Raw genomic sequence first — 72,089 nt, forward strand, 5'->3', positions numbered from 1 at the left:
TTTCACTTATATATGGAATTTAAAACACAAAGCAAACAAAACAGACAAAACAGAAATAAATTTAAAGATACACAAAACAAACTGATGGCTGTCAGAGAGGAAGAGGTTGGAGGATGGACAAAAATAGGGAAATGGATTTAAGAGGTACAATTCCCAAAGACTGGAGAAACAGACAAGTAAAAATAGCAGGTCATGGCTTACCAAAGCAGAGATTCACAAGTGGAAACTGCAACAGGAATCCAGGCCAGAGTAGGAAAACCTGAACTATAATTGGGTAATTCCTTCAGGGTCAGTGTAAGGAACTCTGAGAGTTAAAAACTCCAGGGTACCCAGTCATAGGGGAGCCTCCACAATTCTGTGAGATTCATCTCCAGATTATCCAGGTTCTCCCTGTAAATATCAGAGAAAAATCCCATTGTGCACCCTGCAGGGAGAGGGGAAGGGAATCATTTTGAAATACTCTAGAACACTGCATTCTTAACAAGGCCTGTCCTCAGGAGAAACTAATTAACCAGAACCTAACAGGCCAGAGTATTATTAGAGCCCAACTGAACCAAGGAAATGGAAATATTCAACTCCAATCAGCTCTCTTCAGAGTAGAAATCAATGAAATTGAAAATAGGAAATCAACTGGTAAAATAAATGAAACCAAAAACTGGCTCTCTGAAAAGATCAGTAAAATCAACAAGCTTCGAGCCAGGCTAACTAAGATTAAAAAGAGAGAGCATACAAACTATTAATACCAGAAATCAAAGAAGAGCAGTTTTCTCTCAAGTGTGTGTCAATCGATACCCAACCAAAGACAAGGGGAATACTCTGCTAATCTCAAGTGAGCCACCTTCTTTCTTGCAAAAAAAAACACATCCTTTATATATCTTTCCTTATGCAACTTTGCAAATTACTCTAGAATGTTCACTAAGTATTTAAATGTTGAGTTAGGCTGTGTGCACTAGTGAAATTATACCAAATTACTCTCTAAAGTGATTAATTTATACTCCCAACAACAACAGTATATGATAGTTACCTGATTCTTCACTAACCCCTAGTATATCTCCTATCTCCTCTTCTCTCCCCTCCTGCCCTACCCCCTCCACTTTTCTTTCCCTCTCTCTGTCTCTCCCAATCTCTCTCACACTCCTCTCTCTCTCTCTCTCCTCTCTCTCTCTCTCTCTCTCTCTCTCTCTCTCAAGTGTCTTCATCTCTCTTCTCTACTCTTCCCCACAAATTCTAGCCTCTTTGGCCTCCCCAAGCTATACTTTCTATCTCCTCAATTCAAGAAGACTTCTTGTCTCTATCTGGGCTCCCATCTTTCTATCGAGGATTGGAAATTCTCTATAGCCAGTCAGCTGGTGGAATCATGGGGCTCACCTCATTTTTATACCATCTTCTTGAAAGATTTCCTTAACATGTATCATAGTATTGGCCCACTGGTAATGAATTCTCTCAGCTTTACTATGGCTGGGATCATTGCCTTGTGCTACCCACTGTCCAATGTCTGAAAAACTTCACTACCATCACCATCACCACCCTCCACGCTGTATATTTGCCTAGTTTTCTGGTTAAGTTGGGAACGTAAATCTAACCTATGTCATTCCATCATATCTTCAATGTGGAAGTTTCCCAATTTATTTCTTCACTGTTGGTTGTTTAGATTTTCTGATGCTTTTTTGCTTGTGGGAAACTAAACTCTAAAAATCAAGTTTGTTTTGAAAGAAACAAATAATATTGTCCTATAAATGCAAGTAACTATTTGGTTTATCTTCTCAAAATTGAATATATTTTGATATGCCAAAGGAAATAGTGAGATAAACTAATAACTTACATAAGCTTTCCCTAAACACAGGAGAAACGAAATACAGGAATAGTTTCCTTCAATAAATTAAAATAAAAAGCAATGTGGTGTTTTCTTCTAAATATTAAAAATAATCTAGTTAATGCACTCCATCTAATGATCTTTTTTGCACCAATGTGAATCAATGCAATTAATACATATAAAAGATTTATAGTATACAACACAGTGCATATTGTTGCAGTTAAGAGCACAGCTACAGATGTGTGACCCTGGATAAAATAAGTATCCTATCTAAGTCAGAATTAGTTAATAAGAATAGCTATTTATAGTAGTTCCTGGGAAGTAACATGTATTCTATAATACCTATTTTCATTATTTATAGTCAATAATTTATAATTGTCATTTCTTCATTCTAGTGTAAAGTATAATGATAAAACAGCATGCCTTACTCTACCAACACAAACATTTCATGTATTCACTTACACTTAATGATATAATAATTCCTAATATCTTTACAGAACTCTAAAGTTTACAAGGTTCTTTCCAAAGTAATCCTTCTAACATATGATCCCCAAAATATGTAATCCTCCAACATCCTGGTTAGAAAGATGTTATTAACATCAAATTTTCAGGGCTCAGAAAGCTTATGTGATAGATTTTGATATACATGAGGCAGAACATGAACTAGAAGCAGCATCTTCTGGTATTGTAACTTCTTTCTTTTGTAATATAGTTCACTGTCTCTATATATTTTTAAAAGCGGTATTAACATTTATAAGATTTTATATATGTATGAGGTGTAAGATACTTATAAGATATATATACATATACCACTGAAATAATAAAAACAATATCATCTTGTTATATTACTGCTATGAAAAGCTTATAGTTAAAAACAGAAATATGTATTTTAAAAAATGAACATTTTTTAGGCATGAATATATGTACTAACATCAAGAAGAATAAAAAATGTAAGTTTTGTAGGCAGAGTATATAATAAGTTTATATTAATTCATGCTAATTATTACTATGACATTTGAAAAAAATAAAAATTTCTAACTTAAGAAATATATTGGTTCACTTGTCTTTCTCAGTAAATCCATTTATCCAAGAGATTTCTTGCTTCAAAATGAATATAACATTCTGGTATAATCACTATACTTAATTTTAATGTAAGTATCCTTAGAGATAAATATAAGCCAACTCTGTTGCTAATTCATTAAAAAAATCACTCATGCTTGAATATTTCCTTAAATTTCTCTACTTTCAAAGCTGTTCTATCACATATATGATTTTAATATAGTTTTTCCAATTAAAATAATACTATAGTTGGGGTAAGGATACTAAATATATTATGTAAAAGGATCAAGGTAACAAACATTAAATACAACATAATAGTATTTTTAGAAGGCTAGAATAGAAAAATTATTTAAATAACATGCTATCTTAATATATTTCTATTCACATATCTGAAGAAATCACCAATTTTATATAACACTTTGAAATCCAGATATTTTAAAGGAATAATTTGTAAGTAATTAAACTGTGTTAAATTTTTCACATGATAACACACTTAATTTTAACTACAAAAACTAATATAAGGATGCGTTTTAAACTTTTGTTTCTATTTCTATCATTAAAGAATACATTATCAAAGTGAGTAGATGTCGTAGATGTAGTGGATAGGAAATTCAGTGAAGATATATTATATACAGAGATTTCTCTATATGTTGCCTTTGATTTTAATACGATGTAAATTAATATATTTACATAGAAATTATTTTGAAATATGATAGGAAATCCTAACAAACTTAACTTGCATTTTTTGGGGGGGTTAGTGATAGGCACTTCTGATTGGCTATTACCTATAAATACTAAATCTTGCTTCCATTATATTATTATTTTTCTCAAATTACACTATACATAAAATACACATATCTTTCGTGCTCAGTATGATGATTTCAGAAAAATGCATACAGTCCTCTAACCTACACTTCTCTCAAAACTGGCTATTTCCCAACTGCAGAAACTTCCCTCATGCCACTTTTCAATCTCTGTCCCTACCCCATTCCTCACCAAACAATGGTCTAATTACAATCATCATAAACAACTTGACCTTTTTTAGAAATTCTTATAAATGCAATCATACAGTATGTATTTTTTATGTCTGTTTTTGTATTTCACTCAAAATAATGTTTTTGCAATCATCCATATTGTTATGCATATTGGAATTTTTATTGCTGAGTGCTATTCAATTGTATGAATATGCCACAATTTGTTTATCTAGTATCTTGATGGCTATGTGGGATGTTTCCAGTTTTTGTTTATTATAGTTTAAACTTCTATGAAAATTGTTCACAAGTCCTTTTGTGTATATATGTTTTCATTTTTCTTGGTTAGGTGGGGAATTGCTGGGTCACAAGATAAATACATGTCAAACTTTATAAGAAACTGACACCTTTTAAAAAGTGGTCGCAACATTTACACTCCCACCAGCAATGTTTGAGACTTCCTCTTGCTCCCTATATTGCCAATATTTTTAAATGACTGCCTTTTAAATGTACCATTCTGGTAGACATGTAGGGGTATTTCAAATGGTTTATATTTTCATTTCACTGATGACATAATATTGAGCATTATTTCATGTACTTATTGAATATTTATATACCTTTCTTTGTGACTTATGTGTTCATCTTTTTTGTATATTTTATTGGGTATTTTTTTGGGTGTAACAATTCATTATATACTTTAGATACAAACTGATACATATCTATTTATAGATAGATATAATATATGTAAAATGATAGAGAGAGAGAGCACCATATATATAATAGTTTGTCCAAATCTGTCTTTATTTTCTTAAGGTTGTCTTCTGAAGAATAATTTTACGGAAGTCCAACTCACCAATTTTTAATATGCTTAGAGATTTTCCTTTTCTAAGATGCCTTCTCAAGGTCATGAAGATAGTCTCCCATATTTTCTCCCAAATTTTTATAGGTTCAGATTTAACATTTAGGTCTATGACACATCTCAAAACAGTTTTTTGTGTTTAGTGTGAGGTAGGTTTCAAGGTTCATTTTTTTTTCCTCATATGAAAGTTACTTATTCACTAATTCTCATTAAATTTTTCCCATTGAATTCTTCTGGTGCCTTATGAGTTGAGTATGAGTTGGACACATATGGATCATTCTATTTCTGGACTCTGTTCGGCTCCATAATTACATTTGTCCATCCTCACATCAGTAATACTCTGCTTGAATTACTGTACTTTTATAGCAAATCTTAAAATCAAATGGTTATCATTTCTCTAGCTTTCTTCTTCTTTTTCAAGATGGCTGTAGGTATTCTAGGACCTCTTCAATTTCACATAAATTTGGAGTACTCTGTCCATCTCTAAAGTAGATCTTGATGTGCTTTTGATTGAAGTTGTATTGAATGTATTGATGAACTTGAGGAGAACGGATAAGTTAACAATATTGAGTTTTCCACTTCAGGAACATAATGTATCTCCCATTTATTTAGGTCTTTCACAATTTCAGCATTGTTTTCTACTTTCAGTTTGGGAATTTTATAATCTTGTGTTACATCTGTCCTTTTATTATAAATATTATTTTAAATTTTCAATTACTGATTGTTTATGTATGGAAATACAATTGATACTATTAAATTTATATACTGAGACCTTGATTATTTCAGCTATTACTTTTAGTAGTTTTATATTTATAGATTCCATAGGCTGTCAATAAATAATCCCTTTATATGATAATGAAGGTAATAAAACTCTCTACTTTCTCCCTTTTATACTTTATGCCTTTTATTTATTTTTCTTGTTTTATGTACTAAAACATCTGTGAAGTGTAAATAGATTTGGTGGGAATATACATCCTTTAACTGCTTCAGATAATGATTTTAGAAAGAGAATAAGCATTTGCAATATCCTTTCTCCCTTTGAATACTGTTTATTCCTTGTTTTCAATTGTTTCCCTCCCAGCCAAATCCTAAGGTCCACAGCCAGCCTTTCTCTAATTTCTTTTAAATTGTTTAAAACTACAGTGCATCTAATTATCTCATGTATAACCAGGCTGACTCTTCAAATTAATGGTAATGAATTCATCTATTTATTCATCTATCTAGAAATAAAGCTTACTTCAGCTTATTGACATTTTTAAAGGCAATTCAAAACTTGTGTAAGGGATGGTACCACAATGATGTGCACAACTGACCTTGAGTAAGGAACACACTATGTACTGGATGGTTAGCAATAAAATTTGAAAATGCTAATGATGTCTCTAAGGTTATTATCCTTGTTTTAGTTATTCTTTGCAGAGACCTGCTTCTGGTGGGAAAGAGATGACTTTGGCTCCCATCAAAAAACAGTAAGTAAAATTATGAAGTATCCATGGAAAAAATTCTTGAAAAAAATTAATTTCTTTTGGGCACCTTGATCCATGAGTTCTGTTGTATATATATTTTTAACTCAGAGCATTTCAAAGGTGTGGGTTACTGCTTGGGAATAGGAAAGAAAAGTTCCCTAAACTTTTTATAACTTAAGTAAGAAATGAAAATAGTTAGCTATTTTAAGGAAAAAATGTACATGAAATTCTAATAGACATTATGCTTACACCCTTAAATTCGGTAGGCAAAAAAAGTCACATTACTTTACATCCTCTAAGCAAATTAATTCTAAGATTCCATTCTATCTCTGCTCTATTAGGATTCCTTAACCACTTATGGCCATGACTGAGAAAAAGTCCTTGGAGTTTGCATCACAACAAAGCCAGAGACACCCACCCAGTGTTGGCTCATCTCTTCATTACCTTTTGCCTCTGAAATGGCCCAGTCTTCATCACTTCATCTTTGAGGCCCAGGTGTCCAGTTGTTTCTGCATCCAGTATGGGCACAGGGATCTTTGCTGAAGCTGAGAACCCCAGGGGCTAAGTGTTGAGCATCTCTAAATACATCAGTCATATTCTTTTTCTACTTAATATTAAAACAAAACTGTGATGATTACAAAGACTTAATTATGAACACAATATACTTTTATCCAAATTCTCTCATAAGTAAGATGCAATTTATAAAACTCTATGTGTAACTGTATATTACTATTTTAATGGAAATAAAATAATATATTTAAATATTAAAGGAGCTGACATACAGCATATATGTATGAAAAATTAATAGAAACTAAGTTGTAAGTACTTGTACTTAATGTGAATATGGGCCACCTGGGTGGCTCAGTCAGTTAAATGTCCAAAACTAGTTAAACTTCGTCCCGGGTCATGATCTCGCAGTTGATGAGTTCAAGCCCTATGAGGGGCTCTGTACTGATAATTCAGAGCCTGAATCCTACTTTGGATTCTATTTCTCCCTCTTCCTCTGCCCCTCTCCCACTTACACTGTCTCTCTCTCTCTCTCTCTCTTTCAAAAATAAATAAACATTAAAAAATTTTTTAATTAAAAAATGTGAATATAGCACAAAACTAAAAATATAAAGATAAAATATAATAAATTACATAAACTACTTATTAATAAAGATATACACCCATAAAAATTAATAATCTTTTTAAAAAAACTTTTGAGGAACTTACATACTGTTTTCCAGAGTGGCTGCACCAGCTTTCATTCCCACCAACACTACATGAGGGTTCCTTTTACTCCACATTCTTGTCAGCACTTGTTTCTTGTGTTTTTGATTGTAGCCATTCTGACAAGTGTGAGGTGATATCTCATTGTAGTTTTGATTTGCATTTCCCTGAGGTTGAGAATTTTTCCAGGTGTCTGCTGGACATCTGGAAAAATGTCTTTTCATGTTTTCTGCCCATTTTTAATTGGATTATTTGTTTTCGGGGTGTTGAATTGTATCAATTCTTTAAATATTTTGGAAAATGCACTTTATCAAATATGATTTGCAAATATTTTCTCCCATTAAGTAGGTTACCTTCTAGTTTTGATTGTTTCCTTTGTGCAGAGGCTTTTATTTTAATGTAGTTCCAATAGTTTATTTTTGCTTTTGTTTCCCTTGCCTCAGAAGACATATCTAGAAAAATGTTGCTACAGCCAACGTCAGAGAAATTACTGCTTGTTCTCTCAGGATTTTTATGGGTCCAGGTCTCACATTTTAGGTCTTTAATCCAATTTGAGTTTATTTTTGTGCATTGTGAAAGAAAGTGGTCCAGTTTTATTCTTTTATATATAGCTGTCCAGTTTTCTCAACACCATTTGTTGAAAAGACTATCTTACTCCCATTGTATATTCGTTCTTCCTTTGTTGAAGATTAATTGATAATTGTGGGTTTACTTCTAGGTTTTCTATTCTATTCCACTGATCTATGTGTCTATTTTCATGCCAGTAACATGCTGTTTTAAATACTACTGCTTTGTAATATAACTTAATATCTGGAATTGTGATGCCTCCAATTGTGGGGGCTTTTTTTGTTGTTTTGTTTTTTGGGTTTTTTTTTTTTGTAAGATTGCTTTGGCTTTTTGAGGTCTTTGTCGTTGCATACAAATTTTAAGACTGTTCTAGTTCTGTGAAAAATTCTTTTGATATTTTGATAAGAGATTGCATTAAATCTGTAGATTGCTTCAGGTAGTATAGACATTTTAACAATATTTTTGTTCTTCCAAACCATGAGCATGGAATGTCTCTCCATTTCTTTATGTCATCTTGAATTTCTTTCATCAGTATTTTATTGTTTTCAGAGTGCAGACCTTTCAACTTTTTGGTTAAGTTTATTCATAGATAAACTTAACCAAAGTTGGGGTGCAACTATAAATGGGATTGTTTTCTTAATTTCACTGTCTACTGCTTCATTATTAGTGTATAGGAATGCAACAGATTTCTGTACATTGATTTTATATCTTATGACTTTACTGAATTCATTTATCAGTTCTAGTAGTTTTTTGGTAGAGTCTTCAGGGTTTTCTATTTATAGTATCATATCATCTGCAAATATAGTTTTATTTCTTCCTTACCAATTTGGATTCCTTTTATTCCATTTCTTCTGATTGCTGTGGCTAATACTTCAGTACTATGTTGAATAAAAGTGGTGAGAGTGACATCCTTATCTTGTTCCTGACCTTAGGAGAAAAGCTCTCAGTTTTTCAACACTAAGTATGATATTGGCTGTGATTTTTTCATATGAAGCCTTTATTATGTTGAGATATGTTCCCACTAGACCTACCTTGCAGAGGGTTTTGTAATGAATGGATGTCGTACTTTGTCAAATACTTTTCCTGCATCCATTGGGATGATCATATATTTTTTATCCTTTGTCTTATTGAGGTGAAGTATCATGCTGATTGTTTTGTGAATACTGAACCACCCTTGCATCTCTGGAATAAATCCCACTTGATTGTGGTATATGACTTCTTTTTAATATATTGATGGATTCAGTTTGCTAATATTTTGTTGAAGATTTCTGCATGTATGTTCATGAGAGATACTGACCTATAGTTCTCTGTTTTTTTGTGGAGTCTTTATCCAGTAATTGCACTACTGGGTATTTACCCAAAAAATACAAAAACACTAATCCAAAGGGATACATTCACCCCTATGTTCACTGCAGCATTATTTACAATAGCCAAATTATGGAAGAAGTCTAAGTGTCCATTAATAGATGAATGAATAAAGAAGATGTCACACACACACTGGAATATTATTCAGCCATAAGTAAAAATGAAATCTTGCCATATGCAACAACGTGGATAGAGCTAAAGAGTATAATGCTAAGCAAAATAGAGAAAGACAAATACCATACGACCTCACTCGTATATGTGGAATTTAAGAAACAAATGAGCAAAGGAAGAAAAGGGAGAAAGAGAGACAAATAAACAGATTCTTAATAATAGAGAACAAACAGATGATTACCAGAGGGGATGTGGGTGGAGGGATGAGTGAAATAGTTGAGGTGATTAAAAAGTATACTTTTTATGATGAAAACAAAAAGGTAATAAATAATCATATAATACTAAGTTATGCAGGTAAAATACAGTTATTTTAACAATACATTCCATGTTCGGTAATAGCAGTTGTAGTGGTTTTAACACTTTCACATTATATTTATGGTGGTAGGGCTGGCCTCCAGCACATGAGCTATGAATAAATATAAATGACTACCACAACCTTTGTAACTGACAATTTTTCCTTGAAAAATATATAGAGGACATCAAAAAAAATAGAACTTAATTCAAAAGCTAATATATGGGTGATATTTCACCCTGTATGCTGAACAAATTGCCATTCAACAGTCACATTTTCAGCTTTAGCGCTTCACTTCCACTCTCATTCTTCTGTTGTGGGCCCTGGCCTCAGAGCCTTGGCTATTATCTCTAATACTCATGAATTGATCCATGTATGTGGTTTAACTGGCTTACAACTCCCTCCATCATCCATCCATACACCTTTAGCTTTCCTTCCAAAAATATTTTACGATATGTCAGTAAGACGTATTATTTGGGAATGATAAATCATGAGAGTTAACTGAAGTGTAAAAAAACTCTACTCATGAGTCATGGTGGATAGAACAGAACAGCTCTGTCCCAAAGTTTTGCTATTTAAAAGGTGCCAAAGTCAAAATAATTTTTAGAAGGCTGTAAATATTTTGAGGTCCCTTCTGTTTTTTTTAAATAGTCCACCCACATCTTTCCAGTTATGATATCATCACAGCTGGATGACATCAGAGCATAAGATCAAAAACCTTGAGCTCACTTCCTTTGTTATCATAGGCCACCTCATTTCCCTTTCCTCACCTACACCTCATTCAGCACCATGCACACACATGCATACCTCCATGTGTTTGAGTGTATGTATCTAGCACTGCTTGCCTGAAGGGATAATTTGCTTCATGTCAGCAAAGACATGTCAGCATCCTACATTTAGATCATCATATAGTACAACAAGATAAATATCTGTGAATTAAGTTTATGTGCACATATGATTCAGATTAACATGTATGTAGAATAGAGATATACAGGAGTACTTGAAATAAATATTTTCATTGGCAAGGCAGTGAAAGAGTCCAAATAATTCTGTCTGCTTTATTAGACTGAATGCAGATTTGTCAACACAGAAGTAAATGAAAAAAAAAAATGGAATCAATTGACAATGATAGAAAAGTTTTAAATTTACATACAATATACATTTCTAGTTTTTCTTAATAAATTAGATATAAGGAATGCCTGGGTGGCTCAGTCAGTTAAGCGTCCAACTTCAGCTCAGGTCATAATCTCACAATTCATGAGTTTAAGCCCCGCATCAGGCTCTGTGCTGACAGCTTGGAGTCTGGAGCCTGCTTCAGATTCTGTGTCTCCTTCTCACTCTCTGCCCTTCCCCTGCCCATGCTGTTTCTCTCTCAGAAAATAAACATAAAAATGTTTTTTAATAAAAAAATAAAATAAATAAATTAGATATAACAACAGAAGTCCACAATGCTGCTTTGGAGTGAACACCCCTTTAGATGGAAAATGTTTTTTCTAGTTCTAAACAAAAATTATCAGCCTCTTTTAGTCATACAAAAAGTGACTATATTTCTCTATGGGCCCAGGATAGTCCTGTCTTGTCACAACATCTCAATCTCAAATATAAATATTTTTATTCTCAGTAATGTCCCAGTTTAAATAAATGTGCATGGACATGCTACTTATTTACCTTCCTGGTTCTTAAAAATATATTATTCAGCTACCATAAATATGTAACAGGAGAGATAGTTCAACAACTCCTTAAATGGTCATTACTGCCATTACTTCCCATCCTCTGGTAAAACATCCTTGGCCACAAAGGCTATTGTTGAAACACTGGAGTCCAACTAACACATTTTTTTCATACTAGAGCTGGTAATAAAAGTCCCTTTCTTCTCTGACAAAGGATTCAGGATGCCAATTTAAAGTTGTCTGTAGCCACATCTCCAATTAAGAAGCCGACAGAGGAGAACAAAGATGAGAGACCAGGTAAGTCTTAATGGTAAACAAAAGCCCATCTAAATTGCTATTGTCATCTATGACTTTCCTAATTAAGGGAGTAATATGTTTCATTTTTATTGAGCTAAATAGACTTCAGTTTCTTTTTTTTTTTTAATGTTTATTTATTTTTGAGAGAGAGAGAAAGACAGAGCCCAAGCAGGGAAGGTGCAGAGAGAGAGGCAGACACAGAATCTGAAGCAGGCTCTAGGCTCTGACCTGTCAGCACAGAGCCCGATGCGGGCCTCGAACTCATGGACTGTGAGATCATGACCTGAGCTGAAGTCAGACACTTATCCGACTGAGCCACCCAGGTGCCCCAATAGACTTCAGTTTCTGCTGAGATGCAAACAAAAAGCATCATTTACTTCTATTCCAGTAGCTTGTTTATTTTTATGGAAAATAAACAAATATAATAGAAATAAGAATTATATCTATTTCAGTGAAATAAATCAGTAATTTTCCTGTTCGCTCTCCTTTATCTTTAATCTCAAGAATCATGCATCTGTTTCTTTATCTAGCATGTTCTTTCATGTCCTCCTAGAGAAAAAGGAAGAGCATAGGTGTGTATATATATCAAGGAATGTTAGAAGAAATCACAGAAATCATCTTTTCCAGCTTTTTAACTTTACAGAGGAATTCTGCTATGGCCTGAATTTTTGTGTCCCTGCCTCCCCTGCCCCCAAAATCATGTGTTGAAATCTTAACTCCCAAAGATAATGGCATTAGTAAGTGGTGCCTCTGGAAGGTGATTAGTTCTTGAGAGTAGAATTCTCATGAATATGATCAGTGCTCTTATAAAAGATATCCCACAGAGCTCCCTAGTCCCTTCCACTACATGAGGATACAACAAGAAGTCTGTGACCCGGAAAAGGCCACCACCCAACCACAATGGCACCCTGATTTTGGACTGCCAGCCTCCAGAACTGTGAGCAGTAAATTTCTGTTTATAAGCCACCCAGTCTGTGGTATTTTGTTACAGTAGCCTGAATTAACTAAGGCAAAGTCGCAGAAAGATTCAATGACAAAACTGTGCATATTCATTTACAATACAGTACTGAATAAAATTATTTCCTGTGTATTAAATTTCCTTTAATCTCATTTACCCTTCTATATTTTGTCTCAACCATTCTTTTGGGGAGGGAGATACTGATGGTTATCGACAACTGAAATGGAGTCATTTACTCATTCTTTAAGTTAGATGCTCCCCTTCTCCTTACAACTTTACACTAATGATAGGTAACTTTTACTGAATATAATGTAACATTGTTATTGTTGTTTTCCATTTAATCCCTGTGACAGGTCAATAATATAGGCACTGATATAATCAACATTTTATAGATTTGGTAATTTTTCCAAGGTAATTCACATAATTATGGTAACCTTTTTCAAAAAAAATATACCTATTGTTTACTTGCTAGTTTATATGTTTATACATAATATCTATATTTATATACCTTATATATTTTTGTAAGCCACTGAAAATACTCTTTATAACAAGGCAGATTTAAATAAGTAAAGCATAGATTCCATGACTTATCCAAGATCACATTGTTTAGCAAAGGAAAGAATCAGGACATAGACTCAGATGACCTAATCCCAAATCCAGAGCTTTTCATAGAGAAGCTTAATATAAAGCAGTAGTGTCTTAAAATTAGCAGTTATAAAACTCTTCAAGATTGAATAAGCTTTGTGCTGAGGTGTCATTCTGGACATATTACTGATGAAAGGAATGTTTATTAAATAGTTTAGTGACTGGTGAAAACTACTCTATGAGATGGTAGGTTATACTGATGTTCTACCTCTCAGATTAATGAGACATGGATGAAGCATGTTGAAATCTCCAAACTTAAGAGTAGTCAGAACACCCAGTTACACATTCTTCAGGTTAATGAAAAAGCACTCTATTTAATGATTTTTTACTTTTATCCCTTGTTATTTTTAAAAAAATTTTTTTTAATGTTTTGATTTATTTTTGACTCAGAGAGAGACAGAGCATGAGCAGGAGAGGGGCAGACACAGAATCTGAAGCGGGCTCCAGGCTCTGAGCTGTCAGCACAGAGCCCAATGCAAGGCTCGAACTCACAGATTGTGAGATCATGACCTGAGCCAAAGCCAGGGGCTCAACTGACTGAGCCACCCAGGCGCCCCTATCCCTTGTTATTAAAATGCAGGAGGAGGAGCGCCTGGGTGGCTCAGTGGGTTAAGCAACCAACTCTTGATTTTGGCTCAGGTCATGATCTCACGGTTTGTGAGTTTGAGCCCCGTGTCGGGCTCTGCACTGAGTACGTGGAGTCTGCTTGTGATTGTTTCTCTCCCTCTTTCTCTGCTCCTCCCTGGCAAGTGTGCACCAGGGATCTGATAAATCAGATCATCGGAAGCATATTAATTCTAGACCAGACTAAAAAAATGGAACCCTTTCTCTCTGAAAAGGAAACAAAAATAATATGTAAAGCATAGCTATTCCATTCTTAAAGGTTTAATTAGTTCTCCATTTTCTAAACTGACTTTGGCAAAAAAAAAATTCAGATTATTATTTAATGTAAACTATTCTAACTAAAACTTTTGATATAAATAAGATACGTGTAACTGAATATAGTTTTCTATTAGTTCTGTCCATCAAGGACAGGTTTATGAAGCAATTAAGAATGGAGCAGACTGTAAGGAGAAAAAAGAATTGGCCACCACGACTTTTCAATCAGGTTTCACAGTCATATTATTTATCTTATGAAACATGGGGTTAAATGGCCAAGCCACTCACAAAGACTTTTGTACCTCATTTCTCTGACAGGTACAAACATACTATATTTATATGCTATAAATTGGTCTATGCTATTTGGCAGGTTGTATTTTCTGGAAAACAGTCTGAGGAAAAGGTCTGTGAACAGAATGTTTATCAGGGACTAACACACGTAAAGTGGGAATATAGTCCGGAAAAAGCAGCAGAGCTGTAATGCGGGTCCAAAGGTCTCCTTCAACCCCACTGCGTAGAGCTGATGCTCAAATGGCCTGTCAAAATTGTTTGGTGTCAGCATCAGTCATTGCATCTTGGCCACCCCACCCTCACCTGGGATAAGGCATTGCTTTACACTATTTATTATACAGTCCTCTAACTTTTATTTGCTTTTTCTATTTTTATGGTATTTATTTCCATTTCCAATGGAAAATGTTAAAGCTATGGTAGCCAATACCCTTCCCTTTTTTCTTAATTTTAATAGGAATTCTTCTAATGTCTCGACATTAAGTAGGATATCTGTAGAAGATTTCTGGTAGGCACCATTTTGAAGTTAAGACATTCCTCTTCTTAATGTGTTAGTAATTTGTTGTAAGTGTATGTTAAATGTTAGCAAATGCTTTTTGAACCTTTATTTTGTTGGTTATATGCTTTTCTACTTTCATCTACTAGTATAGGTAATTTTCTAATGATGAGGCTCTGTAGCTAAAGGAATTAATTGGCATGATCTTTCAATTTGCCATACATCCACACTCTTTCCATGGCCTCATTAAAGGGAAATGTATTTCCCCACTTCCTGACTGGGCCAGGCATGTGATCAGGTTTTTTGTTTTTGTTTTTTTGCTTGTTTTGTTTTGTTTCATTACAAGTTTTGAAGAATATCAACTGGGTAGAAATTGGTCTGTACCATTTTGGAGCCTAAACGACAAGATTTATTATTTTCACTTGCCCTCATGTGCTCTGATTCTTCTGTGAGACAAACATACTCTGGCTAACTTGATAGCTCAAGGAGAATGAGAATGAGACAGAGAAACAGGAAGAATTATGAAATCTCATATGATTTTTGTTTCTATTTTCAAAAGTAAAATCAGTCTACATTTCTCTTGTTCTGTGCTTGCCTGTTTTTGATATCAAGGAATACTAAACTTCTAAACCACACAAAATTCTGTATGGTCTATGACAGTTTATACGATGTTGCCAATCATTTGGTTTTATGAACCAACACTTCATAATTTTTATGTTAACTTTTTCTTTTTTTATTACCTTCCCTCTAGTCTTTTGTGTTTGCTTTTCAATTCTGGTTATTATTTTCAACTTTCTTAAACTAAAGAATATATATTATTCTCTGAGAACTGTATTGGCCATTACATACATTTTGTTATTTGCTCCACTAAAATTCCATTTTAAATAGCTTATTATTTCTATATTTTCCTCTCTAACTGAAGATATATGTAGAAATATATTTTTCATTTCTAATGGAAAATAAACTATGTGTATTTAGTTCATCTCTTTTAATTGCCTTTTTCCAGAATATATGTGACATATTTTTAATTTTTACATTTATTTATTTTTGAGAGACAGACTGAGACAGAGTATGAGCAGGGGAGGGGCAGAGAGAGAAGGAGACACAGAACTCAAAGCAGGCTTCATGCTCTAAGCAAGCTGTGAGCACATAGCCCGACGCGGGGCTCAAACCCATGAACTGTGAGATCATGACCTGAGCCGAAGTCAGATGCTCAACTGACTGAGATACCCAGGTACCCTGACATATTTTTAATTTAAGATTCATTTTTCTGACTTCTGTATGTTAAATACTATAAATATTTCAAATATATTTGAAAATAATATGGACATTATGTGTTGTTTCCTGGATTCATCATTCCATATGTTACACATGTGTCTGTGTATGTATACACCCTCATAAATACATTACAGGTTTTAAATTGTACTGATATTTTCTGATATTTCCCCATTAATTTTTCTGTCATTAGAATTACATGCAGTGGTTGATAAAATATCTTCACATTTTCAATTTATAGGATTTATTACTAGTAATATATGTTTAATTACATGGCAAAATATAAGTATAAAGAATTTAAGTAGTTTATGCACTTTAATCCTTGATGACAAATATTTAATATTTATACAAAGTACTAATGAGTAAAGGTAAAGTTATACAGTGACGTTTCATACATTAAATATACAATTTAATTGTCTTCAGGAAAAGAATTATAGATGATGGAAGCTGTAATTTGACTCTTTTTGCACATCTGTTTATATTTCCTCTCTAGTCCAGGACAGCATAAGTATGATGGACACTGATTAGTACATGTGTCCTTGTTTCCACAAAGACAGACATCATAAAGAAAATAAATATCTCTCTGAGTGCTATCCTTTCAGACGAAATAATCGAACAATTTCAAAACTCTTTGCTTCTGAGTCCTTATTCCTTAGTCAAACATGGGACCTGACACCATAAAAAGCAGTCCTAAATAGAGGGGACAAATACTTTCATATCCAAAAATATATTTTCCTCTACAAGATTGAATGCATTGGATTTTAGCTTATAAATCCAATCTCTTTAACGTGTAGCTCACGTGAAGTCTTTAATCATCTCTTAATAAACTGACCAAAAGTTTAAGAAACAGACCTCACAAACATGCCAACAGCCTGATCACTCTTGGCCTCTACCCCAGCAATAACACTGTAACTGTAGATTCATCCATGTTTACTAGCACAATTCCAATTCATGGGACTCACCACACAGAAAAAACAAAGTTATAGATCTGTTAAAGGCAGTATTTCCAGCAGTAACTGATGTCCACTGACCACTAAGGCTGTGAGTAAAAGGTGATATGTACAAGAAATGCAGTCCAGTCTTGATTAGTCATGTTAATTGGGGTCAAAAATAGCATACTCTGTTTGAATCTAAAAATAAATTCTTAATGTTTCATTATGCAAATAACTCAACTCTCTTTCCCAATTTAACCTTTTAATAGAGACTCTAACAAGTTTTACTTATTTTGCATGGAATACTTTGAAATGCACTTCATCTTTCTGCTTCTATCAACCTTTTGGTGGAAGCCTTAAAGCAGCTATATGACCTTGAGCAATCAGATGCCCACAAAAATGATCTTTATATTTCCTCTAATACCTCAGGGGATGAACAAAAAAAATATATAAGAAGCACCTCTCTGAGGTGAATTTTGTAACAGACATAATTTGACCAACCTGTTCCATTCAGTACCTCACTGTTTCTCACAGAATGCGCTGTATGACAGGTAGGTGGATGAAGATGTCTCCTTGATGTTCTGCTGCACATTTCTAAGAGTTCCATCTGGAAAAAGGAGACAACAGCAACTGAGGGGAACAGAGGTAAAGAGAACAGGCACACACAGCAGTGAAATACCAAGGAGGAGAGATATGCCAGCAGATCGGCTTAATGACACTTGTCCATCATTGCTTCAGCAAGTTCACTGTATTTCAGGGAATGGCATGCTCAAGCAGGAAATTACTCTCCCTACAGATCAAGATTTATACAGCTCTAAAGGTTTTTTATGGACCAGCCTCAAAGCCATTTGAATATTCTATCCTCAAAGTTCATTCCTGCTTTGGGGCCCTTTTATCTGTTATCTCTCCTTCTGAAATGCTCCCACTCTCTTGTTCTTAACTTACCTGTTCTCTTTCCAACATTCAGGTTTTAAACTACATATTTACCACCATCTTATCTGATATAGTCCAATAGACCATTCAATCTGTAAGCCCAATACCCCACGGTCTTAGCAAAGACAGAGATAACTATCCTAACAGCAGTCATCACAATATGAAATTATCTCATCTAGTTCACTTGTTCATTTTCTATCTCTCTTCCTGATATATAAGGGCTTGTCCAGTGTGTATGGCACCAAACTGATGCCATTAAATGTTCACTGAAAAAATAAAAGAAACATAAAAGAGGTAACTTGCTGAAGTAGACAGAACACCTTATTCACTGCCAGGCTTAAACCTTACTAAATGTGACCACACACTGGGTTGGTGGCAGAAATCTGAAGTTATTCACCCATTACCCAGTGGGTGAAAATCAATAAAAGATTGAACTCTACAGATATGACATCATATCAGAGAATCAGACGTGACTGATATAAAAATATCAGATGTTTTTATAGTTTTAAAGCAAGTATGATAAATTAAGAAATTCTAGTCATATTTATGTTTCTTGTGATTTTGAATATTATTGTTCATAACAGAATATTTTTTATTAATATGACTAGTTGTCTAAAAATTTAGTAATGACTTTGGAATAAAGAGAGCAATACAAATGTGACATATGTGGTACATATAAAGCCAAGAAATTGATTACATTTTTATATTTATCTCAAGATTTTAACTTGCTCACTGGTGAGTTACAATAAAGAAACCACTGTAAGTCTTAATTTAAAAAATAGTTTGCTTTCCATTTTTATCCCAGACAATGATGGTACAAAAAGGAAGCTATAACTCATTAGCTTTTTATTTTAAACCACATCTACAATGATTCTGTATGATAAATATTTTGATACTATTACTCCTGGAATGTACTCCTGGAATTACTTATAACAGTTATTTTTCTCATGTAATATGGATCTAAATTTAAATTGAAATTTGACATTTCATTTACTCGGTTGAAGAAGCTAAGATTAGATGACATTATTCAAACAGCTTTGAAACCCATGAGCAATAGAGGAATAATAAAAATGTGAACATTCATTCTGCAGGAAGACCTTACACATATCTGGATGTCTGTTGGTCATGTTTAGGATGATTTGAAGCAATACTATAGCTTTGATGCAAATTGGACATATCTTTAACATTTCCCTACAACTTCAAGAAACACATATAATTTATACTATGAAATAAATCGATTATTTTCTTAGCATTAACATAGAAAACATTGTTTTCTCAAATTTATTGAAAGTATTTTCCAATTGTTAGTATAAAAAAACAACTACGCCAAAAACAGAGTTAGGGTTATATAACATACAACATAAATTAAATGTTAGAGATCATTCTAAATACAAACCCATTTTGTATATAATTTTAAGAAACATCCACATACTTATTACTTTTAGAGATATAACTGACATACAGTAAAGTGCACAGCATAATAATTTGACTTACATTTTTGTGCAATTATTACCACACTAAGTTGACTTCCATGATCTCATATATATACAACAAAAAAAGAAAAAAGAAAACACTTGTCCTTGTGATGAGAATTTCTAGGATCTACTCTGTTAACAACTTTCATATATATCATACAGCAATGTTAACTGTATTCATCATGTTGTGGTCAAAAGGTATAAACTTCCAGTTATAAGATAAGTATATACAAGTGATACAACGTACATATGTATTACTTTTAATAGAATTACATTTTTTAAAATGTGTTTACAGTGTTTAATTAGAGAAAAGTTCTTTACGTCAGTGGATATTCATATTTAAAGTTGTCTCCTTTTTTAGATTTCATTCATTTATAATCTTAATTATATTTAGTGCTCCTGTGGGAAAGATGCCCATTGAATAAAAGGCCTGGTATTTCTTTTGGCTGAATCCTCAACATAGAAACCTGTCTAAATCTACCCTGAGGCAATTACAGGATTCTTTCAGCCACTCATTTTATTACCAAACACCAAACACAATTAATTTTTGCATGATAATGAAAATAATGCTCATTGCAACACCAACTACTATGATTGGACTGAAAAAGAAGAAAACATCCTTTCGTTCTAATGAGTATTACAAATACCAGTGAAAGAGTATTCTCTTCTCTTACACAAAATTCTGTTTTTAAAAATCATGCTATATTTTAGTTTGGTTTATTTTTAATGATTCATTCCTTCCAATTTTGTTGTCCTGCAGTTGGTAACTGTATTTTCCATGACAGAAAAGACATTTATATTTATCTTATTTTTAAGTTTTTCTAGGGCTATTATTTGCATAAATTACAAGATTCTGAATACCTGCCCAGACATTAGCACTTTGAACTCTGTAACCATATGCCTGCTTGAACTTAACTGCTTTCACCAGGGATTGGTGCCTGTTCCAAAGGCAGCATTAGGAGGCATTGAGAATTCTGCCCAAACCCCAACACAGACTCTATTTGATAGTTGCTAGCTAACTCTGCTAGCTTCTAGAAGTGATTAAACAGAAGTTACAGAGCAGAAAAATATAAATGCTAAAAGACACAAATCAGCAAAAGGCAGATGTAAAAGAAACCAGAGTAGAGAAGGGGCAATCAACAGAGTTATTAGGAAACAGGAAAGATAGGAGATGACTCTGAATATTTTAGGACTTCCAAAGTTGATTTTTTAGAGTTTCTGGGGTATCTGAAAAATGTCCAGAAATCCTTGAGGGCACAGTAAACAGGTAAGATTTTCCCTTAGATTTCCCAATTTTCCCTTATGTCCTTAAAACAAAGCTCATTCATTTTTTTTCTCTCTCTCCACTGCAGTGTAAAGGCTGGTCCACTATGAAACCCTTTTTCTTAGAACACTAGCACTAAACTGCTACTTTTAAGTGTTCACTGAATAAATAAAAGGGACACAGAAAAGATAACTTACTGAGGTACGGTGATCACTGTATCACTGCCAGGAAAGTAGTCATAGCCTCAACCTTACTGGCTGTGACCACACATTATGGGTTTGTGGCAGAAAAATCAGAAGTATTACTACCATTGGCTGAAAATCAATAAAGAAATGAGTTGTTTAGTTTTTAAAATAAATGATAAGTGATTTTAGTCATAGTTATATTTTCTGTGATTCTGAATATTTTTCATAACTTAAGTGAAGAACCTATAATACTCTATTAGTAATTCACTATATTAAGTTTATAACTGAAAAGTTCTCCTTCTTATAGTTTCTTGTTTTTAGTTGTACATATGGAATTTTTCTGATTTCCAGCACATGAGAAATTGTACATTTTATTTGGTTATCGGGTCGTAATTTTATCTAGAATTAGTATTTACAAATGCAGATGTATTATATAACTAAAATATAATTTAAATGGTATCAGAAATATTAAGGGGCGCCTGGGTGGCTCAGTTGGTTAAATGTCCAACTCTTTAATTTTTTTATTTTTATTTTTTTTCTTTGTTGAGAGAGAGAGTGCAAATGAGCAAATGAAGGGCAGAGAGAGGAGACAGAGGATCCAAAGCAGACTCTGCGCTGACAGAGACAGCCCAATGCGGGGCTCAAACTCACTCAAGAATCACAAGATCACGACCTAAGCCTCATTCAGACACTCAATTGACTGAGCTACACAGGTCTCCTAAGCATCCAACTCTTAATTTCAGCTCAGGTCATGATCTCACAGTTATGAGATCAAGCCCCATACTATCAGTGCACAGCTTGCTTGAAATTCTCTCTCTTCTCTCCTCTCTGCATGCTCTCTCTCAAAATAAATAAATAAACCCTAAATAAATAAATAAATAAATAAATAAATAAATAAATATAAGAGATAATCATGTGGAGTAGAGTACTGCTAGATCCTACAACACTGTAGTATTCTGTTAATTTTTCTAACTTGTCAAGCTATTAATACTTTAGATTCCAAGCAATATGTATTGCTTCTCAATCCCAAACTTAAATTGCAAATTCCATCAATATACCATTCCATTGTTACCACCACCATCATCAAAATCACCTATACTTGGCTCTTTAAAAGGTATTGGAACAGACAGGAGGGAGCCAAGATGGCAGAACAGCATGGAAGTTTTTTGTGTGTCTCACGTCCATGAAATACAGCAAGACCAACACTAAACCATCCTGCACACCTAGAAAACTGATCTGAGGATTAACACAACAATCTGCATAACCTGAACCACAGAATTCAACAGGTACGTGGCGCAGAGAGGTGAATTTGAGGAGAAAGAAGACACGGAGGGCAGGGAGGTGCTTTGCGTGCAGAGAGAGGACAGAGACAGTGAGGAGAATATGGGAAAAGCACCCCTCCCCAAAAGCAGCTGGAGAGAAAGTGGAAAATTGGAAACAGCCACAGGGACTGAACTAAAAAAGGAGAAAGGAGAGAGTTCAAATTCCATTAAGACTGTAAACAGGGGGAATGCAGAGTCTGCAGCTCCACAGCTCGATACCTAGAGGTGCTCTGGTAGGAAGGGTGAATTCCCAGGAGCAGAGTCGGGTCTGGGAGATTCTCAGGCCACACAGGGAGAAGCGGTTCCACTGCTGGAAGGACATTTGGTAGAGACTATGAGGCAACCTGGGCCCAGCAGAATTCAGAGAACAGCCACATTTGCTGGTGCTGGAACAAGGTCATTAAAGGTGAAGCCTGGTGCGAGATGTGTGTTGTGATTTTCCATAATCCCTGAAAAGCTGCTGCCACACTATCTTGCGAACTTTTTCTGAGGTGGGCTGACATCTGGCTGCTCTGGGCTTCAGCAGCAGCATGGTCCCATGAACTTTCCTGGGTGTGGCCGGTATTCGGTCATTGCTCAGTGAGACCCTCCGCAGAGGGGCTGAACAGGTCAAAGCCACAGTCCCTCAGAAGCAAGGGACCAGGGAAAACAGCCATATCTGAGACAAAACTCAGGAGACAGGTACTACCTGGAGTTTGGTCATGGACAGTGTAAATGCAAGGAGTAGATGAAAGCTGAAAACAAAGGACAGGTGCACGATTGCTGATGTGAGAGAACAGAGTTCTGATACTATGGACTAGGTAGCTGAGTGATGCCTTTTTCACTGCTCCCATTCATGTGCATTCATGCCTACGAGGGTCACAACAATCCACCTCACTAGGCTAGCAGTGCCATCTAGTGCAGCATAAGCCATTACACTAAGCCCCGCCCAACCAGGCCAACCTCGCTCTTCAAGAACAGAAGTCTCACTGCCTGCTTAGTTTATGGACTATAAAGCACTTCATAGTCTGACTTCTGGACAAAATGAAGTAATTTCAGTCATACTTCAGTCTGTTAGCAGGTCCATCTATTCAATTTTCTTTTTTCTCTTTTTCATGTGTTTTTCTTGAATACAGAAAGAGAAAAAATCATTTTCAATTTTTATCAAAAATATTTTTCTTTAATTTTTTTAAGTATATTTTTTATCTTTGTGTGAATTTTTCAAATTCTATTTTACTGCCATCATTTTATCTTAGTCTACTTCAGTGTATTCATTTTTTCAAATTTTCAAACTATTTTCTTTCTGTTTTTTCCTTTTTTCTCTTTTTTGTTTTCTTTTTCTGAATACAGAAAGCAAAAACTCATCTTTGTCTTTAATTTTTATTAAAAAATATTATTCTTTAATTTTTTCTACTATATTTCTTACTTTTCTGTAAATTTTTTCTAGTTTACTTCCATCATTTTAGTCTACTTCAGTGTATTCATTTTTCAAATTTTCAAAATATTTCCTTTTTTTGCTTCTTTCCCCTTTTTCTTTAATGTATCAAGCCACTTTCAACACCCAGACCAAAACACAACTAGGATCTAGCATCATCTATTCGATTTTGTGTGTGTTTAATTTTTTAATTTTAATATCTTTTAATTTTATTTTTTTAATTTTAATTTTTTCTACCTCATTAATTCCTTTTCTCCTTCAAAATGATGAAACGAAGGAATTCACCCCAAAAGAAAGAGCAGGAAGAAATGACAGCCAGGGACTTAACTAACACAGATACAAGCAAGATTTCTGAACCAGAATTTAGAATCACGATAATAAGAATACTAGCTGGAATCGAAAATAGATTAAAATCCCTTTCTGCAGAGATAAAAGAAGTAAAAACTAGTCAGGATGAAATAAAAAATGTTATAACTGAGCTGCAATCACTAACGGATGCTACGGTGGCAAGGATGGATGAGGCAGAATAGAGAATCAGCGATACAGGGGACAAACTTATGGAGAATAACAAAGCAGCAAAAAAGAGGGAGATTAAGGCAAAAGAGCACAATTTAAGAATTAGAGAAATCAGTGACTCATTAAAAAGAAACAACATCAGAATCATAGGGGTCCCAGAGAGGAAGAGAGAGAAATAGGGGTAGAAGGTTATGTGAACAAATTGTAGCGGAAAACTTCCCTAACCTGGGGAAAGACACAGACATCAAAATCCAGGAAACGCAAAGGACTCCCACTAGATTCAACAAAAACCGACCATCAATAAGGCATATCATAATCAAATTCACAAAATACTCAGGCAAGGAGAGAATCATGAAAGCAGCAAGGGAAAAAAAGTCCTTAACCTACAAGGGAAGACAGAACAGGCTTGCAGCAGACCTATCCACAGAAACATGGCAGGCCAGAAAGGAGTCACAGGATCTACTCAATGTGCTGAATCAGAAAAACATGCAAGCAAGAATTCTTTATCCAGCAAGGCTGTCATTCAAAATAGAAGGAGAGATAAAAAGTTTCCCAGACAAACAAAAATTAAAGGAGTGTGTACCACTAAACCAGCCCTGCAAGAAATTTTAAGGGGGACTCTCTGAGAGGGAGAAAAGAAGAAAATATAAATAAATAAATAAATAAATAAATAAATATCAAAAGCAACAAAGATTAGAAAGGATCAGAGAACACCACCAGAAACTCCAAGTCTACAAGCAACATAATGGCAATAAATTCATATCTTTTAGTACTCACTCTAAACATCAATGGACTCAGTGCTCCACAATCAAAAGACACAGGGTAACAGAATCGATAACAAAACAAGATCCATCTATATGCTATTTACAAGAGACCCACTTTAGACCTAAAGACACCTTCAGATTGAAAGTAAGGGGATGGAGAACCATCTATCATGCTAATGGTCAACAAAAGAAAAGCCGGAGAAGCCATACTTATATCAGACAATCTAGACTTTAAAATAAAGACTATCAAGAGATGAAGAGGGGCATCATATCATAATTAAGGGGTCTATCCACCAAGAAGACCTAACAATTGTAAACATTTATTTGCCAAATGTGGAAACACCCAAATATATAAATCGATTAATCACAAATATAAAGAAAATCATTGATAGTAATGCCATAATAGTAGGAGACTTCAACACCCCACTCACAGCAATAGACAGATCATCTAATCAAAAAATCAACAAGGAAACAATGGCTTTGAATGACACACTGGACTGGCTGGACTTAACAGACATATTCAGAACATTTCATCCTAAAGCAGAATATACATTCTTCTCCAGTGCACATGGAATGTTCTCCAGAATAGACCGCATACTGGGACACAAATCAGCCCTCAGCAAGTACAAAAAGATTGAGATCATACCGTGCATATATTCAGACCACAACACTATGAAACTCAAAATCAACCACAAGAAAATATTTGGAAAGGTAACAAATACTTAGAGACTGAAGAACATCCTACTAAAGAATGAATGGGCTAACCGACAAGTTAAAGAGGAGATTAAAAAGTATATGGAAGCCAATGAAAATGATAATACCACAACCAAAACCTCTCTGATGCAGCAAAGGTGCTCATAAGAGGAAAGTATATAGCAATCCAGGCCTTCCTAAAGAAGGAAGAAAGATTTCAGATATACAACCTAACCTTACACCTTAAAGAGCTGGAAAAAGAACAGCAAATAAAACCCAAAAACAGCAGAAGACAGGAAATAATAAAGATTAGAGCAGAAATTAATGCCATCAAAACCAAAAAAACAGTAGAACAGATCAATGAAACCAGGAGCAGGTCTTTGGAAGAATTAACAAAATTGACAAACCCCTAGCCAGTTTGATCAAAAAGAAAAAGGAAAGGACCCTAATACATAAAATGAAGAATGAAAGAGGAGAGATCACAACCAACACAGCAGAAATAAAAACAATAATAAGAGAATATTATGAGCAATTATACGCCAATAAAGTGGGCAATCTGGAAGAAATGGAAAAATTCCTAGAAACATGTACACTATCAAAAGTGAAACAGGAAGAAATAAAAAATTTTAACAGGCCCATAACCAGTAAGGAAATCGAATTAGTAATAAAAAATCTGTCAAAAAACAAGAGTCCAGGGCCAGATGGCTTTCCAGGGGAATTCTACCAAACATTTAAGGAAGAGTTAACACCTATTCTCTTGAAGCTGTTTCAAAAAATATAAATGGAAGGAAAACTTCCAAACTCATTCTATGAAGCCAGCATTACCTTGATTCCAAAACCAGACAGAGACTTCAATAAAAGGAAGAACTATAGACCAATTAACCTGATGAACATGGATGCAAAAATCCTCAACAGAATATTAGCCAACCGGATCCAACAATACATGAAAAAAATTATTCACCGCGAATAAGTGGGATTTATACCTGGGATGCAGCGCTGCTTCAATATCTGCAAAACAATGTGATTCATCACATCAATAAAAGAAAGGAAAAGAACCATATGATCCTCTCAATAGATGCAGAGAAAGCATTTGACAAAATATAGCATCCTTTCTTGATAAAAACCTTCAAGAAAGTAGGGATAGAAGGATCATACCTCAAGATCATAAAAGCTATATATGAACAACCCAACAGTAATATAATCCTCAATGGGGAAAAACTGAGAGCATTCCCCATAAAGTCAGGAACAAGAGAGGGATGTCCACTCCCACCACTGTTATTCAACATAGTATTGGAAGTCTTAGTCTCTGCAATCAGACAACACAAAGAAATAAAAGGCATCCAAATTGGCCAGGAGGAGGTCAAACTTTCACTCTTCGCAGATGACATGATACTCTATATGGAAAACACAAAAAATTCCACCAAAAAACTGCTAGAACTGATTCACGAATCCAACAAAGTTGCAGGATATAAAATCAATGCAAAGAAATTGGTCACATTCCTATACACTAACAATGAAGCAACAGAAAGAGAAATCAAGGAATCGATCCCATTTACAGTTGCACCAAAAACCATAAAATACCTAGGAATAAATCTAACCAAAGAGGCAAAAAATCTATATACACTGAAAACTATAGAAAGCTTATGAAAGAAATTGAAGAAGACACAAAAAAATGGAAAAAGATTCCATGCTCCTGGATAGGAAGAACAAATACTGTTAAAATGTTGATACTACCCAAAGCAATCTACACATTCAATGTGATCCCTATCAAAGTAACACCAGCATTCTTCACGGAGCTAGAACAAATAATCCTAAAATTTGTATTGAGTCAGAAAAGACCCCGAATAGCCAAGGCCATCTTGAAAAAGAAAACCAAAGCAGGAGGCATCACAATCCCAGACTTCAAGCTATACTACAAAGCTGTAATCATCAAGACAGTATGGTACTGCCACAAGAACAGACACTCAGATCAACGGAACAGAATGCAGAACCCAGAAATGGACCCACAATGTATGGCCAACTAATTTTCGACAAAGCAGGAAAGAATATCCAATGGAATAAAAACAGTCTCTTCAGCAAGTGGTGCTGGGAAAACTGGACAGTGACATGCAGAAGAATGAACCTGGACCACTTTCTTACACCATACACAAAAATAAACTCAAAATGGATGAAAGACCTAAATGTAAGACAGGAAACCATCAAATCCTCGAGGAGAAAGCAGGCAAAAAACTCTTTGATCTTGGCCACAGCTACTTCTTACTCAACATGTCTCTGGAGGCAAGGGAAACCAAAACAAAAATGAACTATTGGGACCTCATCAAGATAAAAAGCTTCTGCACAGCGAAGGAAACAATCAGCAAAACTAAAAGGCAATTGACAGAATGGGAGAAGATATTTGCAAATGACATATCAGATAAAGGGTTAGTATCCAAAATCTATAAAGAACTTATCCAACTCAACACCTAAAAAACAAATAATCTAGTGAAGAAATGGGCAAAAGACATGAATAGACACTTCTCCAAAGAAGACATCCAGATGGCCAACTGACACATGAAAACATGCTCATCATCAGGGAAATACAAATCAAACCGCAATGAGATATCACCTCACACCTGTCAGAATGGCTAACATTAACAACTCAGGCAACAACAGATGTTGTTTTTTTTGTTTTTTTTTTTAAATGTGAAAACATCACTTCCTTTATTTTGGGCCCCCAAAGTCAAATGATTAGAACTATATTCAATCTAATCACAGATATTTACTATATTCAATGCAATAATTCACCAACAAAAAACCCCACTGCAAAATTATACAACTTTTCTGTGTTTTACATCATTTTTCCCCATAGCTATTGAAAGCTCCAATCTCTGTTTCAAACACAACCCACATGACAGCCAATAAATTAATAGTTTTGCTTCTTTGGAAAAGTACTATTGTGGCATTTGCTCCTTTTAGCAGATAGCACAAGGGAAAAAAGGAAAAATACACATCAGACCTATAGTTGAATTTTTGACAATACTAAGGAACAAAAACCCAGTTGTTTTAAAACAAGCAAGGATGCAGAGAAAGAGGATCTCTTTTGCATTGTTGGTGGGAATGCAAGCTGGTGCAACCACTCTGGAAAACAGTATGGAGGTTTCTCAAAAAATTAAAAATAGAACTACCCTACGACCTAGCAGTTGCACTACTAGGTATTATCCAAGGGATACAGGTGTGCTGTTTCGAAGGGACACATGCAACCCCATGTTTATAGCAGCACTATCAACAATAGCCAAAGTAAGGAAACTGCCCAAATGTCTGTCCATCGATGGTTGAATGGTTGAATGGATAAAGAAGAAGTGGTATATATATATATATATATATATATATACACACACACACACACACACACACACACACACACGCACACACAATGGAATATTACTTGGCAATCAAAAAGAATGAAATCTTGCCATTTGCAACTACGTGGATGGAACTGGAGGGTATTATGCTAAGTGAAATTAGTCAGAGAAACACAAATATCATGACTTCACTCACATGAGGACTTTAAGATACAAAACAGATGAACATAAGGGAAGGGAAACAAAAATAATATAAAAACAGGGAGGGGGACAAAACATAAGAGACTCTTAAATATGGAGAACAAACAGAGGGTTACAGGAGGGGGTGGTGAAAGGGCGATGGGGTAAATGGGTAAGAGGCATTAAGGAATCTACTCCTGAAATCACTGTTGTACTATATGCTAACTAATTTGGGTGTAAATTTAAAAAATTTAAAAAAATAAAAAAAATAAAAATAGAATAAAATAAAAGGTATTGGAACAAAAAAAAGAGAATGTTTCGTTTATCATAGCATATAATATATATTTTTAACTTGATCTCAATTTTCTATTTATCTTATATGCCCCTGGCAACAAATTACTTAGCACCTAATATTGAAATCTTGATTATTCCTTTCTATGAGTCATTGAACATAGAACACTCTTCCCTGTCTAAAAATTCCTCTCTTCCAAATTTTGTTTATATTTCAAAAAGCCAATGGTCCAATAAGGCTCCAATAATGTTTCTTTCTTGTAGTAGATTTTCTTATTCTGAAAGTCTCAATGTTTGTACATTTTCTTTTTAATTTTTTTAATGTTTATTTATTTTTGAGACAGAGAAAGAGAGTGCGAGTGGGGGAGGGGCAGAGAGAAGAGGAGGGAGCTACAGAATCTGAAACAGGATCCAGGTGGTGAGGTGTCAGCACTCACGAACCACCAGAACATCAACTCACAAACTGTGAGATCATGACCGGAGTTGAAGTCAGACACTTAACCAACTGAGCGACCCAGGCACCCCTCAATGTTTGTACATTTTATACCTATTATTAATCTTTTCTTTTTATTTTTCCTTATATATATAAGTGTATGTGAGTGTATACACCTCTTTAAAGTCTTTGTAACAGAAGCATACTTTCTATTTCTGATATTTTATTCAGGGTCAGTATAACAATATACTCATTTATCAATTAAAGACAATCTCCAAATAATATTGTCTTTGAATTTATGTGTACACATACCCACATAATATGATTTCATTAGGTATCCAGGAATGTTCTTCGACTGACACAACTTCTTAGAGATGTTACATATGTTTTCCATATCTAACTCTTACAGAGCTACCAAGAAAAAGAAAGGTGTAACATATAGGTTTCTTCCATCTTTGTTCAGATGTGGACTCTGGGTCAAGATCTAAAAGAACTAGGGGCACCTGGGTGGCTCAGTCAGTTAAGCTTCCGATGTCAGCTCAGTTCATGATCTCACAGCTCATGAGTTTGAGCCCTGTATCAGGTTCCATGCTGATGGTGCAGAGCCTGCTTGGGATTCTCTCTCTCTCTCTCTCTCTCTCTCTCTCTCTCTCTGCCCCTTCCCCATGATCTCTCTCTCTCTCTCTCAAAATAACTAAATAAACTTAAGAAAAAAGATCTAGAAGAACTATTGGCCACAGAAAATATTTGCAACTGCAGATTATGGCATGTGCTTGCATTCCAAAATTACAGCGATATGAAATCACCCTTATACTGCCAAAGAATTTCATTCCTTAGTTGATTCTTTCAGTATATAAATCATACTTCTTGTATTCTTACACGTAGGATGCCAAAATTATTTTTCAAAAGAATCCCGTTGTATCAGGTCTAAAATCCCAATAGAAAAACAGAAAAATTATCACTGTTATATCTTTCTATCATATCTTTCTATCATATATGTATTCAGAATCTACCTCCCAAATATTCTACCTTCCAGAGTAACAATAGGTAATTTTTCTCCATACGTTCTTATTTCAAGGCATGTGATATTTCTCTGTGAGTTTTCACATATCCTTCCTTCTCAGTTCCTTCAGATTTTTCCTAAGAACTTTAGTCTACTGCTTAAACACATTACTGATCTACAGAGAAGTCAGTAAGGCTCAATATAATTAATTTACATAGAGTTTAATATTCTTCTTAGAAATGTTCCTTCCCTGAAGTTTTTTTAAGTATTTCTCTAATATATCATTTAACTTTGTCTTAAAAATGTTTATCTAGTTTAATTTTTAATTAAGTGATTTAAAATTTTATACTAATACTTTATTCAAAAATACATGGGGGCGCCTGAGTGGTTCAGTCTGGTAAGAGTCCGACTTTGGCTCAGGACATGATATCAGTTTGTGAGTTCGAGCCCCACATCAGGCTCTGTGTTTACAGCTCAGAGCCTGGGGCCTGCTTCAGATTCTGTGTCTCACTCTCTCTGCCCCTCCTCTACTCATGCTCTCTCAAAAATGAATAAATGTCAAAAAAAAATTGTTTTTGATGCCTGGAATGAAAATAACATTTTCTACTGAAGGTGATCTGCATCTCTGATGGAAATTTAGTAACTATAATCTTTGTTCATTTTTCTTGTTTATATTTTTAATTCGGTATTGAATTATAACAAACATAGAAGTACATAATCATAAGGGAATAGCTTAATGAATTTTCACAGAGTGAACACAACCAGCACCTGGATCAAAACACAGAACTTCGGGGCGTCTGGGTGGCTCAGTCAGTTACGCGGCCGACTTCAGCTCGGGTCATGATCTCACGGTCCGTGAGTTCAAGCCCCGCATCGGGCACTGTGCTGACAGCTCAGAGCCTGGAGCCTGTTTCAGATTCTGTGTCTCCCTCTCTCTGACCCTCCCCCGTTCATGCTCTGTCTCTCTCTGTCTCAAAAATAAATAAAAGTTAAAAAAAAAAATTTAAAAGAAAAAAAAAAACACAGAACTTCAGCCCCCAGACACTTCCCGATAGGCCCCTCTCAGTCACTGTCCATCCTTCTTCCCCCAAATAACCACTATCTTGACATCTAACACAATACATTAAGTTTTGCCTGTTTTGGAACATATTACAAGTGAAACATGGATGATCCTTTCTATTCCTTGACATTGTCCTTTCCAGTGACCTTCACCTTCACTCTACCTCCTGAGAGACTGCCATCTTTAATAACTACTCCACCTCCAACATCTTGTTTGCAATTATTCCACTTTCTGACCATTCACTTCCCATGATACAGTGATCTTTGTTCAAAAATCTTTGACCTTGTTGTCCCTGTGAAAACATCAGGTCTTCCGTGTTCTCACTGTCCATCATCTCTTTTGTGCCCTCACTCCCCCTGGATGATCTTAAATTCAATGCTCTTCAAACATCATTAACTCCTCTGCCCTATTTCATTCCATTGTATTCACTAGGCAAAGCCAACTCAATTGAAACCCAACTCTCCGTTTAACCTGCACCTGCCCCCAGAGCTGTGTGTTAAAGGCAGGAAAAGCACACATTGTGCTGACTAGTCTCACTGTAAATTCAAGTCTTCAGATCTCAAATTACACCACTAAGCTGCCTTGGTAAACTTCATTTCTATTCTCAAAAACAATGCTTTCAAACTTTTGCTTTGCTCTTCAAGCTTCTCACATGGTCTTCTTTCTCCTATTCTGAGCTCACAAAACTGGACTCCTACTTCATGAAGAAAAGAGAAACAATTAGACAATAGTTTCCTCAGCTTCTCACCACCACATCCTCAACCTATCTACCTGTGTACAAATGACCTTTGCCTTCTCTCTTGATGTGATGCTTCATGTGTCCCTTCCCCTATTAGAATCCAATCCCTCTCCTATACCCTGAATCTCACCTCATCCCTACTCAAAAGCACTTCTTTAGTAACTCTCCCCTCTATTACACTAGCAGCTTCTCCTTCTATACTGGATCAGTCATACTGGTATATAAATATGCATCAATATGTGCCACCTTAAAAAATGAAAAGACTCTCTTTGATACCCATCTCTCTCCAGCTACCACTCCACTTTTGTCTTCTTGGTCAAACTGTCTCTGATGACCACCTCTGCATCCTTATCTCCTATATTCCCCTTTACCTTCTTCAGCTAAGTGCCCACTTCACTATTGAAACTACTCTTGTCAAAGTCACCAGGGACCACCATGCTATCAAAACAACTCATATATTTGTATGTTTGTTGGTTTTCAGACTGGTCTCTTTCCCGAATTTCCCACTCAAAAAATATAGGGCCAACTCAATATAAAACCATGATTTCTAGTAGGAAACTCCACTATCAGTTATATATACTGAATCATATCTGTTCTGTTTAGACAAATACCCTTCTCATTAACAGGTTCCTATGAGAATATCAGCATTAATTATCTTAATATCACACCTAACTTCTCAAATTTAACATGCCCAAAAACAAACTTTTTACCCTAACACTGTTCTTTCTCCAGTCTCTGTATCTCAGTATGCAGTATCCCAGTATCACAACTATGGCAGTATCACAATGTAGTTGCTCAATTAAAAAATATGCTCACTTCCATGCTTTCACTTACCCTGCTCTCCATATTGCCACCCACACAGTAACCAAGTCCTGTTGCCTCTCCTTCCAAAACATGTCCTGAATCCATCCATTTCTCCCCATATCCCTTGCTATCACCCTAGCCCCCATCACTACCATCTCTCACCTAGACCACTGCAAAAGCATGTCCCGAATCCTCATTGCACTTAGAATTAAAATCTAAATCCCGACTAAATTTTAATAAAATTAAAATTTAATAAAATTTAAAAATTAAATTAAATTTTAATAAAATTAAAATCTTGATTATGATCTGGACCTTGCTCTCCTCGAATTCATTCCACATCTCTATTTCTCTCCTGCACTTAATTCCATTCAGACACAATGGCTGCATTTCAAATGTTTCATTTTGTTTCGCAGTCTGAAGGTGTCTGAATTTTCCCCTTACTATTTGTTGTTATTGTTTTTGCTGTTATTATTATTGCCTGAAATTTAGAGGAGTATTTTTCTCTTTGAAGTCTCATAAAATTAGGACAGACCTTAGGACTGTTAAATCCACACTGATTGTCTCTGGAATATACGCTGCAACATTTCAATCTATGGATTCAACACTTCCTCAATTTCAGAAAAGCTCTCTCATCTCTCTGGGTATTTTCATATTTTTCCTCTTCGTTAAGAATACAAACTGTAAATACCCTATATCTCCTTTTGCTTCCATATCAATGTTTTTTTATTCTATTTTTAATGTTATTTATTTACTTGCAGAGAGAGAGAGAGAGAGAGAGAGAAAGCATGCACACACACACAAGTAGAAGAAAGGCAGAGAGAGAGGGAGGAAGAGAGAATCCCAAGCAGGCTCTCATGTGATGAGGGGCTTGATCTCAAGAACTGAGATCGTGACCTGAGACAAAATCAAGACTCAGATGCTTAACCAAGTGAGCCACCTAGCCACTCCTTTTATTCTTCTTAAATGTAATTTTGTTCAATCTACTTTTCAAATACATTCTCCCTGTTGCTGTTTTCATCCATATCATTTCCCCTTCTTTCTGTAGTTAATACGACATCACTTCTCATGTATTAATTTTTTCCTTCCTCCTCTTTCTTGAGCACCACTCATTTTTCATTTTTTGTTGTCTTATTTCATCCTTGAACCTGTGTCTCTGCCATAAGTTCATTATGCATAGACACTGTGCATCATTCAGTTCCTTAAACGCATCTACAATTGCATGGCATCATTTTCTTCTCATCCACAGCAACATTATTCTGCTGTGTACTCTTCATCCTCCTTTTGTTTACAATAGATCTTCCTTCTCTTCCTCCTTCCCTCCCCCTTTTCCTTCTTTCCTCCATCACCCCCCACTCCTGCTTCCTTTTTCCCTCCCCTATTCATCTCTCTCTGTGTGGCTTGTTTAACCCTTTCCAGCTCTCAAAGACTTAAAATCGCTAGTAGCTTCTTCAGAGCCCCTCTTCAGGGCCATGTTCACAGGCAGCTGGTTGCTAAAAAGGCAGTTCTTTGTTTCCTTTCACATCCCCCCCCTTCCCTGCCACCCTGTGGCTGAGACAACTTTCAGGGGCTTCTTTAGCCCGTACAAGTACCCTCACCTTATTGTACACGGGGGTCCACGAGGTTAACTTCCAAGATCATGACGTCCTTTGCATAGTGCGTGCTCTGTCAGCGCCGTCTTTGCTCTGCCCTCCACGCGTGGTCTCCCAGATTGACCCTCCCAAGTCACCTCCTCAATGCGGGCAGTCAAAGTCGTCTGTCAGTCACAACGGCACTTAGCACATTATGTGTGCTAGACCAGCGCTTCCGCCGCCGTAGGTCAGACCCTCACTTACGACTCCGTGTGTTAATTCCGTGCGTCCCACGTCGTCAACCAGACTCGCATTTACGACTGTTAGGTGGGTGCTTCTGACTTCCTGAGAGCGTCACGTCCAAAGTTCTCTTTCAGACCTGTATGTCAGACTTCGTATCCTGGATCCACGTGGTTGGTCAGTGTTCATTTTTTTGTTGCTATTATTAGTGAAGTGGGCAGCACAGAGTCAACTCTAAGTTTTATATCTGCTGCTATTAGTTGCTGGAATCTATATTGGTTGATAAGATCCATGATGTCCATGAACATTTACATAGAAATGATTGAGGTGGGGAAAAAGAAGTGAGAGAAAGTGAGTGCTAATTTAAATGTTGAGGGAGAAAATTGTCTAAAGAAAATCTGAGGATCCTTTAAAAAGAGATCCTTTAAAAAGTTTTTGCAAATTGAAAATTTTCAAATCAGGTTTTCATAAACTGAGAAACTGAATGTGACGGTAGAACTTGCATTGTTTTATGAATTTAATTCATGGTATTTTATGCGGGCAACAAAATTCTACACCTTTCCTTACTTATTTGGAGAAAATGATATAAGGAAGGAGACACAAATCACTACACGTAGTACTGACACCTCTCTGTGAGACTTATTTTTTACTCTATTTTATGATTTGTCAGAGAAATCACACTTTATGATCACTTTAAGAAATAGTACAAGCCACCTATTACAGTTTTCTATTGTTATTCAAGTCATGTTGCTAGCATGCTTTCCTGGAAATATGTAAAATGCACGAGCATTATAAACATTTTGCACTCACTGCTCATTCCTGCTACTGCTTGCCTTCCCCACCCCCACCCCAGAAATTCCTACCCTAAATTTTAGAGAAATAAAAGCAATTATTTTCACCATTAGTCAAAGATACATATTAACACTTAAGATTAGAAGTAACCATTTTGCGGGGCACCTGGGTGGCTCAGTAAATTAAGCTTCTGACTCTTGGTTTGGGCTTAGGTATGATCTCATGGTTTGTGAGGTCCAGCCCTGCCTGGGCCTCTGCTCACAGCGCAGACAGAGCCTTTTTGGGGTTCTCTCTTACTCTCTCTCTGACTCTCTCCTGCTCATACTCTCTCTCTCAAAATAAATAAGTAAACTTAAAAAAAAAAAAAAGGTAACCATTTTTTGTTCCAGAAAACTTATGTACGTGAGGTTAAAAATGAAGTTATATTCATTTGAAATATAGAGAATATTGTATTATAATCCTAGTCAAAGTATGGCATAATTTTGTTATATGGTATTATTATATGAAGTTTACAAATTTCTTGCGAGCAATACTTGATTTCCTTTAATGGGATTAAATTATTTCTCAGTTTCTCTGAGCTTCTCCCACCCAACAATAAAGAAGTGTAAGTTATATGATAAAATAAAAAAGTGGTTTATTAAATAGTCATGTTCTAATGGAAATCATATTTTTCTTGCTATAGTTTTTTTTAATCTATATATAACTAACAAACATTGAGATTTCTTAATGGAATGTCTGTAAACATTGATCAAGTGATTCATGCATTTTTAGAATCACAAATAGGAAAGATACTTAAGTGCACAAGAAATTCAGAAGCCTCTTTATTTTAACTACTATATATAATTTGTATTGAATTATTTTAAAGAAATATGTTAGCATTTAGATCATGGAAAAAAAGCATTTACTTAACCTAGTATCTTGTGTCAGATACCTTATTTCTTGATGATTTTAATATCTTAGTTTATTTTCAACTAGCTATTTGTTTTCCAATCATAAAATATTTTATTCCCGTAAATACTACCTTAATTAAACATTTTGCATCCTTCAGGCCATAGATGAGATACACCCAATTTTCTCCTCAAGAAACAATCATGTTAAGATTATGTGTATGAACACAAAACTTCAAAAGTAAAGACATACCATAATTCACAAAATTAAAAAATAATTACAGAAAATAAAAGGTCTCTTTATAAATTTCCCCAAGTAGAAAAAGATAACTCTAGGAAATAATGCTTCATTTGAAGTAAAATTCTGAGGAAGATCGTAATTCTAACCCGTTGGATATAAGATTTTAGTTTTCATGTTTGCGGGAGAGGGCACACACAGCTAGCACATGTAAGGCACTTACTGTGTGCCAGAGGCTTTAAAGGGCATTGCATTTATATGTGGTGTGGTCCTTATAACAACCTTGTGACATACGTACCATTATTACCTCTTCTTTCTAATAAGGAAATAAGCGCAGGGAGGTTAAATAACTTGGCAAAATCACACAACAAATAAATGGCTAAGCCAAGATGAAAACCCTTAGGTCCAGCTCCAAAGCTTCTTTACTGAACTGCTGTGCTATGGCATCAACTCACATATACTGGATTCATATAACCATATGTTAGGGAATCTAAGGTACTTTCATGCTGGCTCACTCTTAATCTTATTACAGTTAACAGAATTTTTCACACAACCAAGTTATATCAGCCCTTTACCAGTTGGGAATTGTAATCTTGTAAGCCACAAACTTTGGTAATATGTATTCTTGTTTTAGAGAGGTTAAATTGTGAGAGGAAATGCATATAAGAACTCATGAAATAGATGGTAGTACTTAAATATCTTTAAGTTATCCATATTAGTTTTAATAAAACCAGACATTTAACATTGTCATAGAACTCTGTTTCAAGTCTTGTTCAATATCCACCATCAGTGGGACCTTCTGGAGCTCTAACTTAAAATTTCAACCTCACCACACACCCACAGTATTACTAATTCAATGTTCCCTGCTGTGCTTTTCTTCTTCTTCTTTTTTTTTAATGGTTTTTATAATTTTGTAACATGCAATAGATATAATTAATTATGTGTATCATTAATGCCTGCCTCACTGATCACTGCCTCTTTGGAAACAAAATCCTTGAGGGAAAGGCTGTTGTTTTGTTTATTGATGTATATCTAACACATAAAACATTGTCTAGTACATGCCAGGAATTCTTATATGTATTTGTTAAATATTTAAAAACTCAACCAGTAAATCATGAAAAAATAAATTCATACTGTATGATCAGTGTTCTTGTAAAACATGGCCAGAAGGACATATCTTTACTTACTTTTATCTGAGATGTATTTGTACAATTTTCTTGTATAGAAAAAGCCTATAACTTCTATGTATTTAATGTAACATTAAAACTGCCAGTATAAATCATCAGTGATTACCTATAGATAATCTATAGAATAATTCTTTTATCAGTTTACAGTCTGGTTAGAGAAAAGGCATTCACTAAGCTGAACAGGGAAAAAAAAACCCAATTGACACATTTACTTAATGTCTCTAAGCCTCAGTATCCTCATGTGTAAAATGGAGATAGAAATAGACACATCTGGAGCACCTGGGTGGCTCAGTCTGTTAAGCGTTGGTCTCTTGATTTAGACTCAGGTCATGATTTCACAGTTCATGAGATTGAACCCTGCATCAAGCTCTGTGCTGACGGTATGGAACCTGCTTAGGCTCTCTCTGCTTAGCCTCTCTCTCTGCTCGTCCTCTGCTGTCTCTCTCTTTCAAAGATAAATAAGTAAGCATTTTAAAAAAAAGAGAGAAATGGTACACATCTCATAGAGTCATCATGAAAAATATATGAGATAACTTACATAAAGGATTTTTTAAAATAGTGTTAACTACTATGCTGTTATATAAGAAAGGATGACGACTTCATCTGGGTGCTTATTTGAGGGATATTTATAGAGGCACTATACTTGAGGATTTTTTTTCCCTCAGATTCACTTAAATAGGTTCACTTAACTATTGATTACTTCCCTTTAAAATATCTTAGAGTGGCAATATATAACACAGGTAAAGAGACCATATCTGTGTCTATCACAACATCCTAACCAAACTGTGAACATATATCTGCACTAACATTTGTTTTCCCCACGAATAAAATATCACTAGTCAATCTCATGCTAGTTGAAAATGATGCCTTTGAGACCAATAGACATCAAAGGTGTAAATAATGTAGACTCTGCTTGCAAATATGTAGTACAATTATGATAAAATCATACTCTGATTTGTATAATAAACAAAATAATTTTTCAGACTTTGCCATGGTAGACCAACATCAATTTAGATGATGCCATCATACTATAGTCTCTAAACTATTCTGAGAATGGAAGGATGAGGAGCAACTTATTATATCTCATTCAATGAAAATGATAGGATTGCCTTTGGAATTTGACAACTCCCCAGTGAAAAAAAATCTGAATCATGACTCCACAACAGATCTTTATTTTCGTCTAAATTTGACATGGCCACCATTTTGAATTCTTTGGAAACAGAAAGACACAGAAACAATTTAACCATTAGTCTGACAGAAAATTAAATTAGACAAAACTGTTCCAAGCTTTCAGGACTATAAAAAGAATCATAGCCCATTTGGGATATAAAATACAGTTTATCGACTGCATTTTATTAGTTTATCAATCATCAGTCCTCTTAATAGTAGGTATTACACAAGTTGGCTGATTTAGTGCTCTAAATAAACATGATCATTTTTTAATAAAAATATTCCATAATGCTGATTCTCCAACACTGATATATACTAGCAGAAGAGCTTGTTTAAAATGCTTATTCTGTGTACAGTCTCAAATCTTTTGTGATTCAGATTCAATACTTTTTGCATGAGGTTTATGGAATTTGCATTTTAATCAACAAGAACACTAATCGTGGTGCTGTTGATGATGTACCACACATAAAGCAAGACTGTGCTAAGCCTACTATTCAAAAATTTAACTCTTTCTTGATGCAGAGAAATGAAAAGCTGAACTAATGTGAAAAAAAAAAGATATACAGGTGCTTTTTGGACAGTAAATTCTCCTGAAATTGAAGTCCTTGACAGAAAATATCTCTCCATCAAAACAATATGCTACTGTATCCATGCATGACAAAGTATAATACTCTTGAGGAATAGAAACTCAGTTTGAAAATCATGGGTGATATGGGCTAGAGCTGAGAATTACTGCAGTAGCAAACAACGCTAGTAACTGAGAGGCATAAAACAACAAAGATATACTTCTTGTTTATGTTCTGTGACCATCACGGACCTTTGCTTATTGCAATCACTCAGAGACTTCGGATGATGCAGGAGCTGCTATTGCACAGGATGTTGATCTCAATGTCAGATAAATGGGAAGGCTCTAAGAGTTCTGCTGTTGCAAGGAAATACCAAGCTCTGGCTTCAGCAATTAAATGCTTATAACTCATTGGCCAAAACTAGGCACCAAGATATTTCCGAACACAAGAGACAGGAGTGCAGTCCTCCTGTGGGTCTGAAAGGTGGTGAGGTGGAGGGAATTGGGAATGTTTTAGCCTACAGCAGTTCTAACTACCACAGTCACCATATTCTCTTTTGAAAACTGCTTCTGAAGCCTAGTGCTTGAGCAACTCAGTGAACCAATTAGCTGTCTGCTATTATGACTCAGGAAAATCTATACGTGAAAAATGCTGTGCATGAGCTGTTTAGATATCAACATTATGTCTACTTCAAACAGATGGCAGAAATGTAAAATCTGCTGAAATGGAAGGAAGAAACTTTAAGTATTGAAAGATGTTCTTCATATTATTGACAGAGAAATTTGTCCTATTGACTAATTTTTTTACTAGATAATGACTCATTTTCTGACCAGCGCAGCTTGACTAGTTTTTCTGTAAACAAAATTCATCATCCCAAACTGCCTTTTGATTAGTTTAATTAGAGTTTCTGCTTCACTGTCACTATACAAGACAAACTTAAGGAGTGGAAAGAGGTCAAAGATTTGCTTTACCATTCATTTATTCAACAGAGAACAATATAAAATTTGTTCAGATAGTGGGTGATAACTGAATTTTTTTTCAAGGAAATAGAAATACGTCATGTATTGTAGAATATTATGCAAATATTAAAAGGAGAATGTATATACCTAGTCCATTGGAATGCAACATTTTCCAAAACTAGTTTTTTAAAGGGAGGAAAAAGTAATAAAGCCATATGCAATTTTTTAATGATAACTGAATTTTCAAAGAATAATTCCTTTCCTAAACAATACATCTTTCCTCTAAAATTTTAATAGACCCCATTTAAAATTTTGTGATATTCTTTGTCTTTTGAAGCAATACTTTTTTTCTTCTGCACTCGTTTAAAATAATGACATGGAATCTCTGGTATAATCATTAAAAATTGTTAAACAATGTTAAAAAATCAAGATAGTAGAGGAAAAAACTAAAATCCATGGTTACTTAATGCAAAAAAGTAACAAAGGATATAAAATGGAATACAAATCAGATTGGTAAAAGAGCAAAAAATATAGTAAGATATTATATTTAAACAGAAATATACCAGTAAACTACAATAAATGCAGTTGAACCAAATATAGTTGACCCTTAACACAGGTTTGAATTTGCATGGGTCTACTTATACATAGATTTTTTACAGTATAGTACTGTAAATGTATTTTCTCTTCCTTGCGATTTCCTTAATAACATTTTCTTTCCTGTAGCCTACTTTATTGTATGAATACAGTGTATAATACATATAACATACAAAATATGTGTTAATTGACTTTTTGTGTTATTATTAAGGCTTTTGGTCAACAATAGTCTATTAGTAGTTAAATATGGGGGGAGTTGAATGTTATATGTGGATTTTCAACTGTGCAGGGGTGGTACCCCTAACCTTCCCGTTGTTCAGAGGTCAACTGTATTTCAAATGAAAGACAAACACTATCAGATTAAAAAAATTAATCATATGCTTCTTATAATAGACATACCTTAAATAAAAAAATATAGGAATATTGAAAGTGAAAAGTTTTTAAAACACATATATATATCAACAAAAGGGAAGATGATATAGTTATGTTAATATCAGATAAAAATAGGCTTTAAATAAAAAATAGTAATAAAGAGTGATATGCAATAATAGTAAAAAGGTCTTAAAATTTCATGTGCCTAAAAACACAGTCTCAAATGTATAATGCAGACAAATTAACATAATTCATAAGGAAGAGGAGACAAAACAGCAATCATACTGGAAAATGTAATACTTTTTATTTTTGGAATTGAGGAATCAAACAGACAAAAAATGTATTAAAGGTATAAAAGATTTGAATAACAAAATTAACTTTATTGACCTAATTGGCATATATAGAATATTACATCAAGCAATTCCAGAATGCATACTCCTTTCAGGAAACCTGGAATATTTACCAAGATTGACCAAATGCTGGGCTAGATTATAACACTCAGCAGATGTTAAATTATACAGAGTATGTTATTTTACCAAAATGGTATTAAGCTTGAACTCAGAAACAAAATATAACTAGAAAACACCCAAAAGGTTGTAATTAAATTATTTGCTTCAAAATAAAAAGCCATGGGTCAGTGAGGATATCATAATGGAAAATAAAAAGAATGATAGTTAAATGAAACACATTAAACACAAGGGCCAACACTGATGTAAGGTTAAAGGCAATTGTACAACCTTTACTGACTACACGAGAACGAAGAAACTGAAAAATCAGATCTAATCATTTATGTCAAATCCTGAGAAAACAAAATTAAACACTACAAAATAGAAGAGAGGCAATAATAAAAAACAAAAGCCAAAATTTAATGAAATGCCAAATAAACATGCAACAGAGAAAATTAGTAATACCAAAGGTTTGGATTTTTTGGTTATTCTATAGCAAAACTGACACAAGATAAAATAGAAAATCTGAAAAATGTTTGTTTTAAATACTTCTGTTCTGTCTTGCCTCCACTTGGTTTACCTTTTTATAGGCTCCCAAGTATATTCAACTCAGAAGTACAAGTTTGAGGAACTTAACATTCCATGGGGCAACCCTTAGCCAATGTTGCATATAAGCTAATGAAGGAACATTTCTCATTTCCTGGACTAAGACAGACAATTCTGAGGTGGATTCTTCACGCCTATTCATCAGGTTCCAGGGAATCAAACCACAGGTACTTAGAATAATTAACAGCTTGATTATGCAAATCTGCATTGACTTTCCTCTTCCTCTCAATTCCCTCACTCCTGTTTTATAGGATATTAATTAAATTACCTTCAGATAAGTTTTTGTCTCAGGATCAATTTTTTTTTTTCCCCAACACAGGGAAAGACAGTTTGATATAGTTTCAAGTAATTTGGATCTGTATTTAAAAACCTCTCACAACAAACTTCAGACCATATGGTTTCCTAAGTGAAGCTACTAATCATATATAAACTCTCCCAGAGAAGAGGAAAAGAAGGAAAATTTCCAAACTCATTATATAAAGTGAACATAACCTTGACATCAAAACCTGACAAGGAGATTAGAAGAAAACTCAGACCAATCTCTCTCACAAATACAGATAATGAAAAATTCTAAACAAGAATTAGCAAACCGAGTCCAGTACTACATAAATGAGGACAATGGATCATACCCTTTGTTATATAAATGTAGTTAAGAATTTAAACACCATCCATATTATCATCAATAGAATGAAAGATAAAAATCATACAATGAACTCCATGTATGAAAAATAAGTATTTGAAAACCCCAGTATCTTTTCATGTGTAGCATGCTATAAATTGAATGAAAATTCTATAACTTTATAAAGGTACAAATTATGTAAGTCCACATTTCCAAAAGCACATACCATACATAATAATGAAATGTTGAAAACTTTTCCTATAAATTTGGGAGTAATCAAGAGTGCCTGCTCTCATCAAAATAGACTCATTGGGGGTGCCTGGGTGGCTCAGTTGGTTAAATGTCCCACTTCAGCTCAGAGTATGATCTCAGGGTTCATGGGTTCGAGCCCTGCATTGGGCTCTGTGCTGACAGCTCAGAGCCTGGAGCCTGCTTCAGATTCCACATCTCCCTCTCTCTTTGCCCCTCCCCTGCTCGCTCTCTCTCTCTCTCTCTCTCTCAAAAATAAATAAACATTTAAAAAAAACCAGACTAATAATAGGAAAAAATAAAATGTGCAAAGTGGTAGAATTTAATGAGAATATAGGATCACTTCTGTAACATTCCTGCCAGGATAACTAATTTAATCTAATAAGAAGATACATCTGAGAAACACCAAGATTTTCTACAAAAGAAGTGCCTTGTAATCTTCAAATGTGTCAAGGTCAAAAGAGTCAAGGAAAGATTGAAGAATCAAGAGACCAAGAAAGATTAGAGACATGACAACTAAAATCAATTTGTGGTTCTGAATTGGAATATTTGCTATAAAAGGCATTATTGTAACATTTGGTGAAAAATGAATGGGATGATTTTTAGATAGTGGTGATGTATCAATATTAATTTCCTGTTTCTGAGGGTTGTAATGTGATTATTTATGAGAATGTCCTTGTTTGCAAGAAAAGATTCCACGCTGTTAGGGCTTCAGCTCTGCAATTTAGTCTCAAATGGCTAGGGGGGAAAAGTCCTTTCTATATTGCTTGTGCAACTTTTCTGTAAGTTTGAGATCATTTTTTTTAATCCTACAATTGATAGGGGAACCTACATTGTTAAGGTGATTTTACCTCTTTAATCACTTAAATAACTCATTGATTTCAAATTTGGCTTTTTTAAAAGGAATCAGAGTTTACGTAGATGATCCTTTCCAGAGTTACAACTGGGTGAAAGCAGTCAGTATTTCAGAATTAGCTCTTTTCAGGCATAAATGAGAGAATGAGTATTTACTTTGAATTGCACTTCTCAGTGTTATTACTAAACTTGATTATATACTTCTGGTCTTTTGCTTTATGTTCTAAAAATTCATTACATTTATTAAATATACACATAAATCTGTATTGGTATAATAATATAACTTGATATGATGCAGGAGAAAAATAAAAACAGTGCCTAAAAGACTGTGCTGTTTGTATTTAATAAACTGTTTCTGAAGATGAATGCTTAATTACAATGACTCTGTTTTGGGGTTTAAAGAGCTACATTTGATATGATTTATGGTTTCAAGGGGGATTTTATTTTATAATTTTTATTGCTAAAATTGAGTAGAAAAGTGAGTGGACTGCATTGTTTATTACTAAAGTACTTTTTTTTCTGACAAGAGAAACGAACTTATATTTATCAAACTTAACAGACCATTAATTTTCACAAAGCCATCTACTGTGAAATTTCCTCAAATTTTATTCTAGCCATATATTTAATTTATTATAAAGAACAATTTTGCCTGATCGATAAAATTGTGCATATACTATATGAAATTGAAGCTAATTTTTCACTGGAGTAACAATGATATTAAAATTAAGAAACTTAGTTGAACTTTGATCAGTAGGATTAGTATTGTCACGGTATAATTACTTCCACAAAATATCATTTCTCTTTGTAATATGTGCTTTGTGTGAATGACATGACTTATGATTATCATGAAATTGTTTTGGTCATCTTAACAATCGTAAAATAAATTTCCTATTTAAATGAGAAGTCATTTCTATTAATTCATTAAGGGTGTCTTTATCAAACACTTATTATTTTCCACACATGATGCATGAAGGGTATTGAGGTTGAAATAAAAGTGCTGTTAAGATATGAGTGTGTTCTTATCCTAAAAAATTCTTTCTCTCTTCAAAAGGTCTGAAGCTAAAAGTAATTTTATTTTTTTAACTTAAAATAGTTAAATATTGTCTATCTACAGTTCTTCACTACTGTGTAAGATAGTGTAGCACTAGATTTCATAAGTATAATCAAATAGGAGAAATAACATAAAGTTAATACAATTAACATATGATAATTTTCATAACAGTGAAGCAAAGGCAATTGGCATAACATCAGATAAGGGATAGATCATAAAGAAGATATAGGGCCTTGAATAAATTTGTGGGCCAGGGAACTAGGGTGACAGGTTTTGTTTCTAAATCTATGGGAGGATTGTTGATTCTACTTTCTTCTCAGCTTGTTCCATGGAGTTTCCTATAGTGTCTTATGTCCAAGTAATATTTTTAAAAATATTTTTAAAACATCTATTCATGGATAGTGAATTTTCTTTTGTTTAATAATTGTTTTTATGGATTATTGGAAATAATAAGTAGCAAATAATAAAGGTGTTCAACAGATAAAACTAGTACATGGTCATGTCAGATATTAACATGATTGCTCTAGAATGAATGAAATTTGAGTATGAGGGATTAAGATGACTAAAATTAAGATTTGTTGAAAGAGTGACCAGGTAAAGAAGGAAGAACATTTCATTCTGTGTGAGGGTGCATTATGGGCAAAGACCTCATGTCAGGCATAGATAAGAAAGAAGGTCACTATGGCTGAAATGAAGGTACATGGCAGAGTGAAATATAAGATGAGACACAGAAGTAGGGGTTGGATTTTGTGCAAGTAGGTCATATAAATAGGTCATATCTAGAATTTAGGTACTTATTAAAGCAATGGGAAAAACCATGAGCATTTTCAAAGTATAGGTGACATGTATAGATTTGTAATATAAAAAGATTGGATGCTTTAAAGCAAACAATTACTAAAAAGAAACCAGAAAGAATATAATAAAAGGGATAATGAAGTCACACAATATTACCACTACTTTGTATTTTAGAAACATAAAACAGTTAAAACAGTTTCTTCTGGTTAAATGCTCATTCTTTGGTTTTCTTTTCCCCCTTCCTCTGCTTCTCTCCAAAGGGTTTCTGGGTTCAAGCATTCAGATTGACCTTTTGGTCCCCATTGGTCTCTGTGACAAAATGGTTTTCCTCATAGGCTCCTAACCTAGTACCTACTGAAGTATAAATGGTTCTATTGTGCTGTAAACTGCTCATCCAACTCTGGCTATACTTCCCTGAACATTGTGGCTCCCTATTTTAATTCCAACATTCTTTAGATCCACAAATATTCTTAGCATTTCTGTTCCATTTCTCAACAACCCTCCTACCCTTGCATCCTAGGAAATGAGAATGCATCCAGGTGCTCTATAAAACATGTGTAACCTATTGGGGACCATTTATGTCACCTTAGATTCTTCACTGTCCCACTGCCCTTGCCCATATTTACAATTGTAGAATATAGCACAAGGCCAAATGGAGACTTTCATGGATCTCATCCAGGAAATTGGGTCACTAGTTCCAGTGTTCTCATGTATACTCTTACCTTTCTGGAAGTTTCTATTGCATCCCCAGAAATACCATCATATCCATCCAGCAGAACCACAAAAATGCACACATATCCTTGCATTTCCTCACAAAGAGGACATAGAAAGGACATTGATGTTGGATCCTTTGCCTTTCGCCTTCTAATGAGAACAGAATTCTGCCCAAACCACCCTCCCTCCCATGATAGTCTGAGTTCTCTTAATCTCTTGCTTATAGTGAAACAAATATTCAAGGGCACTAGTCCTGGCTCATAATTTGTTAATAAGAGGTTAATGAATTTAGAGAAACCTTCTAACTTGACACCATTATATTGCTAGGGAATTTTTTTAAGGTTTTTGTTTTTGTTTTTGATCATAAAAGCTAAGCACTGACTTTTTTTTTTTTTGGCTCTTTGTATAACTATAACAGTTTTAATTCTTATTCTGTTTGTACCCCACACATAGTATATATATGATATTAGTTAATCAAATAGAAGTTGAGTGCAGGAGGGGTGCCTGGGTGGCTCAGTCGGTTGAATGTCTGACTTCAGCTCTGGTCATGATCGCACAGTCCGTGAGTTAAGCCCCATTTCAGGCTCAGCACCGAGAGCTCGGAGCCTGGAGCCTGCTTTGGATTCTGTGCCTCCCTCTCTCTCTGCCCCTCCCCTGTTCGCATTCTGTCTCTCTCTCAAAAATAAGGTAAAAACATAAAAAATATTTTTTAAAAAGTTGAGTTCAGGAACATTAAAAAATAAAACAATATTCAAGAGATTTCATCATTACATAAGGAAGACAATTATCTATTGTAGTGATATAGAAGAGAGGATTGGATTATGTTGGTGGTGACAGAAATGGTAAAAAGTCAATGGATTTAAGAGACAAATCTGGCCTGTCACCTATTTATGCTAATAAGATTTTATTGTGACACAGTCATGATTATTTATGTAGTCAACATGGCTGCTTTTCATTACAACAGCAAAATTTATCCATTATGATGGGGACCACATAATCAACAAAACCTAAAATATTTACTACCTTTTCCTTTACAGAAAATGTTTGCCAACCCCTAATTAACAGCAAAGTTCTAAATTCTATGCACTATACACACTGTTTATGAAAGATATCAAAAAGATTGTTTACTATTGTAAACAATTGGCTTTGATCTTAATTGTTTTTACTTCATGGTCTAGAGACAATTGATGTATATGTTATTTAACTTCATATGAAAAAGGCCTTTTGAAGTCAGCATTTACATTCAGTTTTTAAAAATTGATAATCAGTTGTTTTATAATTATTCTTTTTTAGAGTTACTTTTTAAAACATATATGAAAAATTTAAACATAAAAGTAGAAAGAATAACATAATGAACTTTCATTACATGTATGTCCTAGTTTGAACAAGTATAAAGTTATAATAATTTTTATACCTCCACACCACTTTACTCGTGCTTATTTTGAAGCTAACTCAAGACATATATCCTTTTGTCTGTAAATATTTCAGTAAATGTCTGAAATATAACTACCCTTTTTTAATATAACCATAAGACATCATACCAAAAATGACAGTAATTCTTTAATATCAAACAATCTTACAATTTTAGGTACAATTATATTTTATATGTTTCAATCACTATCCTGTAAAACCTATATGGTACAATTGGTTAATATGACTGCTAGGTCTTTAGATCTAAAGTTCCTCTTTTTATTTGTTTCTTTTCCTCTATATAATTCATTTATTGGATTAACCACATTATTTGTACTGTAGAGTTTTCTACATTCTGGATGTTGATGGTTGAAACTTTGTGGTTCCATTTAACATGTTTCTCTAACACCAGTACTTCCTATAAATTCACAGCCAGATCTAGAATCAGGTTTATATTTAGCAAGAATACCTTGTATGTGGTATTTATAGAGGCAGTTTATAGAGGTTATAGAGGCACTTAATCATTTGTTTTTCTTTGTTAACTGGCATCCATTGATGATTATTGCCTAGATCTGTTACTTCACTAGGGCTGCAAAATTGTGTGAGTTTAATTCTATAATTATTCATTAGCTGAAGTATTTCTATAAAAAGTCTCTAATGAATTATTTTTGTTTTCCCTGAAGCATAGTTCATATAGGAAAAGTGTAAGTTACTATTTTTTCAAAACAATGAAGTGCTTTCCAAGCTTGTTCCCTAGATGAGCATGGAGGATGTTTTCATATTATAAAGTAAGTAATGGATTGAAATGTATGTGATGTGCTTCAGTCCATTGCAACTATATTATTCTTAAGATGCTCAAATTGTCCCAAATTTAGGCAAAGGGAACCTATTCAAATTAGATTCTGGAGTCCTTTTAAAGAGTTAGTAATCTTTTATAAATTCTTCATTATTCTATCAGACATGAATAACCCAGTTTGTTCACATCCTGATGCAGACCTAGAATCAGCTATTTCTCCAAGGAGTTCTGTATATTTTTCGTGAGAAATGGTAATAAGCACAATCTTGATACTAGTAATGCATGTTATTACTGGATTGGTCATTATCTATATTATTTTTTATAAGACAGAACTAGAGAATACACTTTAGTGTAAGTATATTAATGCTTCCAATTCAATATCAGGGTTTTTCTTTTTTTTTATTAATTTATTTTGAGAGAAAGAGAGGGAGGGGCAGAGGAGAGTGAGAGTGAGAGAGGGAGGGAGGAGAGAGAATGCCAAGCAGGCTCTGAGTAACAGCACAGAGCCCCAGATGGGGCTTGAACTCATGAACTGAGAGATTATGATCATGATCTGAGCCAAAACCAAGAGTCAGACACTTAACCAACTGAGCACTCAGGCACCCCGGGATTGTTCTTAATCTCACTAATCTTACCTCTGTATCTCCTCCTTTTAGTGTTAAAATTCCTTGTTCTCAAATGACACCAACATATCCATTTGCTGTATCCTGGGTAAGAAATATACTACAGTCTCAGAATAATGAAACCAATAGCACCAATAATATGATTACTAAAAATTGTTTCTTGTATACCTAGAAGTTTTCTGTACTTTAAACAATTACTTTACTTCTAAGCTTTACTTCTAACAATTACTCCGTGTATCTTAGTAATTAACTATTTGTTGACTTATTGTAGTGGATTTCCATTAAAATCATTTATAATTATGGAAATTCCTATATGATTTTGAAATTGAGCTATGTAAAACAAATACATAACCACTTTATAAAATGACTTGGAAAATTCCATAATTCTTTGTCATATATGTTTTGTTTTAGAAAAATTTTTACTTCATCCCCACAAAAATTTCAAATCCCTTTCCTTACCTACCACCTGTATCTCTTCTTCTACCCACCTCCCATTAAGAACATTTCTTTAAATGATAATCAGCCTAGGAAACCATGATGAAAAGGAAAATAAATATTATACCATAGTTATCTAAGCATTTCTTTCAAAAGAGAAACCACAGCATTTCCTCCCAAAACTATGCTTGAAATATATTACTGAATTCTATCTCAGGGAAAATAAGTATCTATACACATATAATAGAGTTTATAAAGATATACATATATACTTTAAATAGCACCTATTCTTGTTTCTATGGATTATAATCTTTAAATAATGTTAAAATGTACTCTTAATACCCTTCAATTATCCCTTTTTCATATTATCTTCTTTATGGTTAGTCTGTTGAAGGGTACAACAAGTAATATTTATGTCATAAAAGCTTCATTTCTTCCCTTAAATGTGGATTTGGTAACAGATGAAAGCTTGATGTTCAGCTAAATATGGATTTGGAAGTATCACAATTAAAAATGTGATGTATCATGACTATTTTCTCTTGAGGGCTTTGAAAATGTGTCCTTACTGATTGTAACATAAAAATTCGCTGTCAGCTGCAAGCTACTCATGACTATATGACTAAGTATAAGTGATTTGACTATGAGTCAACTTATTATGCATTTAGTAAAATACCTTGTACCACAATTATATTTTAAGGACAATTCAATTATAGCTTTTTTAAAAAATCAAGGAAAGATATTGAGTACACCCATTTATTTGCAATTACTTTCAGCTTCATATTAATATAGATGATAAACACAGTTTCTCTTCCAAAATTTGAATTTTATGAACTGTAAATTTGTCATGTTGTCTGCATTGTAATTTATCATTTATATAAACTACTTTACCTAAAAGAGTTTATATTCATAATCACTGATTTAATATACTTCCCATTTCAGTGAATGCTCTGACTACTGCTATAAATGATGCTGAAATTTTTATTTAAACTATGAGGAATCTTTCATACAAGTAAATTAAGTAGCAAGACCAAGATCATAGAAATTTGTAGTACAGAGAATACCAATTTTTATCTAATGATAGCTTACAATTTATTGTATTTATACTAAATACAAATGTATACTAAATTACAAAACCAGTTTTCACTGAAGAAAAAATTAAATTTAGGCAATTTAAACATGTATAGCTAAATGGCAACCAAAACAATGATAACTATTTTTCTCCTTTCAGTGTTTTCACATTTGGTCTTCTACTCTTGATCTTCTACTCTTCTTGATCTTCTACTCTTGATCTTCTACTCACCTATTATTACCGTGTAATCCCATACCAAACGTGGAGGGTTTTGTTTGTTTCCTTTTTTCCACTTTTAACTCAGTAATTGAATTTTCAAAAAATTACTTAGGATTAAGTTTCTTTAAAAGAACTTATAAACTTATAAACTTATAAAAGAAGTTATAAACGGCAGCATGCTAGACAAAATTTAAAGCCAATCAATAATATTCTCCAGTTCTTTCTGTCCTTGTTCAGGTTCTCTCATCCCCACAGCAAGATGTTTGTTCTAGTGATATCAGTTTATAAAAAACTTTATGGAAGGCTCTCCAGGAGAAATTGCAACAGGTTATTACTGAGTCTAGAGAAGATACATGCAGTGGATGAAAGGTTGTTCTATTCCTTGTCAGGTAGCTGAAGTACCCATTGTTTATCTATAACCCTTAAGTCTTTTTCACAGCTGATCATCAGGTCACTGAAGTTCAATTCTTTAATGGTGATTTGGTAGCTCCAGAATTTTCTAACAGATAAAGTAAGATGAAGACAAGTTCTTTAATTCATGAATCACCATGGAATTTTGGCCAGAACTGATTTGATGCAGAACCAATAAATATAATGTTGAATTATGGTTAACTATACCTAATAACAATAAAAAGTAGGAAGAGGAGGAGGGAGAAAGGAAGAGAAGTAAATGTAGTTATTACTCCCTCTTCCAAGCACTTTAGCAGAGTATTCAGGAAAAAGAGGAATGCATTTATTGTTATTCAGGATTCTGCTTGTCTGTGAAGGGTGAATAGATCTCCCTTTAGTTTGCACGCTTTATCAGGAACAAGCTAGTCTGGGCCACTCTTTGTGGAGAAATCAAATAGAAGTTCAATCCACAGTGCTCAGTTTGTGGCCAGCAAAGGAAAAAATATTGCCTTCTCTTTTAGAAGAATCTTGGTCTTGTTTATGCAATATGATTCAGACTAATAGGGTTTTGTAGTAAGTATTAATGTACATGGAATTTTTAAGAGAAATAAATTTGGCATTCAAATATAGCAGGATTCTGCTATTTTAAAATGGTATTTTCTGGGGCACTAGGTGGCTCACTCGGTTAAGCATCCAACTTCAGCCAAGTCATGATCTCATGGTTTGTGAGTTCGAGCCCCACGTGGGGCTCTGTGCTGACAGCTCAGAGCCTGGAGCCTGCTTCAGATTCTGTGTCTCCCTCTCACTTTGCTTCTCCCCAGCTCATGCTTACTCTCTCTCTCTCAAAAATAAACTTAAAAAAAATTAATGAAATTTTCTACATTGTCATCTATAATTTCAAAAATTCTCTTATGATCTTAGTTTGATTTATATATACTTGTTTTCTCTTTTTCCATTTCTTCTTCTGTTTCTTTAAAAAGTACTTCATGTGCTTTGTTTATGCAATAGTTTAAAATATCAATTAGGAAACCATGGTTTATATACTTTGAAGTAAGTTTTCAAGACAAAACTATAAAAATATTTGTCCTAAGGAGTCTTATTTTACTAAGAATTTAGAAACTGAAATAGCCTGAGGAATGCAGGAAAACATGGACATTTCATAAAATAATTTGGTTCTTAAAACAACATGAAATAAAGCGAAACAATTTTGTAATCTCATTCCCTGAATCAATTCCCTTTGAAAATCTCAGTAAAAGCCTTTTACATTTGATAGGAATCTTTAGATTTGACCAAAGAAAATATATTTTAGATTATGCAATTTGAAAAAGAATGATTGATTGCTTTGCTTTTTTAAATCAAAATAAAAGTTTTAACTACTATGGAGGGAAAATGATTTCAAAGGAAATGAATCATTTATGGGTGAATTTTATGCATGTTTTAAATTAACTGCTCAACATTGAACATATTTCTCTTAATGTTCATATTTCTCTTAATGTTTGCAATAATTGGGGCGCCTGGGTGGCTCAGTTGGTTAAGCGTCTGACTCTTAATTTCAGCTCAGGTCATGATCTCTCAGTTTGTGAGATAAAGCCCCACACCCAGGTCTGAGCTGACAGTGTGCAGGAGCCTGCTTGGGATTCTCTCTCTCTCTCTCTCTCTCTCTCTCTCTCTCAAAATAAATAAATAAATAAATATTTTTAAAAAGAGAATGTTTGCAATAATTTAAACATCTTATCTTTTTTCTGAATAAATTTACATTAATTTATTACCAAAATTACTTTTAGATATTTTTTTCAAAAATTTTAAAACTTATTTTGAGAAAGAGAGAGAGAGGGAGGGACATACAGAGAGAGGGAGAGCAAAAATCCCAAGCAGCCTCTGCACTGACAGTGCAGAGCCTGATGTGGGGCTCAAATTCACAAACCGTGAGATCATAACCTGAGCCAAAATCAAGAGTCAGATGCTCAACAGAATGAGCCACCCAGGTGCCCCTTAGGTAGTCTTACTCTCATATAGTCATGATATTTTTTTTTTAAGTTTATTTACTTGGTTTGAGAGAGAGAGTACACATGCATGAGTGGGGGAGGGGCAGAGAGCGAGAGAGAGAGAGAGAGAGAGAGAGAGAGAGAGAGAGAGAATCCCAAGCAGTTTCTGTGCTATCAGTGCAGAGCCCTATGTAAGGCTGGATCTCACAGACCATGAAATTATGAGTTGAGCTGAGATCAAGAGTCAGATGCTTAAACTGACTGAGCCACCCAGGTGCCCCCATGATAAATTTAATTGATCATGAGTCAATTTAAATTTAATTTGATTAAATTAAATTGAATATATTTTGAAGATTTGAAAATGATTTTAGGATTTTTTCCCATGCGTAGGCCTATTGAAATTAAATATAAATCAAGTGTTAGAATAAAGTTAAATTTAGCAGATTTTAACCAATTTAACAGCACAAATTATGTTCCCTATTGAATTCATTAATAAACCAAACAATTAGAGGGGCACCTGGGTGGCTCAGTTGGTTAACCATCCCCAACTCTTGGTTTTGGCTCAGGTCATGATCTCATGGTTTCATGAGTTCGAACCCCACATCGGGCTCTGCACCAATGGTGCAGAGCCTGCTTAGGATTCTCTCTCTCCCTCTCTGCCCCTCCCCTACTCACACTGTCTCTGTCTCTCTCAAAATAAATAAATAAACTTAAAAAACTTTTTTTAAGTAAACCAAACAATGAGAGCTTTTTGATAAAGTTTTCTGAAGTCCCTCTTTTATTCTCAAGCGGCAATTCAAAGATACAGATTTTCAGATTGAGTTCTTAAATATATCTTAAATTCATTCACTATAGGACTTATTTTTGGAAACATCAATACAACTGGCTCTTCCAGTTTTAAGTTTTATGATCCAAAGTTCTAAATTAACATCGTTTTCCAATCAGAAGTTGATGCATTTTGATTTCTGATGGTAATACATATGCCTTAGCATAACAAAGGTGATAGATTCTAGGTCCCTTAAAGAAGTTATGGGTGGCCCAGTAGTGAATTTAAAAGAGCAAAAATTTTTATTTAGTTTTTTTTTCTAATTAGGTTTATAAGATAAATGATTTTATTCTCCATAGAATGAACCTAGTAAAGTTTATCTAATAAAAGTTTAGCTCTCAGGATTAGGTGGATCCACAGGTTTAGAAAAGGCAACATAAAGGTCTATGTGGGTAGGACTTTGGCATGAAGAAAGTACTGTAATAGATGATAGATGTATGCTTCATATAGATGGAGCACAACAGCAAAAGGAAACCATTGTCTGACAATAGAAAAAGATATGCATAAAATGCCTCAAAACACAGATGCTGGTACATACTTAGCAAGTGCTGGCTCTGTAGGCTATTCCAGCCTCTTGAGGAACCCTCCAGGGACCTCAACACCCAAATTGAAATCATCAATCTCACGGGAATCAATAAACAATGCTAACAAGCTAACAACCCCCCACAAATCTCCTCGGACCCACGGTCACAAAGCAACACTATTAATCAATATGTTTCATATCTTGGCCAGAGGGCAGTGTCATAAATGTGTATTTCTTATTTTAGCAGGAAAGCTAAGACTAATTCCAGACCTCCTTAAATTTTCACAACACAGTCAATCTGCCAACTGATAGTAAAGGCCTTCTTAGGACAAAAGGCTCATTTTTAGTCTGTCAATAGCACTTGCCTCATAACATTATATAGTAAGATAGATAATCAAAGCTATATACAGAGTCCAAACATTTGTAATACCCAGTGTTTGGGTTTGGTATGGAATTAGACAGCAATGCCATCTAATAATATTGGCATAAACTTTTTCATATTTTTGTACTAACTATATTTTTTTACCTCCCTGATCATATAGCTTTCAGTACTTTATGGTATATATCTACTGAATGATTAAGAAAATAATCTACCATTAATCAAGTCTAAGTCTTCTTCAGGCCAATTGTTACTGATAAAGAGAATGTCCTGAGAGGGATTTAATTCAATTTCCCAGTATATATTGCAAAGATTTCCCAAATTTAGATACTGGAAAAGACTCACTATATTCTATACATCATACTCATGTTGGCTTTTATTTAAAGACAAATGAAAGAGATGAGGTACCTAGCTGCCTCAGGTAGTGTGTGAGACTCTTGATCTCAGGGTTGTGAGTTCAAGTCCCATGTTGGGTGTAGAGCTTACTTAAAAAAAAAGAAAAATAAAAAGACAAATGGAAGAGAATACAGGCAAGCATGAAGGTTCCAAGAAACATTCCCATGAGCGAGCTTCCCAGGGCTGTTTATTCATACACACTGACCTTGCTCCTTCTCCAGCTTAAACCACCAAGATCTGTGCAAACAATCTTAGCTTTGGGAGACCTCAAATACGAAGTTCCAAGCATGGCTTTTATGGCTCTCTGGCTACATAATAAGCCAGCATGATTTAACTGGTTATGCTGGTTGCAAACCATCAGTAAAGAAATTAAGTTTGGAGGATTTCTAGCAGAAGTTTAGAAATTTAAATAAATCATCATAAATCCCATCATCCTTATTTTAGCAAAGAATCAAAGACAAAACATTTGGGAGTCCCCAAAATTAGTGTTTCCAACTCACCTGTAATTAAAATCTGTCTCACATATTTATGATAATCAATACCAGTATTATCATGTTCCTAATACATATATACGTATAATACAAGTAGGTAGACAATAGGAAATTGTCTTTTTTTTTTAATGATTGTGTGTGTGTTTAAATAAGCTCTACTTCCAATGTAGGGCGCAAACTCATGACCTTGAGATCAAGAGTCTCACACTCAAAAAAAAAAAAAAAAAAAATCACATACTCTACCAACTGACCCAGCCTGGCACCCTAGAGAACTATTATGATAGGTGACAAAAACCCAGTTTACAGAGACAAAGATGCTAAACAGTGGCAAGGGAGGGGGGAATATTGTAAGGACTATGTATAGGGGGAAAAAACATTACAACCCCCCCCAAGTATTAAGTATGTGCTTTGAAGCAGGGAATAAAGACAAACTGCTCAATTAGGGGCTAGGGAATAGAAGAACCAAGTGAAAAACTGACGCGCAGTCTTGACATTAAATTACTTACCCAAATTTCCTTAAATTATTCTCCATTTAGAGTCTGTTTTTCCTAAGAGCCAGGAGTATGAACAATTTTACAGATGGGTGCTGACAGAAGAGATACCATGATACCACAATAAGGTATAAAACATTCAAGTATATTTGTTGTAGTCAGTGATAATTAAACAGTTTGAAACCATCTGAAATATGGAAGTAAAAGTCAGAAAATCAGAGATTAAAATGCAGAGAGCTGATTGGTGACAGAATTGTTATTCCCAGGCCAAATGGGCTTGCTAATATTCTTCTTCCAACATTAAACCCTGAAATTTTGCCCCCCCCGACCCCTACAGGGATAAAGCTTGTCCAGGATTATTTTTCCCATATATGAGCACAGAACAAGTGCTTCTGAAAATAGGGATTTCCTAAAGAAAAATCCCAGAATGTTAATCTCTGAATGCCCAATCTTAAATCAGGATCTCTACTCAAATATGACATGGCTTTATGAGGAGTAAGTGTGAGGATGTGGAGAAATAGGATGGAAATTGTCATTATACTCTCCAACTTTTTCTACTTTGTAGCAGCAAATTCCCTTTCCCATCTGAAACATGAGGTTTGGGGGATAAGCATTTCGTTCAACAGCCTGGAGCCTACTTCAGAGTCTGTGTCTCCCTCTCTCTCTGCCTCTCCCCCACTTGCATGCGCTTTCTCTCTCTCTCTCAAAAATAAGTAAAAAAAAACCATTTTAGAATGTACAATTTACATAATTTTTGCATCATATCCAATATTCTATATTTAAATTAATGTATTATATATGTATATATGAAATAAAATGAAAATGAATTACAATATAAAATAAATTAGAATTATATATATAATATAAAATAAGTTAAAATCAAGAAGCAAGAAGTATATTTTAAATAACTGGGTAGACTTGTTTTCAGTAATCTACCAGATTAGCAGTAAGCAATGGTCAGAATTATTCTTTACTTTGGTGTTCTTCATATTCTGCTTCTTTAGTAAAGGTCCATTCTACAATTCCTCCCAGTTGCATCGGTTTCATCTGATCAAGTGATAGCATGTACACTATATATAAGGAGTTAGTTTTCCTCTTCCCTTCTTTCCCTTCTTTCAACTCCGACTATGAAAAAAGAATGTATCAGGGCACCTGGGTGGCTCAGTCGGTTGAGCATCTGACTTTGTCTCAGGTCATGATCTCATGGTTCGTGGTTTGAGCCCTACATAGGGCTCTGTGCTAACAGCTCAGATCCTGGAGCTTGCTTAGGATTCTGTGTCTCCCTCTCTCTCTGCCCCTCCCCCACTTGCATTCTGCCCCTCTCTCTCTCTCTCTCTCTCTCTCTCTCTATATATATATATATATATATATATATATATATAAACAAACATTAAAAAAATTTTAAATAGCATATTTGAAAATAATATGCACTGGCAAGAAAGAAAAATTAAAAAACAAATCTTAAAATGTTATCTCTAAATATTCAAAGGTTTGATATCAGACAAGGAAACAACTATCACTATTTGAGACTCTCACTGATAATTCTGGATAGATTGCTAGAATATTGAATTATTTAGTTTTTGTTATTAATAGTAGAATGAGAAAGAGGCCAAACATGTATCTTGAGGAGAGGCAAAGTCAAGTTATAGACGTTTCGCCCATACTACTAATGTTCAGAGACAAAAAATAGATGAAGATTTCCTTCTAGAAATACTCCAGCTCCAACTTTTTCTTGAAGCTACTCTTGCTGGATCACTGGAAGAAGATCAGAATGTAAAACTTAAAACCTAAAATGATTCCCAAGTGTTCATATAAGTGGTTTACAGGACCCAGCACAGCAATACCTACATCTGATATAATTACCCTTATCCTATGAGTAAGGAAAAAAATGAGCAAGGAAAAAAATATTGAACTAATGGTGAAGTCAGAGAATATGCCACTAAGATATGAACCGAAGATAGAACAAAAAATACGAGCATCAGAAACACAAAGTAAATAAATATATATGAATTTTAGAAAAGTCTTAACACATAAATCAAAGTAAATCTTTTCTTCAAGAATATTTGTGTCAGTGTTACTTTTAAAAATGGAAGAAATTAAGATGCCCTAATACAGAAATATCAAATAGACTGAGATGTCCAGACAATGAAATACAACCTTTAAAACTGATAGGGAAAATGACCACAAGTGGTGTTTAAAATCACCTTAAAAATATAGTGTGTATAAATATAGTATATATATATATATATGTATATATATATATATATATATATGTGTGTATATATATATATATATATACATATATATATATAAGCATTATCTATTGAAAGATAAAACAAGATGATAATAGCTACTCTCCCAGGGTAATGCATTTGTGGGTTATTTTTTACACACTTTTCATAGAATTTCCATATTTTTAAACTTCCTTTACAATAAATAATAAATTCTGTAATCAAAAATATTTAAAAGAATAATGATACTACTGGAGCAAAAAGGCATAAAAAAGTAGCCAATGGTAGGAATGATAATTTACTATTAAAGGATAACAATGAAGAAATCTCAATTCATTTCTGCAAATAGTAAAGAAGAAAATGAATATTACATTACTCAACACACTGAGAGAGCAAGAGTGCTAGGGAGCAATTGTAAAACAATATAAAACAATCTGTGTTTTGTTTTTTTTGTCTTTGTTTTTTTCATAAGACTGCCCCTGAAAACTCACTACATGAGACAATTTTGTCTCTGTCCAAGATAAATTCTGGACAGCCCCACTGCTTTTCACTCTTTGTTAACAAAACCACTATGATCATTTTAGTGCTGAAACAGCTCTCACTCTGTAATTAATATACACATATAGGTATAAAAAAACCTCAAATTCAAAGTTAAAATGCTTCCATATTCTAGCCAGACAAGCTTCTCTCCTACCCCATCTAACAACTTCAGGGTTGGAAAGATAGAGGGGAGAAGATGTAAATGATAATGGGGTCTTTCTTAAATGAAGTTTTCTAATCTATACTTCCAATGTAAAGGAAATACAAGACCTACCTGGACACTTATGACTTCTCCCTTGAGCTTCTGGTCCAAATGGACTTCCTTAATTGGGCCCTTCTCTTTCCTATTCTCTCTCCTTCTCTAATAGTCCATGATAGACCCAGTCCTTTGACCAGTCATTAGTGGGATTTCTTTTCCAAACCATCCAGACCACTACTTTGCTGCCATAAACTTTTTTTTTAAATTTTTTCTAGGAGGGGAGCCTGGGTGGCTCAGTCGGTTGAGCGTCCGACTTCAGCTCAGGTCACTATCTCACGGTCCGTGAGTTCGAGCCCCGCGTCGCACTCTGGGCTGATGGCTCAGAGCCTGGAGCCTGTTTCGGATTCTGTGTCTCCCTCTCTCTGACCCTCCCCCGTTCATGCTCTGTCTCTCTCTGTCTCAAAAATAAATAAATGTTAAAAAAAATAATAAAAATAAATAAAAATTTTTTTCTAGGAAGGAAGTATGAGTTAATGTGTCCCCTAAACTTCCAAACTTCAGTAACCTATCAGATTCTCCAACTAGTCTTATTTAAGTCTTTATCATTATGTCTGAGGTAAGGGAGAAGCATAATCTCCTCATAACAAATTTACAACTTTACTTGAAACTCCTTTCAACTTTGCTTTTATATCCTCAAGTGGTCGAGAAGCCAAAGGCTGCAAATACAATTTTTTAAAACTGTTGGAAATCCTAATGCGTAGACAAGCACTTCATTTTACTATATCTGGCTGAAGAAGGGGATGGGATGATTGGTCCTTTGACTTCAATAGAAGCCTCCCCACCTCCCCTGCCCCCACCAAATACACCTCTTGTATATAGACCTGGTTAATGCCTTCTACAGAATAGCTCAGCACCACTTGCCTTTAGGCCTTCTCCTAATTGACCTATTTCCTAGCCTGTAGCCTCACATGCCAGTTCTCGTAGTTCAGTCATAAAGCCACATTCATATAACTCAAAACATTGTCTCAGTCTGTGCTGGGGTGAGGAACAGTCTCCCATGGCCTCCATTAAAAGCATCACTGAAGGGAGTCTAGAAACTTCAGCATCAAGGAAACCAGACCAATGGAGGCTTGTCTTCTTCCAGATGCTGTCAAGAGGAGACAGAAAACACAACTCAGAAGTGTGGAGCACATAACACGATAGGATGGACTTTATCTCTTGAGAGACAGGAAATAGTGCTATTTAATGAGCAGTGTTTTAAACTGCCTCCCTGGAGGTATTCTTCGTGACTGAGCCAACATCTGAGTTTTCTTGGGAGTGGAAATGTTTGCACTTGCTTTTCCTCCTTCTCTGCCTCATTTCCTCTTCTCCTCAGCTTTCTTCATGTGAATGACATTCACCAATAAAACATTTGCATGAAAGTTTGCCTCAGGTCATGTTTTTTAGGGAGTTTAGGCTAATGCACTCTGAGAGAAAAGTAATTTACTGAAAATAATTTTGGAGATTATTGTGAAAGGAACGTGATTTGCAGATGGTCAAGAAATTACAAATGCCTCTGACATCATGTAGCAGCTATTTACATCCTATAAAAATACAGTTTGAGAAACACCCTTCACTTCACTTTGGACCAGTTTATTTTAAATCTGAAGTTTTGACTCCTCATTTTTTAGGTAGATCTATTACATTCAGAAACACTGTAAACCTACTCATTCGACCTATGAAAATTCCAAGAGGTCATGATTCTCACTTTGAAAAGGAAGATGGTAAGTAGCAATAAAATTAACAACTTTTTGGGCAAAGACATATGTGTAGCAAGAATCATCCACAATGACCTCTATTTATTATGACCTCATATGAGAGCACTGAGCCAGTAACAGCTCAATGTCATAAAGATGAGCTGACCCAGAGGAAGCAAAGCACTAACACTGGCATCCAAATTGTTTTGTACTGAAACATCATCTCAGCTTGCACCTGGCACATTGACTCTACTTGCTGACACTGAAACTGGAAATTGCCACTTGGCATTATCTATCAGAGTTTAGAAGGATAGAGGTTGAATATAGAATGTAATACAGTCAGGGTCAGACTGTAGTTATGAAGACAATGTTCTGAATTTCATTGATGCTGAAATGACACTCTTTATATTCATTCAATAACTATACTCTGAGAACTTTACAGTAAATACTAAAATAATTTCCTGCATTGACATCAATTTAATGAACCTAAATTTCCAGAGCAACATCTAACTACTAATTGTATACTTCAGTTGGGGTAGGAAGAAGAAAATCATATATATAAATATGTCATAAATAATAATAATACCCTGAATGTAATGTTAGGTTATTGTCACTGAATAATCAAAATAATTGCTAGAGTCATCGGGCACCTGGGTGGCTCAGTCGGTTAGGCATCCGACTTCAGCTCATGTCATGATCTCACAGTTCGTGGGTTCAAGCATCGGGCTTGTGCTGACAGCTTAGAGCCTGGAGCTTGCTTCGAATTCTATGTCTTCCTCTCTCTCTGCTCCTCCCCCGTTCATGCTCTCTCTCTCTCCTTCAAAAATAAAAACATTTAAAAAAATTTAAATAATTGCTATAGTCACAATAGGAAAAGGTAATGTCTGTTTAGTCCTTCTGCTGTGTCAGCCCCTATTCTGAGTGCTTTATGTCCTAAATTTCCTTTTTTCCCACATGGTAGTCAGCCTTCAATATGGTTGTCATTTGATGCCCACATACCTGGTATTCACAGCTTTGTTTAGTGCCCTCCCACTTTTGTATGTGTTTGTTCTGTTTGACCAATAGCATGCAGAAGAAATGATGGTATGCCATTTGCATGATTAGATTATTAAAGGCAAAGTTTCCATTCTGGGTGCTCTCTCTTTCTGTCTTATCACTGACTATAAGGTAAGCAAGCTTCAGTGTTGTGAACATCCCTATGGAAAGGCTATATGGAAAAGAACTAAGACCTCCCGTCAATAGCCAGAGAGGCAGAGACCTGCCAACAATCATGTGAGTTATATTAGAAGTGGTCCTCCAGCCCTGCTTAAGCCATGAGGTGATTGTAACCCTGACTGTAACTTTTGGAGTGACCCTGAGCTAGAGGACCCAGCCAAGACACACCTGAATCCCTAATCCTTAAAACAGTTGTGTGAGATAAGATGGTTTTTTTATTTTATTTTTTTTATGTATTTATTTTTGAGAGAGAGACAGAGCACAAGCAAGGGAGGGGCAGAGATAGAGGGAGACACAGAATCTGAAGCAGGCTCCAGGCTCCAAGCTGTCAGCACAGAGCCCGAGGCGGGGCTCGAACCCATGAACAGTGAGATCATGACCTGAGCCACAGTCGGACGCTCAACCAACTGAGCTACGCAGGCACCCCAATATGTTTTTGTATATAAGCAGCTAAACTTTAATTTGTTATGCAACAGTAGATAATACATCCATAACAACTCTGAAAGGTAGGTGCTAATATATCTTCACATCACTGTTGAAAGGAGGTTTCTTTTTCGATTAAACTTTCTTAGCACCTTTATTGTATATCCACTGGTAATATATGTGTGTGTCTGTCTCTAGAGTCTCTATTCTTTTCCATTCATTTATCTTTGCCAGTACCCAGCAGCCTGGATTACTGTAACTTTTAGTAAATCTTAAATATAGTAGAGCAAGTTCTCCAGCTTTGTTATTTTTCGCAGCTGTTTGGCTATTATAGGTCCTTAGCTTTTCCATAAAATCTTATAATTAGCTTATAAATTTGTACACACAAGTCTGATGGGATTTTTGGTGGAATTGCCTTGAATCTATACATCAATTTGGGGAGAATTAAGACCTTACAATATTGAGACTTCTAATCCATGAACTTGATGTATCTTTCCACTTATTTACCTCTTTTAGATTTCTTTCAGAATTGCTTTATTTTCAGTTTCACATCTTTTGTTAGGTTTGTTCTTTGTAACTTTTTTTTTAGAACATATTCCTCACTAAGGTACTCAATCTTTATTACTGCTATCACATGCTGTGCCTTCCACTACTTCCCTATATTTCACCATTATTTAAAAGTAACATTTTCAAGAGAAACTTATAATGTTCATAGTCACCAAGTATTACTAGTGAAATATAAAACTCCTCATATTTTAATAAGTAAAACTGAAGATCCATAAAATTAAACCATGCCAGAAAATCTCTTAAAAATTGACTTCTTAATTTTCTTTAACATTTCTTTAGATTGGTTCTAAGAATACTTTTATTGATTATAATACATTTAAAAATATATTCCATAATTCTATTTCTTTAAAAATACTGTGATATGTTATTTAAGAATTATTTACTTACCATCCATAAATTTAAAAATTGGAATGCCTTGCAGGTCCAGATATTACCATTGGTTATTAATTAGGAGTTGTATAACTCATTAATTTGTGGAAAGATATTGTAAAATACATTCTTCTACTAGGTGAACACTAAAGTAGATAAAAAAAATTGCAGTCAAGACTAAAATTAGGGAGTGGCAAAATGGCCAATAGTTACAAACCAATAACCATCACATTGATAGATGGTGGCTAATTCAGTGTATTGCACAGCAATGCCACAAAGTCAGGACTGCTGTGCCATCAACAGTATGTAAGGAAATGGAACAGCTTCAAATATAAAGGTTCAATAATCAAAATCAATGCTTCCCTTTGATATGTGAAAGTCCTAATAACTACCTTCTAAAGGACATGTGAAGGGAGCCTGAGTGGCTCTGTCAGTTAAACAGCTGACTTAATTTCGGCTCAGGTGATGATCTCACAGTTCGTGAGATCACATCCTGCATCAGGCTCTGTGCTGACAACGCGGAGCCTGTTTGGAATTCTCTCTCTCCCTCTCACGCACACATGCACTCTCTCTCTCTCTCTCTCTCTCTCTCTTTCTCTCTCCCTTTCTCTCTCAATAAATAAACATTTTTAAGAAGATAAAGGACGTGTGAAAACAGTTTACCCTTGTAACCCTCTCTCCTAAGTGCTTTTCTTCATTATGCTTTTACTCAAAATGTCCCAGGAACTTCTTTCAAAGTACTTCGGTATAGGGTCAACCCACAATGCAAAAAGATCTTGTGGATTTCAGGCAATTGTGTATTTTAACAAAGACCCCAAAATTCCAGACACTAGCTAAAGAATATTACATTTGTTATTTCATTTTGTTTAACCCACACAGAGCCCTGAGAGATTGCTATTAGGAACCTCACTTTCCAAAAGAGGGAAAATGAGACTCAGAAAAGTAATTAATAAGGAAACCCATCTAGTTACTGTGCTTATACTCACCATGCTCTACTGTGTTGTTTATTCATGAATGGTTTCTGTAAAATCGACTAATGATTTCCAGCACTGTCAGTTTACAATCAGAAAAACAGACTGCCATTGGAAGTAAACATGAATGACAGAATTACCACAGGAAACAGACTATCACACCTGAATAGAAGAGGTCTCACAGGAAGCAGGCCATTATCCCTATTCCAGCATGGTCATGTTATGTTCATATCACTTCCTCTTCCAAGCCTGCCCTCCTGGCACCATGGGTGTGTAACCCCAACATACCAAAGCACAGAGGGGGTGTCCACTCTTACCCCTGCCAGCTTTCAAGATTCTATGGCAACTTTGTGAGAGTCTACTTTCCTTTAAAATGGGGGAACTTATAATTTACTTTATATCATAAAACCCTCTGCTTTGGATATTTGCTCCAGAAACAGATGTAAAAATATCACAGTTGCACCACCAGGTTTTAGGGAGAGAATCTCAAATACTCCACAAGCAGTAGGCAAAAGTATTGTTAGCAAAGAGATGGCCTTAATTGGTTTTACTCTGATTTAAAAAGAAGTCCATTTCTGCCCATCTTGGCTACTCAGTTTAACTTTTAATTTCACACTTTATTGCCTTTATTTTTGCTGTTCTTATCACTTGGACTGTTCTGTTATCTTTGTTTTGCTTGGGTAACAGCTATTTACTTTGGCAAGGCAGTCTTTACTTCAAGCAGCTATTCCTTCCTGATTCTTTCCTGATTTAGTCAACATAATCTACTTCATTTAATATTACAATGAAGAGTAATATGGAGAACTGTAAAGAAAAAAGTCCATACATCAAAAATTAGCCTTTATAATGAACAACTATGACCTTGAACACATGAGAACAATTTAGGCCTCCTCAGACACTTTAAATAGCAAAGTGCATTCTTCATTAGATCACAGAATATATCAATCTATGGCAGAGTATTAGTCATTGATTAAGCAATAATCAATAGGGGTGTCTGGGTAGCTTAGTCAGTTGAGCATCCTACTCTTAATTTAGACTCAGGTCATGATCCTGGGTCACAGGATTGAGTCCTGTGTCAGGCTCTGCCCTGACCTGCTTAAGAGTCAGAGTCTCTGTCTCTGTCTCTGTCTCTGTCTCTCTCTCTCTCTCTCTGTTTCCTCCTGCCCCTCCCCCATCACACTCTCTCTCTCTAAAAATAAAAATAATTTAAAGACCGCAACAAATACTTAAACTAAAAAAGGAAAAACCGTGTAGCTGATTACTTCTTCAACTTGTTAAAATTTCTTTTATTAAATTTCCATGTATTGTATTCCCGTGACCACAACATAAATTTTTAGAAGAGATTCCCAAATAGAAATTTTAATTTTGTCTGCTATTGTTGTAAAATGTGGTATTCCCAGAGATTGTCACCACAGAAATACATTCCTCAATATTATGTTTTCAACTGAACTTCAAAGACGATAATTTCACTGTTCAGACAAAGAGAGACTTACTGCCTCTAACAATATATTTCTCATTTTCTTCTGGTGCGTACGCTCAGAGTTGTGAGGCCATATTCCCAAGTAGCCTGAGAATCTGCCCCTATGTTACAAATTAAGTCTGGCTTTGGTCATTTTACAGATTCTCTGCAGAGAATAACAACTCCCATTCTCTCAAGTTTGCCCAGCAGTTCAAGGAAATGTCAATTAAATGGGAAACATAAAAATAACTTATCTTCTGGGATGCCTGAGTGGTTCAGTCAGTTAAGCCACTAACTCCTGATTTCAGCTCAGATCATGATCTCATGGTTTGTGATTTTGAGCCCTATATTGGGCTCTGCACTGACAGTGAGGAGCCTGCTTTGGATTCTCTTTCTCTCTCCCTCTCTTTCGTCTCCTGCCCTGCTTGTTCTCTCTCTCTCTCTCTCCCTCTCTCTGTCTCTCTCTCTCTCTCTGTCTCTCTCAAAATAAATAAGTAAACTTTAAGAAAAAAACTAACTTCTTCTCTGGTGTTTTTAAAAGCATTCAAAAGTTCCAGAGGTTGAAGAGGGATAAAGAAAATATTACTATATAAAAGTAACTTGAAAGTTATGTGGGTTGTCTATAATTTTTATATTTGTGGAGCGTAATGATGGACAACAAAAACAATAGCTCACTGTGTACCATAGTATGTCCTAGGTACTGTGTAAAATGCTGAAGAATCAACTATGAGAGAAAACAGTTTCTACACTAAATGACATCACATCCTTATAAATCCCTAAACTAGTCTCATTAGATGATCTTAGATACAAAAATTCACAGACCTACCAAATACTTTCTCAACCTACCTATATAGCTTTAAAGGTCACTTTTTCCCAAAGTAAAATGTGTTGTTGGCTGTTCCCAAAAAACCTGCTAAACTTTTGAAAATCAAGATCTCTTTTGCCATTTTAATGTAAGGATAATTGCCAAATACACATACAAGTAATTTTCTAAATTATACTTTTGTGTGTCTGGAAAGGAAGAAAAAATAGCCTAAATTAGGAATACCTGACAAAGAAGAAGGAAAATGGAAGTAAATTCATTTGGTACTAACATAAGAGGTACTCTTGACTCTTTCATTCTTACAAATACTTCACTGACATTACTGTCCCGACGATCATTAATCTTCCTGATGTGACACTGCACTTCTGTTTACCACAATTCAAAACCAAGAGATAATTTACCTAATCTGATAATTTGCATCAAGAAGCTACATAGTTCTGACTGATAAAAGAGTTCTTACTTTTAGATTAAGTATTACAGATATTGTTTATAAATAAATATTGCAGTATTGAAAGTGAATAAGTACTACTGAAACCTTTCAGCTTCTGACTACTGTCCCTAAAAATACTCGGAAATTTCACCTCTTACTTTGGTGTAACAATTGCTCATAAAATACACCTCGTCTTTTTTATTAAATCCTACTTTTTGATATATCGATAGCTTGCTAGCTACCAAGATATAAATATACCAGGTTTCTTTTAGACAATTAAGCACAAGAGAATTAAATTAGTTGTCTATCTGCGTAAATAACCTTTACTTTATTTAACCTCTTTGGTAACCATGGAGGTGGTTACTATTAAATACTATTAAAGAATTAAACTCTGAATTATATAACTTGCAGGGACCATTTTGCCAGAATTTATTGACCAAATAAAAAATAAATCTCTAACACAATTTTATAACTTAATGCACTCAGCTTATACCTGTGATTTCCAGAAAACAACTTAATCTCCTTTTTTATAATGTTCCATTCTGGCTATATTTATCCTCTCAGAGGAGTTACAAGAGTTTATTTTTCTTTATGGACTGAGAATGCTGAACTCTGACACAATATCCATAGATGGGAGAGTTCTTCAAGGACCTGTGACCAACAGAGATACAGCGTTCATTTACAAATCTAAGTGCAGTCTTATATATAGTACCCCAGAACAACCGGAGATTGTATGCAAAGTGATGTATCTTCATGTCGTACTTATTATGCCTCACAAAATAAATCCTTATTCAAGAAATTACTAAAAACAAAATATTATTTTCAAATTGTAAGTACTTATTCTTTTTTTGTTGTACCGTTAGGGAAATGTTAATACAATGTTGATATATATATTGATATTAATACATCTATTGATAGAGATAATAGTGTTTCCTTAGGGAATTGATATTTTCCTATCACTTATTTTCATGTTCAAAAATATACCACCATGGATAATCTGCAAATTTGATCCATTAATTACACAAACCAAAGTTAATTATATGCCCATGAGGTATATGACTTATATACTCACATATTATAGAGAAAAGGCACAAATAAGGTGAACAAATATCAGATAAAGCTTATTTTACACAAATTTTAAAACATTGTTAACTCTGTGATTTTGCACTTGATTTCCATCCTATTGTGTCTCATACCCCAATACTGTTCCTAAAATGCCATTTGCCAAGAGCAGAGAGTAATCTCTAGAGTCCCAGGAAATGCTTAAGGCTACACAAGAGATAGATTTTATTCTTCCCCTTAAGAGCCATCGTTAAGAGCTTACCACTTGCCTATTAGATCTGTTCCATCAGGCATATTGGCCATTGGCATGACTACCAAAAGCAGTTGGCTTATCAGTCACTTCTGAGCATCCTTCAGGTCATTAAAAGCAAGTAGAACATGGTGTAGTGGAGCAATCTGACTGTTGAACATGAAAAAAAAATAGACTTTTTCTGCTTCACAGGCTTTGCAGATATTATTGCATAAATTCATATTGTGGAAGGTTAAAACAAAAGGGTGCAAAGTCTATCTCTCACGAAGTCAACATTGTATGCTGCCAAATAAAATACCCTTTATTAACACAAATTCTATCTGCATTTTTTAAACAATGTGCTGTAAGCTAACTCATGAGTGGTAATAGAATGCCACACAGCTGAATGCTCCTTGCAGATCTGCTGAAGCATGCCTCCTTTAATCAAGAGCATTTGGATCTTCCTTTAGAAGCCTTACAGTGATTTAAAGAATTTGACCACAGCAATTACCAAGCTCACACATCACACAGTTTCATTAAAGATCTTTTCACTGCTCATTAACATCAGCCAGACATGACACAAGAATTCTCTGTGATTACTCAGAGGAATTTTAATTTTTATTCTAAACGTTTCCAATGGATTATGTTATTTGTCAAAGAGTATTATATACTTTGGGGTCTAACAATGTGGGGACTTAAAGGAACTGGGGCATTCCTAAACATGGCGATGTTTAGGAATGATGTAATGAATGATGTGACATCACAGAAGACAACCTTCACTTCAGTATGAGATGGCTTTTCCTTTGTGGTTGGAAATTATTCTAGAAACTTAGTTTTATAATTAAAAAAATTTTTAATGTTTATTTTGAGAAACAGAGAGAGAGCGTGAGCAGGGGAGAGGTAAAGAGAGAGGGAGACACAGAATCCGAAGCAGGCTGCAGGCTCTGAGTTGTCAGCACAGTGTCTGATGTGGGGGGTTGAACTCATAAACTGCGAGATCATGACCTGAGCCAAATTCAGACACTTGACCAACTGAGCCACCCAGGTGCCCCAGTTTTATAATTTTTTTACTGTAAGGGAAAGCCATGGCATTTTTCATTCACCTAAGATTATTAACTTTTTTTGATTATTAGTTTTTTTAAATAATAATATTTTAACAGAAATAGATGTAATATGAGTCTCACTTTGCACTACCTTTACTACCATGGATAATTTACATTTACTGAATGTTTTTTAATAATTATTATTATTCACCCACAGTGAAAGCTGTTTTAAAGACTTGCTTTGTGATTGCCAAATATCTAATCAAGTACTGGGTTTGAAAGCATGGCAAAACTTTTACTAGAAGCTTAAGGCAGGGTTTAGACTCAACTGGATAGAAAACCCTTCTCATGAAAAGTTCCCACTGCCTTACTATGTTGTTGTTGTTCAAGTTTATTTATTTATTTTGAGAGAGAGAGAGAGAGTACATGAGCAAGTGTGAATGGGGAGGGGCAGAGAGCGGGAGAAAGAGAATTCCAAGCAGACTCCATGCTGTCAGCACAGAACCCTTAGCTGGGGGGCTCAGTTCCAAGAACCGTGAGATCATGACCTGATAAAACCAAGAGCCAGACTCTTAACTGACTGAGCTACCCAGGCACCCACCCTAGTTCTAAAACGGACCCTAGAGGAGGGCAAAACACCTTACTCAACATTCTACTAAGACCATACAAAGTGAGAATGAAATAACACCTGAAAAAGAAATTAGGGTTGTCAAAGAAGGGGGAAATGAATACTGAACAGCCAAAATAGCCAAATATAATGCACATTTCATAATTAAAGTAAATCAATGCTTCTGTCTTACATGGTTATACTTTTACATTCTCTATAAATATGAAGAGCCATTATACATATATATTTTAGTAATATTAAGGCCCTAGAGTCAGACAGATATGCCTCACATTCTAGCTCTACCATTTCAAGTTGTAAAACTTGGAGCATATTTTGTAATCTATTTATGCCTTATTTCACATACACTAGTCATCTATTATGGCATAGAGTACTTGAAATTTCTAAACAAAAATCCACCATAATACAATATAATTATTGCACTCTGTCACTAATTTCATGGAAGTCATCATGAAGAGTAAAAAACTATACAATTCCAAATGTAGTTAGCTAATTAGTTGGGGCTAATTACTATTACCAGTATTACCTTACCATTGTTAAAAGTTGCACTTATAGAGTCCTTGGCACTAAACAAGCTCTCATTAAGTGCTAGCTTTA

This window comes from Panthera pardus, unplaced genomic scaffold (genome assembly GCF_024362965.1).
Source record: "Panthera pardus isolate Hobbes unplaced genomic scaffold, ASM2436296v1 HiC_scaffold_10, whole genome shotgun sequence".
NCBI classification, from domain to species: domain Eukaryota; kingdom Metazoa; phylum Chordata; class Mammalia; order Carnivora; family Felidae; genus Panthera; species Panthera pardus.